Source organism: Amblyomma mixtum, chromosome 3 (genome assembly GCF_055824585.1).
Source record: "Amblyomma mixtum isolate Tamu chromosome 3, ASM5582458v1, whole genome shotgun sequence".
NCBI classification, from domain to species: Eukaryota; Metazoa; Arthropoda; class Arachnida; order Ixodida; family Ixodidae; genus Amblyomma; species Amblyomma mixtum.
In genome coordinates, this window is record NC_143014.1 from 66,187,918 (window position 1) to 66,258,452 (window position 70,535).

Genomic DNA, 70,535 nt, shown 5'->3' on the forward strand with positions numbered 1-70,535 from the left:
TTTACATCTATGACTGTGAATGTTAGGTGGGCGGGGTGTCCAGAGTCCTCCCATTGCAAAGCAGATGATCTGACGGGCATTGTGAACACAGGTGGCTTTGCTCAAAGTCAGTCCTACGAGTGATAATGATTATGACTGTGGTTATGACGACGATAATATGGTGTTCATTAAAGCTTTTTGGACGGGTTAGCGCATATCGATCTGGTAAAATGTTTTAACATACAGACAGACAGACCACGAGAAATACGACACATTAGTGTTTGTATACGTCTTTCTCATGGCCTGTGTCTGTTTGTGCTGAAATGTTTGACAGAATGATATGATGTAGTGACGGCAAATATTGATACTTGATTAGAACGGATATGAACATCATTAAAAGTGCTCATTCCAATCTCTTCTTTACATCAATGATTTTTTTCATCATCACTCGCGATCCTCATGAGCAAAAGCTTTTTCTCTTTTTTTTCGGGCCTTGTATTAACAGCACGTAAATCATTCACCATCTGTCCTAGGTGTGTGGGACCCTTCAGTTTAGATTCTGAGAGGCTCTCGAGTCGAAACTGCCGTTTTACAAAAGCTGTGAGGCAAGCTGGGTGGCAAAACCGGAATTTGGAGTGCTGTATCATTCAGAGAACGAAACTGCGCTGGGGCGCACTCCCACCCCCACCTTAACTGTATGAGTAGAGGTGGCAGAATATCGAGAGCCACCGGTAGCACCTTCGTTTTTGTGTCCCCTGTGTTTGAAGCCCACCTGGGAAACAACATATTTTCGGCCACACACTGATGTGGGAGAGAGGGATTGCAAAATATTTCATCGCAAAATGCAAATGAGCCGTGCTAGGTGGCTCTCAGCCCACATCTGGGAGCCACCTGAGTAGCCCACTCAGTGGCCTGCGTTTGAACGCCCATGTCTGAGCTACCCAACTCGTCCTCCCCATTGCTCGAGAGTAGGAACTTGTATTAGAGATTCCAGTGGCGGCTCCTCTTCAGAATTCCACAATTCCACAAGGCGTACTACTAGGCCCCCGGAGTATTTCTTTAGAGGTATAGTTCGCTAGCCCTAACGCAACCCTATGCGTGTTCAATTATAGCGTCTACTTTGGCTTTTTCAGTGCCGTCTAATTTTATGTATGGGAGTGCGCAGACAAGCCTTCTTTGTACAAATGTCTACTATTCTTCAGATTTCTTTGTCCTTGACTCAAGTCTTTTTTTGGCAGTTCGTCTGATTAGTCTGACAAGCTGACAATTGTCTTGATTCTTTCTCATCTCTCCTTTTTCTTCCTGTTTGGCTAGAGGGGGAGTCCAAGAAATGTTATAGTTTTATCTTCCTTTACAGGGAGCCCTTCAACCCTATGCTAAGTGAAGACAAAGGTTTGCGATTTTGGCTCGGCGGCCTCTTGGGTGTGGCTGCATGGTTACGAATGATTTGGACTTGGGGGTCGAGCATGTTGGTCATGCTTTACCAGACAGGTCTTCTATTATTTCTACAGCTTGATACAGAGTATGCTGTCTGACCATCACTGCCAGTTGTGGTCCATAAAGTGATGTGGTCTGCATAGAATGTGTGTTGAAGCTCCAGGAGGGCGTTAGTTTAGGCAGGAATTTTGATTAGTGATAGGTTAAAAATGAGCAACAGGCCTGAACCATGAGAGAATGGTTTAAGTACACAAGATTATAGTGGCGAACTGCATCGGCACGAAGGCAATTTCAGTCCTTGGCTGTATGAACAAGAAAAAAGATGCACAGTGGCGTGTGCACGTGGAGGGTAAACTTCTTTTAGCATGATTAAGAGTGGAGCATGGCAAGTATGACAATGAATTTCTAAGTGACAGGTGTTAAAACTCATGAATAACAAATTCATTTCTAATAAAATGGTAGAAAAAAAAACGAAAATTGACCTCCTTCTACTCCTGTGTCGACCATTTTATTTTTTGAAGGTCGAGCAGAAGTATCAAAGCAAGTCACTTTGTTCTGTGTACTGTCAGAATTAATTTTTTGTCACAATACCAGTTGTCACCAGTGCTATACAGCATGTGACAATGGCGATAGCATTCAGAAGAGACTTGGCCAGATGTGTAATTGTAGATAAAGGTATATTTCCGAAAGCCTGTGCACATCACAACAATGGGGAGATTTTTTTCACAGCAAGACAAGTTGCTACGCCTAAAAGGAATGAGGTGCGATTTTTGCTCACAGTCCACTTTGTGAAAGGAAATATTGCTGAAATGACTTATTTAATTACTGTCCTTCACGTATGCTGAAATACATTATGCACCCTAATTGCAATTCATTACCTAGTGCAACATTAAATATTGAGCAGTACGGCTCGCACACGGAGACATTAACTTTTTTTTTTACAGAGCTGCCTTATATAAACATCAGAGTGGAGAAACGGCATCATTGGTGGCCCAGTAACACTAAGAGTAAGCAGACTGCAATTTTGCTCAAAACCACCAAACAGCATCACCAATTGCCATGGAGCAAAGTGCAAATCGCCCAGTCATTGAAAGTGGAATCCAACACACTGCCACTGAGCTCACAGATGTGTGCAGTGATCTTGTGTCGCATCCGTACAAGGCTGACAGCCAAGGTGAGAAAAAAAAAAACAGGTCCCACTTTAAGCTTATTGAGGTGAAAATCATATCCTTCGATTTGGAAACCATTCGATTCCAGCTAAAAAATGTCTTTTGCAGCTTTACTGACACATCAATTATGCCCAGCTGGACAAATTATACTTTGTTAGCTCCGGCTCAATTAATGGAGGCCTTCTAGGTTTCCGTCAGCCGTACCCGCTTCGACTAGAAAAGCTGCGAATGAGTAGCCTGTCAAAACTCTGCCCAAGCTTGCATTTTCATCAGCAAGATAATGACCATGAAACAACTTCCTGATCTTTTCTTCACGAGAAATAGTTTATTGCTGTATAATAACATGCCACATGTGAAAGAAGCAGTCGAAAGAAAGCACACAGAGGCAACCAAATGCCACGAGGTATAGCATGTTGCAATCTTATCACACAAACAGTGCCACACAAGATGCGTTACACCCTGAAGAAGAGATGCTGTAAACTGACTACAGACACAGCGACCATGCTCTATACGCTGAGCTTGTTGATTACTGCTGGCTTGAGACAAACATCAATAAAAACAGAAAAGCACTGGTGAAAACATGTCCAGTCAGCACTCTGGTGCTAGGAGAAATTTTGGAGCCTTCCTGTGTGTTGTGTACAAAATTTGTATTGTGTACAAGCAGAACACACGAGCAGGCACCACACCAAGGAACAATATTTTTTCACAATCACTGTAACGTGTTGAAGCACACACTCGGCAAGACGGCAGACAGTAGGCGAAAAGCACTTGGGACACTTCCTGCCCCATCAAAAACTGCAGCACCAGAGAAAACTGATCTCCATCGCCATGCATACCACCAATAAATTCAAAGGCAAAAATATGGTCTTGCTTAAAGAAGAGCATCAAAATGATAGACTCCAACAGCTTCCTAGCAGTATGCTATCAAATTTGAAGCCGAGCAAATGCACACTGATTACTTGTGGCATAACTGCACGTGAAAACCACGGCAGTGAGTGCAATTCCCACACGCAGCTGATCATACACGTCCTGTCTGTCAGGTGGAATTCAAATGGTGCTGTGTCCTCCTCCTCGTTGTAGGTGTCGGTGCTCCTGCTATTATCACCACTTGCCAGTGGTGTCATGGTCCTGCAGCTGAGTGTGGATCAATATGTTCTGTTGCACAATGCAAGCTGCGCTGATCTTCGAAGAGAACTCTTGACCATGCCGTACCATGACACCTTTGAAGACACCTCATGTAATCGTTCAGGATCCCGGTTTGGCCACCTGGCTAGGCAACCTGTCTGGCCGAGAGGTGAGCAAAGATGACTCTGGCATCACGGCTCCCAAGCACATGAGACCCCATGGTGAGAGTGGTCCACCACGTCTGCATAAGATGCACACCATCACCTGCACATTAATAAATGCTGTGCACTGAAATCTCCCAACAAGCTAGACATTTGGTTTGCAAATATCTGATATTGTCGAAGCTGCAAATTCAAGTACAGTCTAGTTTTACGCATGAATTCAAAATATGCTAACTGCAAAACCGATTATTACTATCAAAACGACCTGTTTCCATATATAGCTACAGGTACTTGATGGGGTAAAAATAATTATTAAGAGTCTTTTTATACTCAAGCAAAGAAGATCACTACAAATTACACTGCAGGGAAGGGCACAAATTTTATTATTTATTACTACCTTCAGTTCTTTAGTATACACCTGTCAAACCTGGGCGCTGCCATATTGTTCCCTGGACTGCAGTGGGCACTGCGCTAGCACGGTGGAAGTGGCGGCGGAACCGGTTTCCAGCAGTCCAGAGAGGAAGCGTTTCGCCGCTTCCACCGTGCTAGCGTGAGGTGCCCCCTGCAGTCCACGGAACAATATGGCAGCGCCCAGGGAACCCTTTTTGGAAAGGTCTATATGAATGCTTTCACATTTTCCGCCAATCGAAATGAGGCTAAAAGAATAATGTGTTCAGTAAAAGAAGGCCAAATCCACAGAACACCGCACATCACCCACACCAATCTCCACTAACATCTGAAAAGTAGACATGATTAATTCATATTACTTTCATATGCGGTTCTCCTTCCTTGCTCAATAAACTATATATAAATGCAATCAGATATCACTAGCCGCATACAATCTTACTCCAGGTAAACATTGTCCCATCATGCCTGCCACAACACATTAAGCACGTGCTCACCAGTTTGGCGATTTCTATAAGGGCAGTACAGGTATGCGATGGCAGGTGCTGCCACCAGCGGGGCTTGTGCGACCCAGGTTGCGCTTCCCAGGCAACCAGTCACAACTGACCAGTAATTTAACCGCCATAAGCGACGGTGGGGAGCCTACTCATAATCTGGTGGGCCGAAGTTCACTCCTAGATTTTCACGTACGCCTTCACATAGGACTCGCATAGGGCATCACCTAGGGCTGCACGTAGGGCCTCACTTTGTTTACTCATCACGAAATCGCGAAATGTTTAATAACTATGACTGCATCAAAGGAACACAATAGCTATATGGAACACAAAGTATTTGCTCTGGCGAGGAGAAAATTATTTCTTCTGGTCACTTTTCAACTCCTGTCATAAATACCTCCAGCGTTTTTGTGCTTCTGTTTCGTGGACTTAGTGCATAGTATTTCATCAGCGATTCTGTTATGGTTCCAAGTTATTTACAGGCACTGCTGCCCTCTGTCTTCAAACTTCCTGCCTCTGGTGACCGTTTTCGTGGCGTCTTGGCGCCAATTCTAGCTACTATTGAGATCGTGGCCGCAGATTGGCTACTTTTATTATTTTTGTGGCTACTTTTTTAGATTAGCTAGGACTTGGCAACCCTGTCCCCGACATTCAAGCCAAAATGGAGGACAAGTGTCGCCCTCCAAGAAGAAGAAATCTAAGATGCCGTACAGTTCAAAAGCCCTCTCAAGCAAATCACACGCACATCTTGTGGGACTGCATCAGAAATCCAAAGGAAGCAAGATCAGGAACAATCCCGCCGCGGCCGGAGGCAGCAGCGAAGAGCAACGACCATGGCCAACAGCTATAGGCCTCTTGCATTGCCCAGGGGGCGCTGCGAAAATGGTGCTAAAGAGCGCCCTCTGCCCTCGGCTGGGTAGTACCGGGCTCTGGCGTCTGCTTCAGAAAGCACGTTGGCAGTATGGAGCCGCGACTTTCGCTTGTGCTGCGCCATGGCCTACAGCGAATATCGGGCGTCGAAGATTTTTTCAGGGCTGGCACGCTGTGTAAAGGCAAAAAATTATGCAACGCCAAGTACGTGTACGCTGTCCAAGAAGTAAACGGCGAAGTTTCAGCGCGGTGTCATTCGCAAGTTAAGAGAGTCACGTACGAAGTTGAACTTCAGGTAAGGTCTGCACGCTTCAAGCGCATCAACGCGATTAAATGCTTGCAATATATGAAATCGCAGCAGCGCTAAACAGACATGTATACGGGACTGCTCGAGCGCAGGACGGTACACGCCGCGCCAGCAGCGGTCTTTCAGCATGCCACGAAACGGTGGGCCTCCTGCAGTCTTTGTTCACTGCATCTCGCTAAACAAGTAGTCATGCCTGCTTTGTAGTAGCCGCCATCTGTTCCTTCAGCAAATGCTAACATGATGCAATGCATATATGAGCTCGCAGCCGAATAACGCTGCAGCGCGAGCTTGTGCGCTGCGCGCTTGATGTCGTTTTCTTGATGTAGCTTTTCATCCTTAAAACGACATCGCTCGAACACGTTCGCTGTTATCAGTGATGCCGCGCTGCCACATACGTGCTGGTTTGAGGTCGACAATGTGCACATTTCACTCTCCACGCTGGGCTGCTCGTAGTGGGAAGCGAATTCGCACCTAATCAACCCGCCCATTTGTGGTCTTTTTCACGCACCTGGCCACCTCACCACGTTGCATCGGTCGAATTGTCAATTGTCTCAGTGGCCGGGTCTCCTAGTCGTGAATCGCCAACCATGCCTGCTGCTATGTCGATTTGCCTTAATAGTGATTATCTGAATGAGATGTTCACATGGCATATGAATTATACCATGCATTTTTTTTTGTGCTCTTTGCTGTGTTGTCCATTCCCTTAATATGATCTTTGAATTATGCTGTTCGTTTCTCACATTTTGCTGCTTCCCTGTTGCGCATTCCCTACTGTTTGGTGATTTTCATGGTACACTTTTATTGCTTCCTTGGTCCAACTGCCTATGTAGGGATGTACTAGACAAGTTGTGTTGTAGAATGCATAAATTCTCATTCTACGCCTGCATATGCGGCTGCTCACTACATATACATTTTTTGAGAGAGGTAAGCACCAAAAGAAGACTTTTTTGTCTTTTTTTGGTGCTTGCCTATCTCAAAGAATGTATAACCAGATAGCTCAGCACCAAGTTTTACTAACACTACATATACATTTCAGCTTTCATCTCAGCGTGACATAATCACTAGCAAATGCACATGCAAGGCTGGCTTGGGCAAATGCAAGCATGCTGCTGCTGTGGTGCTGTGGGTGAATGAGTTCCAGCCGGCATCATGTACAGAGGTTCCACAAACCTGGGGCCGCCCTTCACAGAAGCCGAATATAGATGCCAGAGAATCTGTTGAAGACCTGTTCGGTCGTAAGTTTTACCATTTGTCTTTGGGCAGGTACTCTTTTTTTATACGTGCAGTTTATGTCTACACATATGTAGTATTATACTGTCTGTTGACATCAACTCAGGTATGTTATCTTCTATCTACCCATGTCGCAGGTCCGAAGAAGATATTCATTGGAGGCACATGCCCCAACCGGGTTCCCCCATCATACAGCTATGAACATTTTTCTGAAATAGCCTGTCCTCACAATGACATCCAAAAAATAGCTTTAATGAGTGCCTCACAAAAAGATGAGAATAGGAGTGTTTCAATAAGTAAAGAAGCAGCTTTGCAAAGTTCTCACCTTTCAAGTCTACAAAAAATGATAGCATGGGAGGCAGACATGCCTGTGTACAATGTAATGGCAGCAGCCTCTAAGACACCAAGCGTGCTGACCATATCACGATGCAACCTCACCACACAAATGACTGGAAAAGAAACAGAGTTCTTTTCTTCTAAAGTGCTGTGTTCCAAAGAGAATGCCGAGGAGATTGCTGTGGGTACAGTCCTGCAGGCTGGCTGCAAAAGGTAAGTCAGCTGAGATATCAATACAATGTTTGTGATTTTACTACATTGCAGCATTTTAAAAGATAATTATAATGCGTAAAATAGGCAGAAAATGGAAAAGTGTTTCATTGTCACTGTTTGCGCAGGTGGCACTATGAACGCAGGATCCGGCTGTCAAGTTCAATCGCCCATTCAGTTGTCGCTAGAAGGCTACCACTAGACACTCTTGGCGAACAAATTATGCACAGGAAGCCTTTCTTTGGGAAGGCAGTTATGCACGGTAAACTGAATGCAGCATGTAAATTGTAATGAGCTGATTTTAGACTGGTGCGCAAAATGTTGTAAATTCCTTCATTTCCTTAGGACGAAAGACTGAAGCTGTAGCCAGGGAACAGTTCGAGCAGAAAACCGGAGTGACTGTTTTGCAGGTAAGCTGTGAGCTGCATGAAATTCTCTTATGTTAGAAAAATTGGTATGTGAGTTGTAATGACTACCACAAATTTCCAGATGAGTACATATACAACTGTTTTTTTTTTTCAGTAGCACTACATCAGAAAACTTTTTTCTGTTTGAATGTCACGAAGTGTGGATGAAAGCTTAACTCATTAGTTCATAAAACCAAAAAAGCAATCAAATAAAAAATGCCAATTTTAAATGCAGGTTAGCACTGCCAAAATGATATGCTTACCACCAGCATATCTGGCAGTCTTCATTATATGTTGCATTCCAGCACCTACAATGTAAAATAAGAGTAGCAGGTCCCTTTTTGGCAGAACGATCGAATGCAGTGATGCTTCTAAATACATTATGTAAAAAGCAGGCCCGCAGTCCGAAGTCAGAATGTTTTACCGTCTTTCTTCATTGAAAGATTGAATGACATAATGCCTTTGACCGCGCTGTAATAAATTGTGAACAGTTTTGTTAGGGAAGTGCAGATTGAAAGCCTTTTGTATCAGTTACGCATAAAAACAGCTTGGAATGTGGCATATTCTGCACTACAAACTCTCAACAATTACAACTTCAGGTTGGGCTCATTGTGCACCTGAAGCAGCCATGGCTGTGTGCCAGCCCCGACGGACTTTTCAAGTATGGAGACCAGACAACGCTGCTGGAGATAAAGTGCCCATACTCCAGGAAAGACGATGTACTTATCGACCACAATAATGAAGTAAGCTTCATCAAGTACATTGTGTACAGAGATGGGCACTTGGCAGTCAACAAGCGTCATCAGTATTACACACAAGTTCAAACTGCGATGTATGTAACGAACACAACACAGTGCTTTTTTGTTGTTTACACTTCCAAGCAAACTGTGACGATTGTTGTTGAGCGTGATGAGCACTTTTTGTCAGAAGCAATTCCCAGGCTCGAACATTTTTATTTTAATTTCTACATTAAGCACCTTGTTTAAGGTTCATTTGCTGCATTCACTTATCTCACAGGTGTTCGCAGTGGAGTGGAAGCTAGCATGTGTCAACGGCTTCCAGACTTGTTGCATTGGCTTTTGAGTATGTGAGGTGAGTACACCTACCGAAGCAGTCATCTGACACGTGTATGCTTCTTCAAACAGTGGAAAAAAACTCAGACACGCAGGAAAGGAAATACTCAGTGCTGTGCATGTCCTCTCCTGTGTGCGTCTGGATATTCTTGCTCTGTTTTGAGAACTGTGCATAACCAACTAGACTGCGCATGTACCCTTGTAAGCCTCAAACGTGTAGCCTCTAATACACTGCTAACCACTTTTGATGTTAGTTTGTATAGACCTTGTCTGGCTTCTCAAGAGTTGAAGCAAGATGTGCTGATGTGCGTAGGGGGCAAGTATTTATATCAGTGTAGAGGTACGTGAGAAATGTTTGTGCTGTGATATTTTTTGCATTGCAGATTGATGCCAAGGTTTTCAAATAAATTGTTTTTATTACATGTCCAGCTTCACAATGTTCACTGCTGCCAGCCTGTTGACTCATACTTAGCAGAGAGCCAGTGCATGCACAGGAGCTAGCTCATAAGACACATGCAATGCCTGCAGTTTTACAGTGCAGGCTTTTCTTAGTCTTTCCTCACTTTCACAATGACAACAATGTCTACAGCACAGACCACCCGACATGATTGAATAACATGCAATGACGTGCATAGTGTCAGCTCATGTTATGGTAACGCACATCACAGCCCTCTGGCCTGCATCCACTAATGTCACATATGTCACTGCAACACGCCATGGCAATGTGCTATGCTGAGAGCTCTCAACACAGTAACGTCGCATACATGCTCTATACCAAAGAAGACGGCAAATACTGATGAATAAGGCATATTGTTGCCACCACAGATAACTACCACTAAACCTACACAGAGGTAACCATCATATGAATGCAGCTACACAAACTGACACCCAATGTGTTTGAACCCATCGACAGATATGAGACGCAATCTGTCAATAGCACTGTGGTCGCCCATGCTGCCAGAAAGTATTCTCACTCCCCTGCTGCTTAATTCCCTCTAACTAAACACTATTTCCCACAATTCCTTTCTCCGATTGCATCAGCCCGCAATGAAACAATCCTGCAAGTTTTTTTTTCTTTTTGGAACATAAGTTGGGCCTAGGCAAGAACGAAAACTAAGTTGATGTGGTACTGTGCACTAATGTACCACACCTTCCAGCATGCACAAAGCTGAATTATTTATCATAACACCCACAGTGTCATTGAGTGGCACTGCAGAGGAGAGGTTGAAAACAAAAAAAAATACACGGAAAACCACTGCAGATTAGGGAAAAAAATAAAGTTCTGGCTGTAACAACACATGTACACATAAATATCATGGCAAGAAAAGACTATGCATCATTAGACAATATGGGCACTACCTGTTCAGGCATCTTTTTGCATTTGGAAGAACATGGAACAAAATCCCTGCTGTAGTGGCTAAATTTCAACAAAGGCAAACTGCAAACACACCAGCCTACTGTTCATAATAAAGAACTCCAGATGGCAAGAATTAATCTAGTGCCCTCTAAGACGGTGTCTTTCACAGGATATCAGCAGCTTTCGAACATTAAGTCATATATACATTAAAGCGCCTAAGGAAACACCACAGCTATTTAAAGGTGCATTGAAGAGGAATCTGAACTCGTCTTTTTGCCTCGGGAAACTGCGACTTATTGCCCTCTATGGCCGATTTCCCTGATTAAATCGAATTAACGTCTGGCTCCCGCCTTTATTTTTCGAATTCTCCCTGTACGGTGGGCGGAGTCGACCAACACGTGGAGTGCCTTTTCAGCCAGCTCCGTGGAGGCTTTGCTTTCACTTTACTTAGTTTTTTAGGTTTCCGTGAATAAACAGTTTCATTTGCAGATAATATAGCCGCAATATAAGCCCGCAGAAATAAAAATACGCGCAGACTGTTTGCTTCTAAGGATTACTACGTATCACTCCGCCAATGGCAGAGCGGCAAGCCGCCACGGGACTGGGTGAAAGGCACTCCACGTGTTGGTCGACTCCGCCCACCATGCGGGGAGAATTAAAAAAAAAAAGGCGGGAGCCGGACGTTAATTCGATTTAATGAGGGAAATCGGCCACACAGGGCAATAAATCGAGGTTTCTAAGAATGCTAGGAACGTGTAGATGGAGTTCCCGCGGCAGAAAGACGAGTTCAGATTCCTCTTCACTGCACCTTTAAGTTCAAATTAAAAGGCCACATTCTTGTCATTGTACTTATGTCATTGCAATTATATGAGGTTGAAGGTTTGCTAAAACACAGCACATATGGAAAACTTCCTTCATAGATGAAATAAGTGAAATTGGAACTTCAGATTTCAGGATTCCGTAAAGCTTAATTCTTTGGATTACCCTTTCAACATGAATTCGCACAGATGCAATTCTGTAGGTTTGTTCCATTTCTTCAGGAGAAAATGGGACGCCACTTCCAGCTGAAAAGGGCGGCATTATCATTACTACTCCTTTGTTAGCAAGTTGTGTACGAATGCCAGGGAAACCTTTGTCCGACAATATCATGTCGTCTGGTTCAATGAGCTGCAGAAAACCAGACTCAAGAGTGATTTGTGTGTCAGAGCATCGTCCACCGAAAGGCTCAGAAGCAAAAACTACCATTCCATTAGGAATAATTGCAACTAAAAATTTAAGTGTGTAACAGCCCTTGTATGAAGAAAACAGCATGTGCTGCTGCCGAACTTCTGACGGCGTCTCAGTTTTAACTTCGGTGCAGTCAATGATCAGAGTGCACTGCGGGTAATTTTTCTTGAAGCATTCAGGCTGTGCAAGCTTTATGTCTTCAATAGGGGGCTTATAAATCCAATCTTTTGTTATTTCTGCCAGTGTGTTGAGAACTGAATAAAAAATACGGCAGGCAGTGCTCTCATGCACCCCAAACATGACACCAATGGCGGTAAAAGATACTCCGAGTTTCATTTTCATAAGAAACATCAGAAGTTTGTTCTCAACTGTGACATCAGTTGCTCTTTCCCGGACAGTTGGTAAAAGATTAAGCAATAATGAAAACACATTGCTGTCCACCCCACACAAACTTCGTAATGCATCGGGGGCACTTACAATGCTTTCAAAACCCGAGAAGTAGCAAACCCTCAAGTGCGGGCCAACTGCACGTGTCACCGTCTGCTGGTCATCAGTTTGGGATGACCTTTCACGTTGCTGGGTGCCTGCAGAAGGCAAGCCGTCTTTCGGAGGTGTGGGGTGGCAGGCTTCATCACCTTGAGTTGATGCCGTGGGAAAGCCTCCATGTACATCTGCTCTTGTGTGGTCATCAAGAACCTCGGTGCAGTCGGAACACTCTGCAGTCGGAACACTCTGGGTTGATGGCTGCATGGTAAGTAAAAGGGGCAAAAATGTAAAGACTTCAATAAGTACAGGTTTGTAATGTAAAGGATGTGATAATGTTCAGAAATGCAAAATTATACATCAACAACGCAAGTAGTTCTGCTTAGAAAAATTTTATGCTTACATCTTCGTTTCTCTCGTCGAAGATTTCCTCGGACGCAGTTTTCATATCTGGGACGTTGCTCCCAGCAGCGCAGAAACTCTGCTTAAGGCCCCTTTTCCGCCACCTAAACGTTTGGAATGACGAGAAAAAAAAATCAATTGAAGTACTAAAATCTGACGCTTAACTGCAGCAGACGGCAGCAGACGAAACAGGAGTCATCTGGAAGCACTACAGAGCACAACAGCAGCAGCAGCCGACGCTCCCTACCACAGGATAACCAGCGGATCACCTGGCGCATAAAACGGCCTACTCACCTCTGAAACCGTTCCAAGTGACTTGAAGAGTCGGGCAGATGAGGCCGGCTGTAGACCGCGGGGAAGATTGTGGGGACATATGCGGGATGACTGGCCGAATCGTTTTTCTTGTTACCCACAAAGTGGCGACTGCATATTCTGGTGTTCGACACTGCATCCCACGGTTTGCCGTCCGGTCTGCATGTGCAAAAAGAAAGAATTTCAGCAACGCGGATAACCAAACAAACATCAAGGCAGGCGAAGCAGCCAGCACAACGCGAAGGTTCGCTTACTCAGTGCGTCGAACTGCAGCTATCCAGCGCGCCCGGCGCTCCGCTTCGTGAGACGAAGGAAAACGATGGAATTTCACACTTGGATCCAGACCTTCTTGCTCGTGGCAGCCCACGACGCAGCAGTACCGACGGTGACGCTTTTTGGAGACTGAGCGAGGTCTCTCGGGCGGATCGGCGTCGCCGATTCCTTCTGCTGCCTGCATTTCGTCCAAAGGCACACGGAGCGTCGGTTTTCCAAAACTAAGCCACGGTCGGGCCGCGGCGTGGTTGGTCAGAAGTGACGAGCCTTGTTGCACTCACAACAGCTTAGAAAAACGTGCTAATCGACGCAAAACGCAGGCTGGAAATGAGTGCCGCCACAGCCAGGCCTCACTAACGGGCTTCTTCGATTATCCGCCTCTGGCAGCCCGCGGGTTGCTTGCGGGCTGCCCGAGCGCGCTCGATTTTCTCGGGTTGCTCCGCCCACTTCCGGTGGCTGCCCGGAACGCGTTCGTTTTTCTCTGGCTGGGCGGTTTCGGGCTGCCAGCCGGCGGCCAGACTCGCCAGGACGATTTTGTGCTGGCAGCGCTCGGGCAGCTAGCAGACGACAGAGAGGTGTTTGGTAGCGGGAAGCTCGCGCGGCCATTTTTATAAGGACTAGAAGGACCGCGGTTCTTCATGCGATGTTTTGCGCGATGCAGGCGCTTGTTTCGACTAGGCCACGGTGCATATCGACTGTGTCGCCTGCAATGACACCTTTTGCGGTAGTTCTCGCTGTTTATTGATATGTTTTGCGTGCGTATGCGCGATCATATTTCGATCGTCTCACCACCTCGAAAGCACAATTGCTCGCTTCATATTACGATCGCATACTTCTGATTCACAAAATATTTCGGCTGTTAATTTCGTGCGCCCGGCGGATATTGCGATGGTGTTCGAGGCCTTTCACGAGAGCAGCCGGATTCCAGTTCCGAGTACGCGTTCAGACGCGCGCATATAGATGCATGTGCTGACCGTGTTTTACGAAGTGTTGGTTGAGCGCGATACGGGAGCGTATGGTCTTCATTGCGTTTGGCGCAGTGCAAAAGTGGATATGCTTTGAAAAACGCTTGACTGAAACATGTCCTTTATTAAAAGCCCTAACGAGCACATTGCTCGAGACATCTCTGCGGGCATATGGCCACACAGAATTGTAGCGCCGACCAAGTGCTGATCCTGTTGTCACCAACTGTTGAACAGCTTCATGCTCGGGCCTACTGCCACATATGCTCAAAATATCTGAGAAGTACCGCAGGCATGCACCTCCTCGCGTTTGGCCCATTTAAAAAAAAATAGATAAAAATGAGCTCTAGCGCTGATCGTCATTCAAACACACGCGGAACGTGAGGAGCCGACACGCAGGGCTTTATTGTAGCGCCTTTCATTTCAGTGCCAGTTCTCTGCTATAAAGCTGTATTATTACAGAAACGATACGCAGCTAAATTTATACAGTGCACCCGCTTGTTCTAGGTGGACGTTCAACAAGCTGATATGCGCAAATTTTGCCGAGATTAGGCGTTCCTTGCCCGCAGCAAAAGCCGGCGGCCGACAGACTACAGTTGAACGAACGTATTCCGATTCTTTTCTGCTTACAGCTTACGGGAAGCAGGTTACGAGCGTAGAAATCGCAACGACCACAGCAGAGTACACCAGCTGGGTCGATCGTCGGCGGTCATACCAGTCATATATACTTACTGCGTAGTAAGCAAACACGCAATAATCCGAGAGTACGGCTTGTCGTTTGATAAACAACGCACGGGCAGTTTTTCCGTTCTATGTGGTGTCGACTGAAACACGTTAGATTGCGATTGCTCATCGCATGCTTTTGAGGATTTCTTGAAGCTTACACAGTGCACCGAAGGCACACGCTCGCGTTGTCGTTGCCGATGTATACGAGTGCGAGCTTGATCAGCTGCATGTTCTGCAGTCTGCGGCACGCAGCCCTCAATAACTGCAAGTCGTTGTTTTCGATACCAAGCAGCCTATTTCTACCGTACGCGTGAATGAGACGCAGAACGCGAAGCTAGAGAGAGCATCTGCCCTCCGTGATCCGCGACTTGCTTGCCGCCGAGATTGCCGACCGTCTGGTTCCGGTGGCCGCCAGCCCACGTGACCATGATGCGTTTTCCTGTCAGAGACGAACTTGCGGGCCGCCAGCGGGCTGCCCGAGCCCGGTTAATCGAAGAAGCCCACTGACCCATCGTGGTACTACCCAGCCAACTTTTCCTTGCCGCCACCAGGCGCCGCCACGTTACCTCAAACTCCAGCGCAAGAGGCCTATGGGCGTCCAGCAGGTCCTCGGGGCGCTCGAAAGGCAGGGACCCAGCGAGCCGGCAACGGTGAGCGGAGACCCGCGCCGAGTAACGGCAGCCTCGTAGACGACGTAGGCCCTCGTCGGGGCGCGCGAGCGCCCAACTGCAGGCACAAATAAAGTTTACTCCAATCCAATCCAATCTCAAGCAAATAGCGCCGCAAGCAATTTTCCTTTTACAATGAAGGCAATAATTTCTCAACGAGAAGTGAAAACACTTTCCGTCGTCGCTTTGACAAATGCTTTATCATACAATCCTATTTGCTGTTTGCTCTTGCTGCTACCATATACGATGCATTTATGACAGACGTCAATCTTCTTCAAAGTCATACACAAAAATCTCCTCGAAACAGTTCCTGACACTAGTCTAATGTCACCACCAAAATACGATGATACAACTCACAACTTCAGCGTCCGCCGAGCACTCCAGGAACAAAGACTTCTTCTGGAGCGGCCTGAGCCGCTGTGGAACAACGCAGAAAAGCTAAAATCGGCGTTACGAGAAAAATTTCGCCAACTACTAATGGCAAAACATGTCAGAAGATTATTTCAAGACACGGGATGAACGGATTTCATTTCGGAACTGTGATTACCTACGATTGCATGGGGATCAACCCCAACCACGCACTATGGCCCGGCAAACATTACATGGAGAGCATACATTGTCTCAAAAGGCGCAATTAATTCATCGCGCACACGTATTTATAGACGTCAAGCACGTGACACAAACAGCCAATCCACAAGTACACAAAAACACAAACAAGCAAATAGCCAAGCAATAAAATCGAAACTGAAACAAACCATTGGATACAACAGCGTGTGTGGAACACGGACGGTCATCTGCCACCTCCAAATGTTTATCGTGGTAGCGACGAAATTTAGGAGCAGGCTGAGAAATGATCTGTTACTGAACTGTTTATTAGGTCGAACTTGCGCTCACACAGTCTGCCTGGAGGCAAAGGTCGTGTAGTCGTGGCAACAGTAACGCTGTTGAATTAAAGACTCACACTCTTTACATGCTGCGGATTATTGAATTACGTCTTTAATTGGGCGGACGAATTAATAATCCCCTATATTGCTTTGACGCGGTGACAACATGAAAAAATGACTCAATATTTCTGCAATTCTTCCGGTTCAATTTACAGTGCACAAGCACTTCATCATTGGAAGTTTGTTTTCTGATGAAGTAAGTTGCGTTAACACGTTTTGGCGGGCTAGTTGGCTAACTATACTGAAAAAGTATACTTTAATTGGTTCATTGGCAAGGTCGTGTATGACTTTCTTACAAAAAAAAAAACTTTTTATGAGAGTAACTTCCCAGAATTTGATCTTTTGGGTAACAGAAAAGTCACGCTGATGTTGCGCAACGCCTCTGAGATTCAATGGTTGGAAAAAATACGCCGACAACATTAAATGCCCATCAGGTATTAAAAAAAAAGCGGCCACGCTCAAAAAGGCCGTAAATATATTAATATATATTATTAATATATGAAAGATTACAGTACGCAGTGCAGAAGATGGCCATCTGAGAGTCTCTTGAGCAAAGAGAATGATGAAGGGTTCTTGCGCACGTTTCCTCGAGCCGCCTTCGGCGCAAGCCACCGAATGCGCTGCCGCATCCCCCCTCTAAATTTCTATCTGCAGAGATCTGGTTTGCCGTTATCTCCCCTCTGTGCATTTTGCCGTGAGCTTGAGTCTATCGATCATTTTTGGCTCCATTGTCGTCGTTTCACCTCTTTGAGAAGAAGACTGCTGGAGTCGCCCTTAAAGCAACTTGGCCTTAGTTTGAGCAGCCCACACAATGCTATCATTCGGTGCCGCCACGCTTGGGTTCAGGTCTGTTTGTGACGCTGTTCAAAATTTCTTGCTGGAATCTCATCGACTTCCTTGCTAAAGCTTTCAGTATTTTCTTTTTATGCTACATTATATTTCCAATTATTCTCTCTTTTCTTTCTCTCACTCTCTCTCCAATCCAAACTCCTTTATATATAAATATTTTTATGATGATTACTATTTTTTATAATAAATATTATTATTTTTTGTTTTTTTATTTTTATTTTTTCACCCTCCCCGTGTCCTTCTTGTGATAGGCTCCTTCGGTGTTCCTCGCCTGTGTGCTTTCCTTTTGCCTTTACTACGTACAGGTGAATACCAACCTTTACCTCCCGATTCTTGGCCGATCCCCCAGTGTGGGTATGTGCCATTCTGTCAAAGGCTACCACAACAACAACAACAACGAACATGCCACGCCTGCTGAGACATGCCTCTGAACGGCAAGGCTTGTGTCTCAGCTGTCTCAGTTACCAAAGTCGCCCGAGGCTACCTTCCAATCTAGGACAACGGGCTGATGCCTCTTCGGAGCTAGAGGGCGGCGGCGCCACTTCACAAAACAACGGAGTTCCCAGGGTAACCTGGCGCTGCGTGGAATCCGAGCACTGTGCCTACAGACGGAATGTCGCTGCTCTACTGGAGACTGCTACCACGAGCCTCTTTTCAAGAGGAAATCACCCCAACAGGACTCAGCGGCATCAATCTTGGTCACCCTGAAGGTATATCTTTGCGGCTGATGTCCGTTTAGTACATGCCCGGCGGCTAGACGCCCTCCAGGAAACGTACACCCTCCATGTACAGGTAACCAGCGTTCGTCTTTTCACCAGTGCTCCGAAGAACACTGCAGCACTTCACACTCCGAAGCGCCGCCATGGTCCTCCCGAGAGCCGGCCCGTTGCAATAATTGAACAGATGGAACTGCCTGCAGATACAGATGTGCGCGCTGGTCCGCATGAACAGCTTCTCGAAGCTGGAAAAGGCGCGGGGCACCACGTCATCGTTGTCCAAACCCGACGCTGAACAGTACTAGTTGCACACTGTCTGCACCGTCAATGCTGTGAAGGTGACACATAGTACTCCTGGTTCCCGACCACGCTGCCAGTCTACTCCACGGAACTGCGACGAACAGCGTTCTGGAGGCACCTGGTCCACTTGCGTCACACTGCTTCGACGTCAGAGACTCGAAACAACTCGCGGTCAAGCCGGGACATCTCGCCCCGTATGCTCGTGGTGTGGTCTCTTCACCGACAACCCCTATTTTGTGTGCACCAACAGCCTATCCGCCATCAGACCTCCACGCCACATAAGGCGCAGAAGCACTCCGCCAACCTGCCCCAAGATCTGGCTGGGGATGCTTGTGGAGTCTTCTGTCGCACGACGACTCTGGTGGCATGGCTGGCGCCCCTGCGCCGTCTGTCCTACCCGACGTCAGAGAAGACGAGGAAAAACTTGTGTACCAGCTGCTGGCTCTCTGCCGTACTGCAGCTGGTCTCCCAAGCCTTCTGATATAATCCCCGCTGGTGGTGCCCGTGCTGCGTGTTGTTCATCTGGCTTCCGTGTGCTCCAGGAAGAGCTGGATAAACTTGTGCACGAAGCCGCGCAGCACGACAGCATCAGGTGCACCACAGTTACGGGTCAGCGGGACGTCGAGCTCACAGGGAGGCCACAGCAGGATAACTGTCAGCGGGAAATGGTGGGGCACAAGCTTGCCTCATCTTCGTTCTGGGCGCAAGATACCGCAACTGACGGGTGGGTGAAGGAGTGCAGCGGCTGCACAGGCTCCCCGTGTGCAAGGCGCCATCCTCGTCCGTCTTGCCATCGTCATCCAAAAGCCTGGCCACCGCACTCGCCCCCAAAGTCTCCCAGTTCAGTCATGAATGGCAAGTAGTAAAAGAGGAACATTGGTGGGACGTTGTGAACAAGATCATCAAGTAATATCACCTCAAATGTGGGGCTCTATAATTGGTATTTTGTCATCGGCAAATTTCTGCGAAATTCAATATTCCAAAGTAATCAGGATCTTTAACGCAAGTTAATAAATATGCAGCTGAACATTGGGATCGCAACGTCCGCGCTGCCCATAGAAAGGTATATTATTCAATGAATATAACCACGTGTTCCTTTGTAGCATAACTAAGACAAACGATCTCATGGACCGTGTTCTCTTGAGAAAATCACAGCAATGTCATGCCGCATTTGTGCCAGAATTCCGACTGCTGTGAAGAGGACGTTTCTATGTGCGGGAAAAAGAACCACTGCCGGGAGTTGTGCTCTATATCATATAGACGTCATTCGCTATCAAAACATTGTGCGCCCGAGCGAGATTGGGTAAAACACAGTTTACGCGTTTTGACTCTACCCGCTGACACGGAAGACATTTTCAGGTGTTTTGAATGCTCAGTAGCAATTGATCTGCATTTCCACTGCCAAGAAACTACTTCCTGCCGTGAAAAGGAACAACACTGCTCTTCAAACGTATTTGGAATGCAGCTTATCACCTTGAGCACAGTAAAGTAGTTGACCGAACACAGTCCGGTCTACCTTCTCTCTCTCTCGTTAGTAAGAGGCGTAGCAAATTGTATGTTATCGAACAAGTGCTAACCTTTCGCTAGGGGTGCTGAAAATTCTGCGAACTTTGCTTTATAGCGGCTCAGTTTGCTTAGAGTAAGCTTTGTTGAACTGTGCCGCGACATGGAAGGCCGCCACGTGAACAGCTGCCTTCGCCCTGGTCTCTTGTGCTTTAAACATGAATACGCCAATATGGGAGTTAAAAGGGAGTAAGCTGTCCTCGAGCGCACTCTCTGTTTTAAAAGGCTGTGCGCCAGAGGATAATTTTACTCTTTACACCTTTCTCTTTAGAGTGTGCAGGCAGTGATGATAAGGTGAGTGCAGGTTATTTCAGGTACCGTCGGTTATGTACGACCCCATGGTAACTGTTCGCTGCAGTTAACTTGTGTGAGAGCAAAGTGAAGCCATCGTTCTTACCACTCCTGCTTAACTAAAATTGCTGGCCATAGCTTTGCGAGGACTGCGCGGCGTCTCGTTGTGCAACTATAATATTTCCACCCTACATGGGGGTTACGTGGGTGCCTTTGTAATTCGAAGCATTGCAGAGATCCCTGTGTGCTCCTTTACTGACACTCATGCTGTAGCCCGAGTGTGCTTAGTCCGAGTAATGGTTGCTTTTTCTTTGCCCAACAGCTCACTGTTTTCTCCTTGGGCAGCTTTTCTCAGATTAAACGGTATAGCATGTGCAGGTAACCATCCCAAAGCTGCACAAGAGACTCTGGAGTGCAGAGCACCGGATAACTATTGACCACCTTTAACTTGCAGTAACGTTGCACAGTGCACACGTTTTTACATCTCGCCTCCATTAGAAATGCATGCTCTGTGGCTAGAATTTGATCCCGCGACCTCTAGAAGCCATAGCCACTGAGCCACCGCAACGGGTCGAAATAACGGAAAAGGCGGAAGCGCTCATGGTGTCAAGAATAACCAGGCACATTACGTTTCACTCATCCTCTGTTTTGTCAGATAGCATTGCTATGAAGACTAAAAGCTCTCGTGTTTCTTTTCCTCCCCGTGGCGAAGAACTGACCACGACAGATGCTAAGGATGAGCCCGCTCTCGTCTGCCACCTGCACTTTTGATCTCCCCCCACCCCGTTCCCCGGCATGATTGCGTTCCCTCACAGCAAAGCCTTGTGAAATTTCAGTAACTGTGATGTCATTCGAAAATGGCAAATAAAACCCTTTCCTGCCCCTCTCTTCAATCCTCCGTCTCCTACCACTCGCCAGCTTTTCTGCCTATCCTGGCCTAGGGTGGTGCCATCAGACCGAGTGACGTAGCGCGTGGTTTTTAGAGTGGTGCTCCAAAGAGCCCCAGCGTATCTGCATCAAGACACCCTATAAAAAAGCTCTAGGAGCTCCCACTGGAGAGGACCAAATCGTGGACGGCCGGTGAACGAGGTGTCCGCAATGGCAGATCCCTTATGAAAGCGGATCATCTGTCGGGAACTCTTAAGACTGCAACGCGTAGCTGCGGATTTAGTAAGCCCAGCAGGGTACTGCACCCCTAGTGAAGTAGACAGGAGTTGCCGTTGCAGAGCGCTACATTGTAGACAGAAGCATGCGTAGAGGGGGGAGTGCAAGCGGGCCACCGACCACCCTAGGAGATGCACCCCCCTCTCTATGGAGAGACCCGTTTACATCTATGGCTGTGAATGTTAGGTGGGCGGGGTGTCCAGAGTCTTCCCATTGCAAAGCAGATGATCTGACGGGCATTGTGAACACAGGTGGCTTTGCTCAAAGTCAGTCCTACGAGTGATAATGATTGTGACTGTGGTTATGACGACGATAATATGGTGTTCATTAAAGCTTTTTGGGCGGGTTAGCGCATATCGATCTGGTAAAATGTTTTAGCGTACAGACAGACAGACCACGAGAAATACGACACATTAGTGTTTGTATACGTCTTTCTCATGGCCTGTGTCTGTTTGTGCTGAAATGTTTGACAGAATGATATGATGTAGTGACGGCAAATATTGATACTTGATTAGAACGGATATGAACATCATTAAAAGTGCTCATTCCAATCTCTTCTTTACATCAATGATTTTTTTCATCATTACTCGCGATCCTCATGAGCAAAAGCTTTTTCTGTTTTTTTTCGGACCTTGTATTAACAGCACGTAAATCATTCACCATCTGTCCTAGGTGTGTGGGACCCTTCAGGTTAGATTCTGAGAGGCTCTCGAGTCGAAACTGCCGTTTTACAAAAGCTGTGAGGCGAGCTGGGTGGTAAAACCGGAATTTGGAGTGCTGTATCGTTCAGAGAACGAAACTGCGCGGGGGCGCACTCCCACCCCCACCTTAACCGTATGAGTACAGGTGGCAGAATATCGAGAGCCACCGGTAGCTCCTTCGTTTTTGTGTCCCCTGTGTTTGAAGCCCACCTGGGAAACAACATATTTTCGGCCACACACTGATGTTGGAGAGAGGGATTGCAAAATATTTCATCTCAAAATGCAAATGAGCCGTGCTAGGTGGCTCTCAGCCCACATCTGGGAGCCACCTGAGTAGCCCACTCAGTGGCCTTCGTTTGAACGCCCATGTCTGAGCTACCCAACTCGGCCTCCCCATTGCTCGAGAGTAGGAACTTGTATTAGAGATTCCAGTGGCGGCTCCTCTTCAGAATTCCACAATAAGTGATCTTAAATATCTATTTCATCATATAGTGTACATACTACTATAAGGCGTACTACTAGGCCCCCGGAGTATTTCTTTAGAGGTACAGTTTGCTAGCCCTAACGCAACCCTATGTGTGTTCAATTATAGCGTCTACTTTGGCTTTTTCAGTGCCGTCTAATTTTATGTATGGGAGTGCGCAGACAAGCCTTCTTTGTACAAATGTCTCTACTATTCTTCAGATTTCTTTGTCCTTCACTCAAGTCTTTTTTTGGCAGTTCGTCTGATTAGTCTGACAAGCTGAGCATTGTCTTGATTCTTTCTAATGTCTGCTTTTTCTTCCTATTTGGCTAAAGGGGGAGTCCAAGAAATGTTATAGTTTGATCTTCCTTTACAGGGAGCCCTTCAACCCTATGCTAAGTGAAGACAAAGGTTTGCAATTTTGGCTCGGCGGCCTCTTGGGTGTGGCTGCATGGTTACGAATGATTTGGACTTGGAGGTCGAGCATGTTAGCCCTGCTTTACCCGGCAGGTCTTCTATTATTTATACAGCTTGATACAGAGTATGCTGTCTGACCATCACTGCCAGTTGTGGTCCATAAAGTGATGTGGTCTGCATAGAATGTCTGTTGAAGCTCCGGGAGGGCGGTTATTTTAGGCAGGAATTTTGATCAGTGATAGGTTAAAAATGAGCAACAGGCCTGAACCACGAGTGAATGGTTTAAGTACACAAGATTATAGTGGCGAACTGCATCGGCACGAAGGCAATTTCAGTCCTTGGCTGTATGAACAAGAAAAAAGATGCACAGTGGCGTGTGCACGTGGAGAGTAAACTTCTTTCAGCATGATTAAGAGAGTAGAGCATGGCAAGTATGACACTGAAATTCTAAGTGACAGGTGGTAAAACTCATGAATAACACAAATTCATTTCTAATATAATAGTAGAAAAAAAATAAAAATTTACTATCTTCTACCCCTGTGTGGGCCATTTTATTTTCTGAAGGTCAAGCAGAAGTATCAAAGCAAGTCACTTTTTTCTTTGTGCTGTGAGAATTAATTTTTTGTCATACTACCAGTTATCACCAGTACTATACGGCATGTGACAACGGTAATAGCATTCAGAAGAGACTCGGCCAGATGTGTAACTGTAGAAAAAAGGTATGTTTCCGAAAGCCTGTGCACATCACAACAATGGGGAGATTTTTTTCGGAGCAAGACAAGTTGCTACGCCTAAGAGGAATGAGGTGCGATTTTTGCTCACAGTCCACACTTTGTGGAAGGAAATATTGGTGAAATGACTTATTTAATTACTGTCCTTCACATATGCTGGAAAACATTATGCACCCTAATTGCAATTCATTACCCAGAGCAACATTAAATATTGAGCAGTACGGCTCGCACACGGAGACATTACGGGGGGACGAGGGGATCGAAGGCAACTTTTCTATTTTTTTACTTATAGTGATGAAATTTGGCAGACTGGCTTAAAACAGCATCAAACAATCAGATATAAAGGTTCACAATGACAGCTTTAGTACTTTCCCTTTTATCATTGTTGATATGTTGTCACCATGTTATTTGCTTGTGGAAAGCCTAGCATGACAAGAAATGAAGCTACAGGTCTGGCTACAGGCTTTTAATATTTTCTAAGTGTGTGGTGTAAGTCAAGACTCTCTTAACTTTTTTTTACATTTCTCTGCTCTTGTTTGCAAAGGACACAATATACACCTTTTTTTATGTTTAGAATGTATCATGCTCTAATAACCATGTAATAAAAACATGTGAGCCTAAATGGTAAATCTGAGATTGTCTTGACACAGACCACATTTCAGTGATCGCAACAAAACAAACGGGGTAAAAATCCATGCACCCATTGCTGTGCTATGCTTTCCACAAACAAGGTACTAAGCTCAAAACAAACTTTCGAGAAAACAAGCCTGAAAGTTCTAAGCTAGCACACACTGTCTATGTGTGGATGCCAACAAATATATTTATTTGGAGCGCTTAAAATTTATTCTTGGGTGAAATATTTCAGTAGAACATAGAAACAGTGTTGGAGGTGCCAAAAAGTATACTTTTCAAAAATCAACTTTTTTGTGATTTTTGCGATCTGATCCCCACATCCCCTCCCTTTTTTTTTTACAGAGCTGCCATACATAAACATCAGAGTGGAGAAGCCAACAATCACCTTTGTTAAACAAACTGATAAATGGCATCATTGGTGGCCCAGTAACACTAAGAGTGCAAAGAGTAAGCAGACTGCAATTTTGCTCAAAACCACCAAACAGCATCACCAATTGCCATGGAGCAAAGTGCAAATCGCCCAGTCAGTGATGAAAGTGGAATCTAACACACTGCCACTGAGCTCACAGGTGTGTGCAGTGATCTTGTGTCGCATCCGTACAAGGTTGACAGCCAAGGTGAGAGAAAAAAAAAAAGGTCCCATTTTAAGCTTATTGAGGTGAAAATCAGATACCCTTCGATTTGGAAACCATTCGATTCCAGCTAAAAAAATGTCTTTTGCATCTTTACTGACACATCAATTATGCCCAGCTGGACAAATTATACTACGTTAGCTCAAGCTCAATTAATGGAGGCCTTCTAAGTTTCTGTCATCCGTACCCGCTTCGACTATAAAAGCTGCGAATGAGTAGCGTGTCAAAACTCTGCCCAAGCTTGCATTTTCATCAGCAAGATAATGACCATGAAACAACTTCCTGATCTTTTCCTCACGAGAAATAGTTTATTGCTGTACAATAACATGCAACATGTGAAAGAAGCAGTCGAAAGAAAGCACAAAGAGGCAACCAAATGCCACGAGGCAAAGCATGTTGCAATCTTATCACACAAACAGTGCCACACAAGATGTGTTACCATGCCGTATACCTTGAGCTTGTTGATTACTGCTGGCTTGAGACAAACATCAATACAAACAGAAAAGCACTGGTGAAAACATGTCCAGTCAGCACTCTGGTGCTAGGAGAAATTTTGGTGCCTTCCTGTGTGTTGTGTACAAAATTTGTATTGTGTACAAGCAGAACACATGAGCAGGCACTCCACCAAGGAACGATATTTCTTTACAATTACTGTAACGTGTTGAAGCACACACTCGGCAAGATGGCAGACAGTAGGCGAAAAGCACTTGGGACACTTCCTGCCCCATCAAAAACTGCAGCACCAGAGAAAACTGATCTCCATTGCCATGCATACCAACAATAAATTGAAAGGCAAAAATATGGTCTTGCTTAAAGAAGAGCATCAAAATGATGGACTCCACTAGCTTCCTAGCAGTATGCTATCAAATTTGAAGCCGAGCAAATGCACACTGATTACTTGTGGCATAACTGCACGTGAAAACCACGGCAGTGAGTGCAATTCCCACACGCAGCTGATCATACACGTCCTGTCTGTCAGGTGGAACTCAAGTGGTGCTGTGTCCTCCTCCTCGTTGTAGGTGCCGGTGCTCCTGCTATTATCACCACTTGCCAGTGGTGTCATGGTCCTGCAGCTGAGTGTGGATCAATATGTTCTGTTGCACAATGCAAGCTGCGCTGATCTTCGAAGAGAACTCTTGATCATGCCGTACTATGACCATGACACCTTCGAAGGCACCTCATGTAATCGTTCAGGATCCTGGTTTGGCCACCTGGCTAGGTAACCAGTCCGGCCGAGAGGTGAGCAAAGATGAATCTGCCATCACGGCTCCCAAGCACATGAGACCCCATGGTGAGAGTGGTCCACCACGTCTGCATAAGATGCACACCACCACCTGCACATTAATAAATGCTGTGCACTGAAATCTCCAAACAAGCTAGACATTTGGTTTCCAAATATCTGAAATTGTTGAAGGTGCAAATTCAACTACAGTCTAGTTTTACGCATGAATTCAAAATATGCTCACTGCAAAACTGATTATTAGTATCAAAATGAACTGTTTCCATATAGCTACAGGTACTTGATGGCAGATTACCAAACTGATGGGGTACAGCAAAAAATTATTAAGTCTTTTTATACTCAAGCAAAGAAAATCACTACAAAATACACTGCAGGGAAGGGTACAAACTTTATTATTGATTACTGCCTTCAGTTCTTTAGTATATGAATGCTTTCACATTTTCCGCCGATCGAAATGAGGCTACCAGGATACTGTGGTCAGTAAGAGAAGGCCAAATCCACAGAACACCGCATGTCACCCACACCAATCTCCACTAACATCTGAAAGATAGACATGATTAATTTACATTACTTTCATATGCGGTTCTCCTTCCTTGCTCAATAAACTATATATAAATGCAATCAGATATCACTAGCCGTATACAATCTTACTCCAGGTAAACGTTCTCCCATCATGCCTGCCACAACACATTAAGCACGTGCTCACCACTTTGGCGATTTCTATGCGGGCAGGAAAATGGAGACTGCGACAAATGGGCCATGGATGGATTTCACAGACTTCTTGTGTGCCGGAAACTTCACCGGCAGGAACAGCACACCTGTAAATAAAACGTACAAGACTGATATATATTTTTTTCCCTTTGCCCTTACAAAAATAACTTTTTTTTCACCCTCCTGCGGTCATTTCCACATGACTTCTGTGTAAATGACGACGTAACACTTGTGAAAATTTCAGCGTGAATAGCAAAACCACCTTTGTGTGCTCCATTAATAATGCTTAAGCCCGGCTATAGTATTCTTTTAAGCTTAATGCAATTATTTTGCACCCTTAAGCAAACGACTGCTTCCATCTGATTTCACCTATGCTGCCTTTCATATTCATCAACACCAAAAACAAAGAAATCGACCAATGTACTAGCATCCTCGGCTTTGTTTCCTCCACTTTGTACTGTGTGCAAAAACAGAAACAGTATGATGCAAAAAGCAATGCAAAATGCTGAATACAGATTTCGGATTCGCAGCATGCAACCTGCACATACTCCTGTGCTTGTGCTTTACAGCCTGCATGCAAAAGGAATGAGAATGACGCTACACACACACGGATGTCCAATCAAGAAGCCCGAAACATTCCTGCAGTTTGCAGCTCGGTTGCGCGAACACACGTCATGTCGTCCACTCATCACGAGCGGAGAGCCCATCCGTTCAGCGACGTTCACTGCTGGCGATGGCACATCGAAGCTGTACATTTCAGCACAGCTCCTCACCACAACGCATCTTTGTATAGCCACCACACCATATGCCTCCTCAGGTGATTGCAAAGACGAGCTGTCTAGTCAGACAACTCGAAAGCATCGTGGTGATCTCGAAAGTCGCTTCTTTCCCAGTTCAATGCAACAAACAGCAAAACGCATCACCGGGACTGCCATTTCCGGGGTACACTAACCGCACGGACCGATGAGTTTTCATTGCCAGCGAAGGTTTTGCAACGGGAGAGCAGCTAGCGCCCCTATGCGGCTGTACTTCCTTCACTATTAACGCTCTGAAGTGTTGCTAAGTTCAGATGTGTCCTTATGACGCCGTTTCATTGGTTTCGTTTGGACTATTGGGGTTTATTGTCCGCAAGAAACTCAGGCTAGGAGAGACGCCGTAATGAAGAGCTCCGGAAACTTCGAGCACCTGAGGTTCTTTACTGTGCGATGTCAGTGCACGCTACACGGGCCTCTAGAATTTCACTTTCATCGAAATTTGTCCGCCGCGGCTGGGATCGAACCCGTGTCTTTCGGGTCATTGAATTGTGTAATTAAAAACAATTTTATAAGCTTAGTTTTGGCTTGAAATAAATTCCTGTTAAACTGTGGCGACCTACCGCCGTATAAATCAGCGTTTCAATAAATCATTTGCCAGTATATATATTCTAGGCACTATAATTCAGGTACCTTGCAGCGGCCGAAATTATGGCGGCGAATTGCAGCCATTTTTGGCAATGGCGGCACATTGTACAGTATAGTGGATATTTATCATGAAGACTTCAGAACTTTCAGGCCCCAGCCGCTGGCTCGTTTCGCTGAAAACGAGCACAGATCTCAGGTGTTGTGGTAACTTTTGTCTCGTAGTATATGTTTGTCAGCAGTACTTATCCGGTTCCGCTGCGCATGGTGGAAACCCATAACAGTCTGCGCTGAAACAAATGAACCGAAAGCCGCCATCTGTTGTTTGCATAGACAAGCGCCATGACACGAAGGGCGCAGAGGTCAGCATTACTAGCTGCGCCGGCCCTTTGATGGTGCCCCTGCCGCCCTTCACAACAATCCGGCACTGGCGGCTTTTCGGCTCAGACCATTACAGTTGCATCATTCGGGGCTGAATCAAGAAGTATCCTCGTAAAACTTGCTACGAGACAAAAGTTACCACTGTGCACAACCTCTATGCTCAGTTTTACTGCAAACTAGCGAGCGGACGAGGCGATGATGATGATGAAAACGTTTATTAAAGCCTTAGTTGAAGGGAAGGCTGATCGGGTCCCTAGTCCGGGACGCCGTTGGTGAAAGCCGCTGCCCGTGCTCTGGCGACGAGGGCTCGTTGTTCCTCGAGGTCCGAGCTGGACAGGGCCGCCTCCCAGCCCTCCCGCGTTGGCTGATTTATGATCTCAATGCTGTCATTTTTCTGACAAGCCCATACCATGTGGTACAAGTTTGCCTTCTGGCCACAAAATTTGCACTGTGCCGAAAAGGACTCGGGCTCAATGGCGTGAAGCGTAGCTGGGTTATTGAAAGACATAGTTTGTAGCCTGCGAAGGTGACATTCCTCTGATTTACTGAGACCCTTAGCGGGCCTCGGGAGTGTCTGCCTTTCAAGGCGCAAATGTTGCAATATTTCTGAATATGTCTTTAGCGGAGAGGGGGAGCCAGAATCAGGAAGGGAGGACGTAGAAGGATGCCGGGGAAGAAAAGCTCGGGCCGAAGCGTGTGCGCGCTCGTTTCCTTCAACTCCCTGGTGACCTGGTACCCATATTAATTCCTTCTGTTCAGCTGAAGTCCTACATTGACTAAGAATTTTGCAGGCTAGCGGCGTGATTCTGCCACGCATATAGTTTCTATAAGCCGCCTGGGAATCTGTAACTATGTATTTAGATTCTGAGTGCGTTGCGGCAAGGGCTATCGCTACTTCCTCCATAGCCTGTGTATCCCCGTTACGAACTGAAAGCCCGTCCACGACTTGCATTTGGTGCACCACTGAGATTGTTGATATTCCTTGTACAGGACCCGCAGCGTCCACGAAGAAGGCTCCTTCTTTTGTTGAATAGCACTCGTTCATCTTCTTGCTCCTCGCCACTCGTCTAGCATGATGATGCTCCGGGTGCATGTTTTTGGGAAGCGGAAGCGTAAGGAATTTGCTCTTCCACTCTTTAGGTATATCTTGTCTCCCAGCCACTTGCTGCGGAAAGCTAATATTTAAATCTTCTAAGACCCTGCGGCCGGTCGTAGTTGTGGCCAGTCGCACTACCTGGCTTGTAAGATGGGCGCTAATCAATTCATCAGCCGTGTTGTGTACCCCTAGTTTTAGTAGACGCTCCGTAGATGCTTTCATGGGTAGGCCGAGTGCCTTCTTATAAGCCGTTCGAATGATAACGTCCAGGTGGTTTAGATCGGTCTTCCTCAAACGAAGGTACGGGGCCACGTACACTATCCTGTAGATGACAAAGGCCTATATTAGTCGAAGGGTATCCTGTTCTTGCATGCCGTTTTTCTTGCTTGTGATCCGAGATATCATACGGATGACTTGTTCGCACACCGTTCGGAGCTTGGTGATAGCTGCTGCGTTCACACCCTTGTTGTTAATGAGCAGCCCCAAAATCGTATTGTTTCCACCTCGGGAATAGGTGTATCATGGACCGAGATTTCCAGCGATGCAGTATCCCCCTTCCCTCGCAGGACGAGGAGCTCCGAATCTTCCGGGGAACAGCGCAGTCCGCATTCTTCAGCATACTTTTCAACCGTACTGGCAGCCTCTTGGAGGGCCTCCTCCATCTGTCCCATGTTTCCCTCCGTTGTCCATATGGTTATGTCATCCGCGTATAGGGCGTGGCGGATTCCCCTTATGGCATTAAGTTGTTCCGGCAGATGCATGAGGGCAACGTTGAAGAGCAGTGGAGAAAGGACTGCTCCCTGAGGCGTCCCCCTGGTGCCCATGGGTATCGCCTCGGACCTCGTGTCGCCAATCCTGATGTGCGCTTGCCTATCTTGCAAGAAAGCCTTGATGTAATCAAAGGTACGCTTTCCGCAGTGAGTACCCTGTAGATTGTCCAGAATCTTGGAATGCTTCACGTTGTCGAAAGCCCCCTTCAGATCTAATGCTAGTATGGCCCTACTGTTTCGTTTGCGCGGGGGATCGATAACCTCCATCTTCAGCTGCAGTAACACGTCCTGGGTTGACAAGTGTGCCCTAAACCCAAACATTGTGTGAGGTATAATATTGTGGTCTTCTATATACGTAGAAAGTCGCATGTGTACCGCCTTCTCCATCAGTTTCCCGGCGCACGACGTAAGCGAGATGGGCCTGAGGTTATTGATGTTCACCTCCTTTCCAGGCTTGGGAATAAAGCTGACATCAGCCGTCTTCCATGCCTTGGGTAACTGTCCACTTTTCCAGCATTCGTTGATGTACTGCGTGAGATGTTCAAGCGCTTGCTGATTGAAATTGACAAGCAATCCCACCGTCACCCTGTCGTTCCCTGGAGCCGTGCCCCGCCTCATGGCCATAAGCGCCGCCTGTATTTCCTCGACTTCGAACTCTCTGTCCAGGTCCGGATTGTCCATACCCTCATAATCCCGTACTGGCTCGTTGTCTTTCACTGTACAGAGGTACTTGCTCACGAGGGCTGCAACTAGCTGCTGGTCCGTGCCCGCGAAGCCGTGTAGGGCTCTCTTGAGATTACGTTGCTGATCCCCGCGAGACTTAGAGGGCTCTATCAAACATCTAAGAAGACTCCACGCCGCCTTGGTGCTGAGGGTGCCTTTCATGGAGTCGCATTTGGCCAACCAGTTGTTTTTGGCCAGGGATCGTGCATACTCTTCTGCTTGCAAGCTTAATTTTGCGATCTTGATCTTGAGCTTGCGGTTATGTTTTTGCCTTTTCCACCGCCGTGTGAGACTTCTTCTGGCCTCCCATAGATGTAGTAGGTGGTTGTCAATAGCCGGGACTTCTTCTGATGTCTGAAGCGTACGTGTGAAGCGGTCCCTGACTCTCAGCAGCGACTCAGCCCACTCCTCGTACTTTTCAATAGTGTTCAACATGGCACGCATATAGCTTCTTGTGGGGATATAGTAAGGAGGATATTAAGGGCAGGAGACTCGCTGCGGCCATATCGGATGAGGCGAGAAACTTTTTTTGAAGTCTGCACAATACTGTATACGTCATGAAACGTCAATTTGACATCACTCCGTAATGTGTGCATATTGTGTGCGTGAAGTAGACACGTTTTGGAACGTGTCTACTTCACGCGCCACCTTGCGGCTTATAAACTGAACTAACATTTGGGAATAGTTGCACTCCTATGTTCTTAAAAATTCTTAATAAAACAAGTTAAAAACGCGCTGTTAGTAGTTTGCTAGTTCTTATTTTATTTTATTTTTTCTGCAATAATGGTGCGTTCATCGCTACCGCTTCAGCAGACGATCTCACCTGCATAGCAGAAGATCTCACCCGCACGATTTCCTCTCGCTCGATTCACAAATATAATCGTAGGTCCACAAAGACGGCTTTATTTGCCACCAGTTCCTATAAAAATCAACTTAACAGAATGACTGACACTTGAAAGATGGTGCGTCTCCGGGCTCCAGTGCCCGCCAAGAGCACGGCTCACTCAGCTCTGACTGCACCAACTGCTCCGTCATCTTTAGACAGGAAGTTAGCCTGCATCGATGTGGACTTCGGCGAAGCCATCTTCTTGGACGGCTTCGTGAAAATTGGAACGAGTCTCAAAATGGCCGCTGTCCGGCAAGACGTCTAAGTAGACGTCTACTTGGGAGTATTGGAACGTTCCATATATCCAAACAAGACCATCCAAACTATCCAAACCGCGGCTACTCGCAGCCGCGCCGAGAGCCAATCCTGCGACGCGCGCTCGTCCGAGAACCCGCGTGTCAGCGGCAGTCGTGGCAAGATCTTCACGTTTTTTGTTCTTCTAGTACAGTTTTTTTTGCGGTCGCCGTGCCCGCGCTGCTGTGTTTCGTTGTGGTTTCACTGGAATTCAGCTGAAACAATAAAGGCTTGCCCAGAGGATGACCAGTAGTGTATATATGTTACCCATGCCCTTCGTGATGTTTAGTTTGATAAAGTGCTACATTCGTTGTATCATGAAGAGAATGAAGTGTTCGCTAAGCGAAGTGTCCTTTCGGCAACGACGCCGAAGAACAGCAGAGGCTGTCACGACGAACTAGAAAACGCAGTTATCAGTCTTGATAATGGTCATGGCAGCAGATTGTGCGCAACAGGAGCAGAACAGTATCAAGATGCCTTTTCATCGCATAATGTTATTTTATCCTCTTTATCAGCGCCAGCCGAGGACACAGTTGAAAGCCGCAGTTCTCACTTGTCGGATTTTAGCTCCGCTAGCAGCATCTCTGACATAGAAAGTGCAACGTAATAGTTATCGCGGATTTCTGACAGAGGAGTTGGTGGTTTATTAAGATAGGATATGACACTTGAGTCTGGTGCCGCTACTCAATGTCTAGAGCACGACTTGCGCGTGTGGGCAATTAATAGCCTACTTCTCACCTGCATTCCCTGCTTAAAGTGCTGAAGCCATACCATCCAGAGTTACCCACGGATGCTAGAAAATTACTAAAGACGCAGAGGCATACTGACCCAGCAGTGATGACCGCTGGTAATTACCACTACTTTGGAATTTTTCGTTCTCTGGAAGAACATGTGCATGTTCCTTAACGTCTGCACTTTGTGCGAGGGCATTACACCAGTTCTCATGCATTCTACTGGAAGATAGCATAAATCCAGCGGCATTTTAAGCAAGGAACCAGAATTTATTCTTTCACTCGAAACTGACGCTGCTGCATCATGCCAGTAGTTTAGTCTTTGCCCTCTCATTCCCAGTCAGATGTATACTCTTATAACCAACATTTATGGGACTGTGCAGTGATTTGCGCCAAGGGTAAAAAAAGTGAAATATTCATTGGTATTCAATCATCCTTCATCATCATCAGCCAGACTATACCCACTGCAGGGCGACAGCCTCTCCCATATTCCCCAAATTAGCCCTTTCCTGTGCTAGCTGCATCCACTTGACCTCTGCACCCATCATCAGTTTGTGATCTAGCTTATGTAGCCCAGGAAGAATCGGCCGTTAGCAACTTTGCCTTTCAAATTGTGCACAGCAGTGAGGCTGAAAAAGACTATAGGCTGGGCCTGCCCTCTTCGCTCGGTTTACTTTGTCGGCCACCTGCCATGGCACAATTGAGGGAAGACAAAGGGAGTGATGTGCAACCACCTCCAGCCGCGCCTTCATCTACAAATGCCCTTGTGGTTTTAAGCAATTGAATGGCCGTCCCCATGGCTGACACCAGTAGGTCCGCTTGTAAGGCAGGATTCAAGCGAGACAGCAGCACTGGCCATTGCTGTGAGGTGCGGGAATGGGAATTTTTGTTTGTATATTATTTGCTTGCTTTTGAGGAATTTTAGGTGGCATGAATAGTCGATGTCTTTTATGTAATGAATGCATTTTTTAGCCACTTTCAGAACAATTTGTTGCTCAGGCTGTTAAAATATGCTTGCGGTGCCAGGGAAGGGCGGTTTTTTTTTCTCACTATTCTGGTTTGAGCCAAGTGACTGGACATAAGTTCTTTGTACAGAGCTGTCCAATGTCTGTGTTCATTGAGGAGTGTAAAAGATTTGTTATTAGGCGTGTGCCCACCAAGATGCTTATATTAGGAAATTTTGGTTTCTTTTTTTTTCAGGGATGCAGCTTCACTTGTGACATCATGAATTAGAAGAGACCATCATCGTGAGCAGCTGGAGGCTACCAGAAGACAAGCATATTTTAGACGCGCTAAATTGTTCAGGCAAATGTTGACAGTACTTTAAATTTGTAGTTTTCCAGTGCAACGGTGCATGACCAAAGAAGGGAAGAAGGATACTTGAAGAAAACAGCGCAGCAACAGGGACAAGAGAGAAGATGAGACAGGTGCTGACTAGCAACTGAAGGTTTATTGAAAAGGAACACATAAAGTATACTCTCTTCACAACCATGAGTACAACACTGATAACCTGTCAACTTCAGTCATGGTGGTCAGGATACAATAGTTCACAATCATGAACAAGGACAGACAGTTCATGACTGTGAACTGTGGAATCTTGACCACCATGACTGAAGTTGATTGCTTATCAGTGTTGTTGTAAAGTGAGTATATTTGGTTGTAAAGTGAGCATATTGTAAAGTGAGTATATTTTATGTGTTCCTTTTCAATAAACCTTCAGTTGCTAGTCAGCACCTATCCCATCTTCTCTCTTGTGCCTGTTGCTGCGCTGTTTTCTTCAAGTATGTACCAACTTGCTGTTTTACTGAAGTTGGGAAGAAAGATAAAACACAGCGCTCACTGACAACTAGTTATTTAATGGCGCAGACACTGCTTAAATACCCTCAGACCAGCGCAGCAGGAAAAAAAAAAACTTATCACACCTTTATCATAAAAACTATGAAAGAAACATCATTTCTGCGTGACATGATACAATTGAAGTATTGCTCGCACAATGTGAACCAGCTTTTTTAATATGATGCCTCTCTGTCGCTTCACAAGTGGTTTGTGGTCTGCTTCTGCTAAGGATCTTCACACTTGAAAATTTCTGTACAATCACTGCAGTGCTTGACAAGTTTGGAACCTGTCCTCATTCTTTAGATCTCTTGCATGCAGATGGCATTTACGGGCCTCTAGCAATTTTCCTCCATCGAAATGCAACCACCGCGGCCAGAATAGAACCAGTGTCTTAACAGGCCAGCAGCCGAGCACCATAACCACTGAACCACTGCGGCGGCTCATGTATCTGTGTGTGTGTTCTGTAGGGCTGGAAAACTATTAACTTAAATCAGTGATGTTAACCAGCCCAACAACTAACTCTGCTGTTCATAATACCTCTGCTCCTTGTTTCTGAATGGCCAACTAGGTTGCACTGCTACTTTTGTTTATTTGTTGCAATTTTGTGCACAAAATGAATGTCTTATATTTGGGAAATACAAAGTCCAGGTGGTGCATGTTTTCAAGGTGTGCTATTGTTGTGTAAATAGTTTACTGTAGTGTTTTGTATTTATAACATGCCAGTTGAGAGGTGTGTGCGCATTTTCGTGCTATGGTAATGTGCCTAGTAATTGTTTAAAACATTAGCTCTGGTTCTTGTTCCTGAGTAGCTCACATGTGTGTTTTTTAGATTTGTTGCAAGTTTCTTTATAAAGTAATTAAATAAATCATATCTGTATTTTTTCATCTAAATTTAACCGGTACGAGAAAACTGCTTCGGTTATATCTGGTGCGCCTAGCGTATCGTTGTGCTGCATAATTTCTCGCCAGAAATCTTGCATGATGCCATTATCAGGAGTAAACACGGAATGGAAGAACATGTTAAAAGCTTCCGCTTGTTTCTTTTCTTCGGTCGATGACAACGGTTCTGGGGGTTATGTTTGTGACTGATATAGAGGTAGAATTTCTGGGGTGAGTCTTTGATAAAATTACTGAGCGTTGTACTGCAAAATCGTTGTTGGGCTACTATTGTTTCTTCCTTTATTCTATAGTCTGTTTAATGAATTCACTTTTTGGCGGTAGTCTGGAACTGGGCGTAATTTATTAGATTTCCTTAAACTTGGTTGGTTGGTTGGTTTATGGGGTTTAACGTCTCAAAGCGACTAAGGCTATGAGAGACGCCGTAGTGGAGGGCTCCGGAAATTTCGACCACCTGGGGTTCTTTAACGTGCACTGACATCGCACAGTACACGGGCCTCGAATTTCTCCTCCAAAGAAATTCAGCCGCCGCGGCCGGGAACGAACCCGCGTCTTTCGGGCCAGCAGCCGAGCACCATAGCCACTGAGCCACCGCGGCGGCTCCTTAAACTTTAATTCTGCATTTGAATTGTATCACTTCAAGTGTAACGCATGGGTTTTTCTTACTTATAGCCTTTTTTACTTGTGGTACAAACTGCCTCAAACAGTGCATGACATGAGCCTTAAACTAAAAAGATTTCATCAATGCTGGCAGAGCCCTTTTTAGAGAGTTTATAGAAATCGTAGTACTCGTGGGTCAGGTAAGTCATAATGGCATGATCGTCTGCTTTGTTAAACGCGTACACGCAACACGCACTTACTACGCTGGCGAATTTGATTTGAAATCAGTAGCGTGCACAAAACCATATCGTGGTCAAATAGCCCTTCAAGAATATCGACATTAATCTTTTTTTTTCAAAAAGTAATCGCTTACGAAAATAAGATCTAAAATTGAGCTTGAAGGTAAACAAGTTGAAGGTAAACAGAAAACTGAGCAAGATATTGTTTGTAACATTGGATGAGCTCAAATAGATCTAGTTCACATTTGGCAGGTTAAAGTTTCCTGCCATTATTATGGCGCTTTACGACATGTGATTGTGCATGTACTGTAGAGGCTGTTCAAGATATTTCAGCTTGGGGGAGGGGGTCTACACACGGCGCCAACGCAGACGTGGCGCCGGCTTGACTGGATCCTACACCAGACCGCTTCTACACCTGGGACACCTGGCATTACTGAGTAGTTTATGCCATATATACCTCAGGAGCAAAACAACACCACCATCTCTTACACAGGCACCGATCGAGCTAGATCGCAGACTGGAGACGCCGTACTAGTGGTAAAGCGCACATTGGGAAGCCTGAGCGCGCAGTCGTTTCGGAAAAAAGAGGAGGAAACATTTTATTCGAGGCCAGTACTGCGCCATTTTTACAAGGGCAGCAACAACAACAACTACCGCAGCCCAGTGAAAAATGGCGCTAACTCTGTTAAGAAGGAACTGCTGTAATCGACGTGTTTTCGCCACTGTTGTTCCCCTCTGCGGGTTGGAACGCTGACTCCCATTATCTCCACATTGCACACCGAACGGACGTGCGCCGGCGCTGCTGTCGCGGCCGGCCTTATCTTATCCGGAGCCTGACGTGTTCCGAGCGCAGGCATAGGCGCGGGCGTCGTCGCTGCTCGTGGTGTGCTGGTCCCCGCGTTAGCCGCAGGCAAGATGGCACTCTCCAGAAAAGTAACCCATGTGAGCGTGGCTTCATTTTCTCCCCATGAATAATCTTCAGAGAATGTTTGCGATGTGCTGCGCGCATCGGTCCGCCGAATTGTCCTTTGAGGTCTCATTGAAACAGTTACTGCGAGTCAGCTGTGTAAGCTGTATAAAATACCATTTCAGTTTATAACAGCCGCCTGTCAAATCATGATCGGAATCTATTTCAAGCACTGAAAATCTTTCTTCTTTCGAATGACCACATGTAGCCGCACTCACGAGGGCTACGTGAGCAACCAGCACAACGAAACAAGGTGTCTTATCTGCTGGGCGGTTATGAGGTTCTCGTCGAAATTTTTGTACACACAGTGGTATACCGTATACGCTAACGGAGGCAGCCGTATTTCAAGCTAAGAGTGATTGCTTCGCGGCTGAGAAGCACGCTTTTATGCCACTTTTCTGCAGTCGAACGTGCGTTCGATGCCTCGAAGATTGGACTTCATTGGAAGCAATGGCGCGCACGCAGGAATGGTTCATGACGCTATCAGCCTTCTAACGGGCTCATTTTAAAGCAAAGGGCAAGGTTTGCGTATATTCAACTATGCGGTATGCAACAGCATCGAACTCTGCATAGCTGCGCCGACACTTTTTGTGTTTAGGAGTGTCGCGCCGTGCTGTGAGAAAGTAAGGGCTTTTTGGGTATTGCAAATTTATACGTGCTAGGCTTATTATATAGTACTGTACTATATCGTGAACGCGTTATGTTCCGCTCTGCCAACGCTTTCAGCCATTAATTTTGAGAAAACGAGGGATATTTCATTTGTTGCCAAAAACGGAATTGCTGCCATGATTGGATACAGAACACTGGCCGTCGAACGTAGCGGTTTCTGCCGTTGCTTATCAGCAAAAAAGCGAGGCGAGTACAAAGGAAAAGAAAAGCTAGACTTCTGCAGTCATCAGCGGTGCAGATTGACCAGAAGCATGTACACACATCGGTGCGCATAAATGATACCATAAAAACCTTCTGGATATGCTTTTTCAGCCGTTAGCACCCAGATAAGGAAAAATTTCGTGCTGTTATGGTACCATGGGGCGCTTCTAACCGCTCCGATCGTAAATGGGCATACAGCTTTCAAGAACGATTTTTTCCCTTTAGTGGTCCTTCCTCGGCTCAGCTATGGCCACGGTGGCTATGGCGCAGGAACCATAAAAAACATGCGACATTAAAAAAATACATATAAAGACTTCAATACAATTGGTTTCGAATGAGCTGCGTTAGCTTGACGTAGTTTCGTATTTAGAAAGGTCTCCGATATAATTCCTTGACCGCCGTTCCATACTGGGGCTATCTGCGTGAGCTGTAACTGTTCATGCATACCGTACTGACTTCGTAAATTAGCTGTGCGGAGTGATGTAGAAACCAAAACGTTGTTTGTTGCATTGGAGGCTTCAACTAAAGGAACACTGATAGAGTGACGCAGAAAGAATTGAAATGAATCGTCAGAAATGGCGTGGCGCAGAAATGAATCGTCAAGCGGTACGCGGCTACGTGCCTAGGTTATTGTAATTAAGCATACTGTGGCTATATTGCGCAGGCTTAGGGCAAACAAGAAATGAACTTCTTACGTGGAATTTACGCTGATCCTTACTGATAGCTGACACTGACAGTGGCGAAGCGCCCGCCCCTCACGCCTTTCGGAGCATTCCAGTAATATGTTAACCGTTGGGCTTGTGTCATGGTCTTGCTCAGGCGTGTTATGTTGCGTGCTATCAGCTTGCACACGACACTCTTTTTTCTAAATATTGCCACATTGTTGGCCGTTTACTGACGTCGCCGTGCGGTGCGATAGCACCCCCTGGTCGTCGTCTTCCCTGGCTCGAGCGTAGGTTGGCTGAGTGTGCCTTCTGTGCTAGTCCTGGTGTGCCATTCTGCCCTTTCTCCTAACGATCTACCGGCTCTCGGTGACAATATTGTACAACGTGCTTTTTTTTCCCCGTAGGAACAAGTTCAGCGCATGGCGCAGTTGATTATGGTGAGATATAATTTCTTTTGTGTGCTATTTCTACAGCAGCATTAGGCTCAAAACGTCGCGATGCACGCAGAAGGTAAATAAAAATAACTGTCTTGCAGAAAGAGGCTCGAGAGTTCGCCGCCAACAAGGTTGCGCGTAATATCGACGAAGCAATCATGGCAGCTCTTCTGAAGAAAATGGGCTTTGGCGAAGACGAAGCGTTGTGTGCTGCCAACGAGCACAAGTCGATTGATGGTGCGTTGAGGTACCTGACCACTACCAAATTTCTCGAATGCAAGGTGTGCACGAACATGTTCCCAGAAAACGTGAGTACACTTTTATTTTCGCTCTCAAGTGCAAGAACGTGTTTTTTTTTCTTTTACACCTCGCCAGTGCTGAGCACGGCTCATATCGATATATGTGGTGGTTCGTGCGGCGTTCAGTTGCCTTTTTCTTTTGGTCATTTTTGCTTCAGGCATAGTTGCACATGTAGTTGGGTTCAACGTCGGCACTTTGGGAGCCTATGTCAGAGCTAAATCGATTAATTTGCCAAATCTATTTGGTAGATAACTGGCAGTACTCAACTGGCGTTTAAAAGTCCTCAGTATTATGTGAATAACACAGTACGCAATAATGCGTATGTTGTCCATTGCTCGACACAGGCACGGAATCAGTTAATTGCGACACTTTGTTGCGAATAAAAATTTTGAAGCGAGTATTTCCAGCAATCAGGTGCAGCGAACCTTAGTTTGGAAGGTACGCATCATTTCATTCTTGCGTGTCAGGCGCTGCAGGTTTCGTCATATTAACATCAGCTCTCTGTTAATGGGAACGAAAATTAAGTTGGTCAAATGTTTAGGGGAATTCCCCAAGGTGGAGTAGATTTGCAATAAGGCAGTAATTACTCATTGACGTCCACCCGAGCGCAGCCATACGGCTACACAGGAAAGCTATACTGCTTTCTCAGAAACTTCGTAGTTAAAGAAAAATTCGTCCTGGTCCGGGGTTCGAACCCGGGACCACCGCTTCACCGGAGCAGTCGCTCTACCATTTGAGCTAACCGGGACGGCAAGCTTATGGTAGGGCGAGAGCGAATGGTAGCGAATGGTAGCGCCCTACCATAAGCTTGCCGTACCGGTTAGCTCAATTGGTAGAGCGACTGATCCGGTGAAGCGGTGGTCCCGGGTTCGAACCCCGGACCAGGACGAATTTTTCTTTAACTACGAAGTTTCTGAGAAATCTGTATAACTTTCCTTTGTAGCCGTATGGCTGCGCTCGGGTGGATGCCAATGAGTAATTACTCCCTTATTGAAAATTAAGTTGCTAACGAAACTATAAGTGTAAGGTCTGTTTCATAACCAGTCGTTTAAAATCGATATGGACCTGGAATATATAGTTTGCGGCTTTATGGCAAACTTTGTGGAGCTTTCCGCGTTTTCAAAGCAGCGCTGACGTTTACAACCACTGCAGCGGCTTTCTTGTTGCATCGCAAGCCGTTGCTTCTCAAATTTGGTTTGAACTCGCATGCGAAATCCTCATGGAATGTAAAGTGCTCCCGGCACCCACCTGACCAGTGGCGAAGGAAGTCAAATGTGCATCGCGTCTATTATACTTGTCAAGCCCGAACAGTCGCCACTGGCATTGAAACAAAACTTTGATTAGGAGAAATGGCGCGTCGAATATGACACAAATATCTTCTCTTATCTTCCCTGGATAATCTGGCATTGCAGTGATACTGCGGAGTGACCCTAAAGTTGTTGGCGCCCTGAAAGCCGCCTTGACACTATGACTGAATTTACTCGACAATTTTGGCAGCTCACGGCGGTGTGGCCGCGTTGTATGCAGGTGTACTCGTTAAATGAAATAATTACATTGATATTAACCTTATTAAGTGATGTATCTGCAATATTAGCGGTTAGGTGACATGCTGAGGTGGTCATCTTTGTAAAGATTTAGAAAAACGTTTCCTCGAGAAGAAAAAAAAAAAAGGCGGAAAGGCGAAGTCTCTTAGCTATTACAATGCCGTGCTGACAGTCTGCAGTCTCGCCAAATCTTGCCCGCAGCGCATGTCCAATACCTTCGTCACAGGCAGAAGCATGCCGTTAAGTTGACGCATGGTTGTTTACCTGAAAAATTTAACGTGAACTCTCCGTACCCTGCGTTTTTCAAGTTGTAAGCCTAGCCGCTGCTAACTCCTGTGCTGAGGTGAACCTGACAAAAGCGGCTCAGGCGGCCTTGTCGGGGTGACATTTACCTGTCGAGGTCATGCGCGTACATGCAAATGCAATCGGATCCGGCTGAGGCAACCCACCCTCACGGGAGGTAGGTTGGCTTGTAGCCCGATCCACATTTTAAGGTGCTCATAAGCGCAACCGTTCGCGGGGACTCAGACCCGTAACCGGAGCGATTTATTCAAAATACTAAAAAAAGGAAGGAAACCAGGGCTACCAGCAGCGGAAACAAAAGGGATAGGGTAGAGGGTCAGGTTAGGGGAAAGAAAAGCAGGTAATGACAAATAAAAGGACAAATATGTTGAGACAGTCCGAAACAGGTAGAAAAATATTATGCCTCCGCCTGGTGCCACTAAATATAATAAACCCAAATTAAAGAAGGAATAAAATTAGTGCGATAACCAAAAAATAAAAATAAAATGTCCCAGCCCTCACCACGAAGTATTACGGGTAGGGAATGGTAAAGAAACTATTGAAATCCTGCGTGCGCTCTACTCTCCAGCCTCTATTCTTGTGGTTGCAATAGGATTGGCCCGCCAAAAAATGAAATTCAGCTCACTTGCCTAGGCTCATGTAACTGAACCTATTGAAGCGGCAACACATTTTAAATTTTTTTTTGGACGTTGGTGCCTCGGGATCGGCGACTGTATTCTTCGCTGATATGTAATCAATCGCCCGCCGCAGCATACGCTCGTTCAGAGGTTGCTTATAAAAGTTGCCGCACGTACGGCTTTTGATCCGCCGTTCAATGAATGTGCATGTCGGAGGCGCGGAATAAATGCGCACTTGGACTCCAGCACCTGTCTCGATCGTCGCACTGACTGTGTCTGCGTGTTGTCGCTCATCTCTCACGAATGTCGCTTTGTGTGGCACTTGCACGTTTTCGTAATGCTCCTCGCTTCGGGCACAGCTGCCTTTCACGAAACTTTCTGAAATCAAGTTTTCATTAATACTCACGCTTGCCTGCAGGTCTTGAATCAGAATAAACTGCACCCGTGCCAGCACACTGGTTGCACGAATTGCCTGAAAGCTCATTTTCGGAACGGAGCTGAAAGTGGGGAGCTTTCATGTATGGAATGCAGCGCCGAAATTGTCCAGCACGAAAATATCCGCTTGGTACGTATACGCGACATATGTGTTGTCCGTTCCTCAGTGCACACACTTACTTTTGCGCGCGCGTCAGGCGTACACGTTTTGGTGCTCAAGCCTTCGCATGCATGCGGTGTAACATGACCAAGGTCAGGCGAAAAAGTATGCGCGCCTAGCTTTGTTGCACACGCTGCTCAATGCAGCAACCAAGGTGGAGGCACATAACAAACAAGGCTTGCGCGTGGAAGCGAGGGGCTGATCATTTAGCTCATCGGTGTTAACTTGCATAGGTTACGAGCAGTGCAAATGGTAGTTTTCTTTGTCTCTGAGCGCCGCACAAAGTAAGGCTCACTGCCTGACCCTGGCAACATTCAGTTCATTCGTTGTTTATTCTCGTTACCCCCAGTGCAAATAAGTACGGAGGGAAAGGGCAGGATTAAACATTTCGACAGGAAAAAACATGCAATGAAAAGAAAAAAAAACATGGATGAATGAATTTCACTGTAATACAAATTGCCTGATTTCGCGAAATTTCAACTTGAATCTGTCACCTTATCCATCAGCATAACACGTGAACGAATTTCATCAGTGAATCTGAGATACTGCTTCATGGACTGCTTTTACGACGCTATCAGAAGCGTAATGGCATTAATCAATGGTCAAGGCTGGGTAAAGACATTTTTAAATCGGAGTCAGCCTACAAGGTAGGCTGACTTTGTGAGAATGATAATGAAAAACGAGGTCAGTGCACTGGTGGAATTTGCATAAAGGCGATTATATATTGTTAAGAAAGGTTGTAGTTTAATTAAATATTTTACTGAGCACTCACTGCCTTGTGTTTATTTTCTCCATCTAAACAGTTGAAGTCGATTTTCGGCAGGGATTACGACGACTTTGACACGAGATTGCTGAACAAAAGTATTGAGCGTCAGTCGGAGTATGTGTACTGCGTCAATGAAAAGGTTTGTTTCCATTTTTTTGGCTTGCTTTGTTCTTCATCCGGAAGTGTAAGATCTCGTGCTCATGCGCTGCTCCCACTTCAACAGTGCAACATAAAGCACGTATAGCCTTTTGGAGCCCGTTTTTTGTAGTGCAGTCTGTTGTGTTCATGAAGAACGTGCATGCCCACATTTCTGCCCCTGCGCAGCCTGGTACAGAGGCCAAAACGCTTGCCTAGAACACGTTCTGGTCGTGTTTCGGGCTTAACACGCGATGTCTAGCGACAGAATGTGGTTAAAAACGGTCTGGATATAAGCATGCGCAAAAAATCTCATTGGATTTCATCGTCATTTTTAGGAGCGTTAGCTCTTATTACTACTTACGTTTATCAAGGACGCGTTTGTCCGCAGTGAAGGTCAAATTTGACCAAATAGTAACCACGTTAACCACACTATACCAGGTGTCCCAGCTAAATGTAACCGAACTTAAAAAAAGGCGAAGTGTCCGAGTACAGTGAAACCAACTCAGGGCTGTTCATAGTCGCGTGGCCTAGTCTTGAGTATTTTTTCGCTCTTCAAAGTTCATTAATTAGTTAAGTTTAATTAGCTAACTTTTTAATTATTAACTTCAGGAAGAAAGTGTCAATGCAAAAGTTATAGATCACCTCGAAAAACCGCTAGTAGTGCTGTTTCCGTCAAGTTACGACTTACGTAGCTTCATTTATTGGCCTTAAAAGAAACTTGTCACGTGACCAGCTGCTCGCTCACTTCTCTGCCCCAATGTGCACCCAAAGCCTCATCGAGGAGAGGACTTCAGAAAAAATGGATTTTATTCTTATTACTATTCTTATTATTTTATTCTTAGTAATAAGGCGCCTCTTGGGACGTTGAAGTGGCACAGTTGTCGTGTGGAAGCTTTTTCTTATTGTGCGGGTTATGGTTAAAGGCCGGTAAAAAAAAAAAACTACTTTACGTAAATATTACTTTGCTGCAAATGTCTCCGTAAGCTGTTTCTCAAAGCGATCTACAACTTTTCCATTGACACTTTGTTCATCAGGTCAATAATTAAAAAGTTAGTTAATTAAGCCTAACTAATTAGACAACCTTGAAGAACGAAAAAAATACTGCAGACTAGGTCACACGACTCTAAACAACCCTCATTTGGTTTCAGACGGCTAGGGTAGCTCGCGTTTTTTAAAAACTTGGTTACATTTAGCTGGGACACCTGGTATATCAGAACAGTGGGCGCGCAGCGCCTCAATTCAAGCTTTTACTTTCGATCCGTTATATTTGCGCCATTATAGCGGCCATCGGAGTGGGACCCCCTGGGACCCCCATTTGCATAAAATTTTGGGGCCACCCGTTTGACGCAGAATGTTGCAAGTGGTGTCAAATGACTTGGCATGTTCCTGAAGATATAATTACTATCTGAGATGAAGCCCAAAATATGTGTGGGATTCGCAACGACGGCCTTTCCGCCCCCAAACCGTGCATTCCGAGGACCTTCAGTCGGCCATTACGGCCGAACCGGTTGTCGCAGGGGTTTCCGGATGGAGTCAAACGATTCGCCGTGTTGTGATGCACACGTTTATAAAATTTATTAACCGATATAACGAGAAAATTTACCGGATATAGCGAAGGTGAATGTGAATTGCAATAGTACTGCAGTATACATGAGGTAGATGGCGCTGATTGTGTCTCAGAAGGGATGTTTCCGGAAAGGAAACATCCGCAGATGTTTGGATTTGGTCTTCTCCACGCTTGCTGAGCACCCCGATGTAAACACTTGAAGCTCCCTTAGCTAACGCTCTTAAGTCGAACACTGTGGCAGTGTTATCGGATAATTTTTTTGCCTTCCTTGTAGCAGCGGCTTTGGGAGCTGTGGAGCACACAGTTCGGTCGTTCCAGAGAAGTGTTTTGCACTTTGTACAATTTTCGCTAAGCGGAGCTCTGTCACGTGTACTAGTTGAACGGGAAATTCAAGATAAGCTGCGTAATACCGGTTGCTCGCTTCGAGGAAGTTGGAACGTGAAGTGCTTTATGTCGCGCAGCGTGCACCGTTAATCTTGCATGAACTAATCGTACTTTGTTAATCTAATCTGCCACATTCTCGTCCTTGCTAACTTGAGTACTGTTTTGGAGAACAATTATGGAAGCTCATAGGAGTAGACAGCCCGCGACACCGGGCAGGGAGTATAGCCGCTCTACGCAAGGAATTCTTTTTTTTTTTGAAGGGCAGTTTCATGATTACAGAGAGGTACGGAGCCACCGGTATTTGCTGGTTTGTATGAAATTTACCGCTAGTAAGAGAAACTTAAGATCTTAGTAATTACCTCCCCCCCTCCCCCTCTCCCTCCGCACGATGGCGATGCATGCAATGGTGGCACCTGAATGCACGGAACACATGCGTCTCAATTGTGGCAACCGGCAGGTGGGACAGTTGTTTTTGCAGCTATGAGATGCAGCCAGCGCGCCAGAGGCTCCGAGTCGTCTATGGAGCTGCTGCGTTGCGCAAAAAGATTGGTTTCCATTCCAGTCAGTTTTTTCCAGCTATATGGTGGACACTACACGCGTACCCGCTGGTGTAGGCAGAACGGCAGCAGCAGCGTGTAGCTGGAAATTCTCAAGGATAAAAAAATGTTCGCGTTCCACATAATCCGATGACAAGTCGCAAACAGCGGTGTACTCATCAGTGCAGACGTCTGCGTCACACTAATGGATAAGTTTTGGCGGCTGTGTGTCCTTGAGGTCAGGTAGAGCGAAGCAGCGCAAAAGACAGGACGATTGAATGAAGTGAAACACAGGCGTCAACTTTCAACCAGCTTTATTGCTTTTCGGAGAAACCTATATGTAGGGGGCAGCGTGGCTTCCATATAATGGGCTTTAGGGACAACAGCGCGAAAGACGTGGACGAAAACAGGAAACAGAGTACGAGCGCTATCCCGTTTTTCCTCTTTTCGTCTCTTTCCGTCCACCTCTTTCGCGCTGTTGTCCCTTGAAGTGTATCACCAACTCTCCTGTTTAGCTATAGTGTTATATATCGGGTGTTTCAGGTGCTACGGCTGTACGGATTTTTTAAATTTCACATGGTATTTTAAAATCGTGTACCGGTGGTGCGTGCAAGGCGACGCCCATCTGTGCACCTCACTCAACGGTGTACTTGTCACGTGACCTTCTCTGCTGTCTTGTCCACGCTGCGGTGCTCGGCGCTGCTCGCTGCTCCAGCCTACTCCAGGGAAGGTCACGTGGTGCATGCGCCTCTGAGTGACATGCGCAGGTTCTGCAGAAAATTCGGCAGCGTCCATTGCGGTTGTGAGCAAAAAGTTGGTCGAAAAAAGTGGCTACGTCACACGTGAAGCGGCGGATTTGAAAAGTGAATGCGACATTAGAAAACGGGTGATTAGAATGTCGCAAAATGATTCAGACGACATTAGAGCGTGCAGGTATATAGAGTAAATGAATAACGCTCAAAAGACAGTTTAGTCAGGAATCGAACCCCTGGCCCTTAGGTTGCGAGTCAGACACGCTGTCATAAGCCGCGCAAGCTTTTTTTTTTCATCATTATTGTAGGCCACGCTGGCACGTTCGTACAGCTTGGTTAAAGCGGGGCTTTATTCACATGTCTTATAGTTTTTCACATAATATGGAAACAGTGTCCGTGTTTGCGTGGGCAAGAGGAGCCGATACTGAAACCGATCAACGCTATCGCTTCGTACCCTTCAAGGCGGGGCTCAAGTGTCGCCCTAATTTCAAAATGCACGTGAAACTGCCGAAAGTTGTACATCCAAAGCACCGAGGCTAATCGCCGCTGGTAAAAAAAAGGAAGAGCCTGGGCCCAAACAATATTTTGCTCATTTTTCTGCTATAATAAAGCCGAAGGGTTAGTTGTTTAGAATATATTTTAAGAATATGAGTGCACACAGGACTCTATAAGGACTTGACTCGTAAAAAAACATTCTCACAAGAAAAAAACACTCGTACAAAAAATCGCGAATATTTACAATATTTTTCACATAATATAAGACAACACAAAAAGTTCTGCTTTACAAAGAAAGTCAGCAACTGCGAACGAATGGCATTTGTCAAAAATTCTACCCCATGCATGTGGCCCTGCGCCCGGCCGCAGAATCGCTTAAAAAGAAAACAAAACACTTTTTACTTTCGCGATAGTTTATGATCATTTGAGGACAATGCAAATGATGGAAAAGTAGGATGGCGTGAAAGGCATGCTTAATTGGGTGAACTACGCCTGCAATTGAAAGGAGGGCAATACGCTGTGTCATGACGACGAAGCGTCTTTTCTGCAATAACTTCCACGGCTCATTATAGAGCCCTGACTACGTATACACCTGTCATTTCGAGAATAAACAACAGGGAACGCAAATGCATTAGAACATTCCTGAATAATTCCTGAAACACAAAAATAAGGGCCACTGTTTCAAATTCAACGAGGAACTGTCGGGCGAGGAAAAAGAGCGCTATTAAAATGTGGTCGCGGCAATGCTTGAAACTTCTGTGAGTTTCTCTGCAAGCTGAACATTACTTAAAATCATCCGGGGAGGGGGGGGCGGGGGGTGTATGCAGCGTTCAGACAATTTCGGGGGTGGTCTGACACCACCGAAGCCACCCCCCACCCCTACTTCTGGCTACGCCCCTGGCCTGTTTGCGAAGTGTCCCAGCTAACTTTAAACAAGGTTTAATAATGTGCCGTGACGCAACAGGTGAACGCAACTTCAACCGTATTTTTGATCACTGTACAGTCTCTGTCATCCTTGTGTAGAGCGGTCGAACGGCGCACTTGGGTCCATAAGAAATCGACAGCACGTCGCAGCTTCTAGCTTATAGAAGCAGCATTTGCGTGGAAGTGTATAGCCGCACATACCAGCAAGCAAGGTGGGCACGACCACATTGCCCGGAAACCATGGGCTATTTTCTAACCTCAGTTTGTATTGCGCGGTGCTCACTGCACGAGCGCTTTATACAAGGGTGACACAGACTGTACATAGTAAGTCGGATCATTTTTGTATTTTGTTCAGTCGAGCAATTAAATAAATTGAAAATATTAACTTTTCACCAATTGCGTTTCGGGCGAAAATTTTAGTGAAAAATTGTTGAGCATCCCGAAGAAACGTGAAATTCACCGATTTTTAATTTGACAAATGTTGTAGATTGCTTTTTTTCCGCGTTGGAAAGAAAACCCGCGAACTAAAAAGAAAGGAACCACGTGACAATCCACTTGCGCACCGCCACAGCAGTGCTGTCAAACTTGGATCTATCATAATCAGTCATAATCGGTCATGATCAAACGGGTTTCATCTTTATTATATTTGCACCCATCTCATTATGTATCTTAACGAATCCATGATAGTTACTAAGTGCTGCCGTACAGCTAAGGACAAATAAATACGTTCCAGCATTCTTTTGTTTGTGCGAACCATCAAGGAACGAAATTCACTACGAAGTGATGCGTCGAGACGAAGCGCGGCTGATTTGTTTTATAAAGCGTTGTATCCCCCGCAGTAGTGCCATATAGGCGCTGCGGGGTTTTCATTGAGTTAAGAACGAGTAAACTCGTGGACGTCACTGCGCTCGATGGTGCTGCGATTGTGACAGGGCGCAAACAATGAGACGGTCGCTGGCGGCGAAACAAAGTAACGCCTGCGACCTGACCTGGTTCCCAGTAGCAGTATGCAGGCCGAAACACTAAACAGCGTGCCTATTGTCGTCGACAGGCGTTTCGTGTCTGACCGCATTGCATTCCGACACCATGTTTCGCGATTTCTCTTCAACCCGTCAGACGAAACGCCTCGTAGGAACGCTGCTCAGCGTTTCGGTCTTCACATCGGTATCGCGAACTACCGCGCGCATAGTTTTCCCGATAGAACGCGGCCAGGCCGCTGGTGTTTCAGTTTTGCCGTCAACGCCCACGTCATTGCTTTTGTCCTGCCACGTTTGCTGTATCGTCGAGCGCAGCTTTGTTCACGAGTTCCACGTTTGAGAGTACTGCTGTCACGACGCGCCAGCGGATTGTCGTGTATTTTTTTTTGTACATTTTGGGGGCTTTCTTTTAAGCGCGAAAAAAAAAACTAATCTAAAGCACACATCAAAATAAGAACGGATCAATTCGAGGTTCTGCATTTTGAAAATGAAATTTTCTCCCCAAAAGCAATAGCTGGAGTGCCAATTTTTTCAATTCATTTAATACCCAAATCGAAGAAATTATGAAAATGCTCTGACTTACCATACAGGGTGTTTTACCTAAGACTTTACACAATTTTTAGAAAGAGGCTTTTTGAGTTAGAAGAGCTCTTTTTTCGCCATAGCATTGTTAGCGGTGTAGTACGTAAATCGGAATATAGCTAAGACAGGCTGGTTTAATCACTAATACTGAAGAGTTAACTTTTCACCAATTACCGTTCGGCTCCTTAATTATTGACAGGCGTGTAGCCCACCGTAAGTATTGTCCATATCTGTTTTTAGAATTTCGTAAACTCGGTTACCCTCGGCGCTGTGGCCCAACAAATTTCGGGTATTTCGAAGAGTTACGTGCACTGGAGGAGTTGCTTTGCCTGCCAGCTTCTCGAAAGAGCATGTATTTTGGCGCGATGTAGCGACGATATGTTTGTCGACAGCGCCGAGGGTAACGGTGTTTTTGAAATTCTAAAAAAACTGCTATGGATATTATTTACGGGGGGGGGGGGGGGGGGGGGTACACGCCTCCCAGTAATTAAGAGGCGTATCGGCAATAGTTAAAAAGATCAATTTCCCTACACCCTGAGCTTGGCGCATGATAGCCTTAGATGCTTATGCGCCACTAAACCCAACACAACACCACAACACAACAATAGTTAAAAAGTTAACTATTCAATATTACCTAACCAGCTCGCTATTTGGCACGTCTTAGCTGTAATCTGATGTACTACACCGCTGACAATGCTATGCCGAAAAAAGCGCTCTTCTAACTCAAAACGCCTATTTTTGTAAAATTGTCTAGTCTTAGGTGAAACACCCTGTATACAGCGGTGAACAATATAGTTGAAGCTGCGGCGTTTCCTCCTGTAGTGTCCCAGTATGTTTTTAAACTTTGGCTAATGTTAGCTGGAACAGCCGGTATCCCTTCGTTGAAAGGTAATAAAGATGGTTGAAAGTTAGCACCTGTGCGTGCCAGTTCTTTCCGTCGTCCAGCCTTCGCGCGCTGCTTCGCCCTATCCGTCAAGCATGAACCAACCAAACTCAGTACTTTATTGCGGTTTATCCTTCGAGGTCGATCGCGTGACGAGAGGGCGCTTGCACTATACGCGTTAGCATCTTGATGTTCAGCTCGTGGTGGCAGCGACCTCATGAGTGTCCGGTAAAATAAGTTTTTTTTTCCTCCGCCAGGCGTGCGGTAGAAGTTAGTTCTTTCCTGCCGGAAGCAGCAAAAGCGCAAAAAGCACATCGAGCGCCCGCCCAGCTCGGCGACTGTTCTGGTCACTTGTTCAGCGGCCCCTTTATGTGCGGGACAGCTGGAGTATAAACATCGCACATATTTAATACAATTGTATTGATATTGCAGTGCGGCCACAGGTTCGCTGTCCCGGAAAACCTGAGAAGACTGGACTGTCCATTTTGCAGAACAGTTGCCTGTGCACAGTGCAAAAGCAAGGCGAGTATACCTTGGTCTTTGCTATAATGAGAACGGTTATACCTTCCGCTAGGAATACACATAACGGTTTATGCAGATATCTGCATCTGGAGCGCGTCACGTTCGCACTATACTACCGAGCAAAGTCTTCAGAGAGCGTTAGTGCACATCTATATGTACAGGTGCCGTCAAAAGTAAAGGGAAGGCAATATTAATGAAAAAATTTAATCGCTGCCCGCTCAATTCATGCATCCTTGAATACATATGTGCAGACTAATTGTGATTGTGCGAATTGCACTGTGCACTAACAAACATGGATCATTATGCTTTAGATTTAAAGAAATTAATTTTTTTTGACAGTCGCCTTCCATTTACTTTTGACGGCGACTGTACCTCACTCCCCGAGGTCTTCGTCTCTCGCCAGAAAAGAGCGTTGCCATGGCTTTTAAAAGAAAAAAAGATGTCTTGATATCCGTTCCTCGTAGGTTGATGGTCACTGCCTTATGTACGAACTCAGCGATTCCTATGTGTTGTGATAGGAGAAATATTGCACTAGGGTGATGCAGTGGCCCATTTGAGAAAAGCTGTCTAAGCGAAAAAGAAAGTGCTGGCTTGTTATCTCAGTAATTGACTGTGAGTTACACCACAGTTATTTTATTCGCGTTTTAACCGTTAGCTTTTAGCGACTATGTGAGGAGCTGGGAGAGATAGCATGGAAAATATTGCCCTTAATCTACAATAAGGAAAAAGCCCTCTCAAAATCATGAATTCAAAACAAGCATGCCATGGATTGAAGCAAGTTTTCCGTTCCCGCATAAAGCCTCGGCTACGAACATAGTTACGAATTGAGCCTTCAGTTTATGTTAGCAAATAAAACCATCACATGCAAAAAAAAAAAAGAAAAAGCGCTGACGCAGTTTGGAACGCAATTGCTAAGTCTGCCTAAACTGAAAGGTGTCCATGGTAGAGAGAGGGTGCGCAGACGTTTCTTGATAATCACAAAGTGAACAAAGGACAGGAAAGCCTCGAGGTGCTTGCCGACGTTTCGACAAGAGGATTTGTCTTCGTCTGGGCAAAGTCAGTTTGACGTGAACTCAGATTTGTGACAAGTAGTAATGGTGTCCATCTCCGCCGTTTCCCATTTTTCCAGTGGCGAAAAGAGCACGAGGGCAGATCGTGCGAGGAGTTCAAAAAGTGGAAAGCTGAAAACGATCCAGATGATCCCGAATTTCGAACTCAGGATTTAATTAGAAGAACTGCCATCGGTAAGCGTTACTATTTGCATATTTCTTGGTTGCTGCGAAACCACGTTGATGGCTTGCACACGAACCAAGGAGAACAAGGTGGCTCTGTTGCATAGTCTAAGAAAGCCGAGGCGTTGAACATTTCTCCAGTCTCGCTGCGGCAGTTCAGTGGTTAAGGCGCTCTGCCACAAAGCACGAGGTCGCGCAAGCAAAATAATCTCAGATTGTAGAAAACGTTCCGGTGCCATCCATTCCGGCCTGAGTCATTGCCGCTCCTTCCGCTTCGGCACACAGAAATCATTATTAAGGATGTGCGAATATTCGAAATTTTTAATAGCGAACTGAATATCCTCAGTTTCGATTCGCTGAACGAATCGCAGAGCAAGTTAAAATGATTCGAAACGAATAGAATATGGTCCGACGCTCTCGAATAGATTTCGAATATTTGGCGCGATGTTCGAATAACGTACATTGTAGATTTCTGCGATGTCTGTTCCAAAGAGAGTATTCATTGCGACGCCTCACAGTACGCTGCCGTGAATAGTCTGTGCGGGATAGTGGGCTCTGCTCCGCGGCGGTGTTCATTCGTGTTGGGGGCGTTCGCAATGCTCATACACGGCCTCCAAGACCAGGGGACGGGGCAGTACTCGGGCAGGTCCAGGAAACCGCTCCTTGACGCCGGGTCTCGGATGCCATGACTGAAACTCAGCTGTCGTCCGTCTCGTCAACTGAGGTTAAGCGCTAGTTTATTCGCTACGGTCTTTAGCAGTAAATGGTTTTCTTATACATATGACCGTCTCGTGGACATAGTGTTGCATATTTTGACAGCTACTGCTATGAATCCATAAGTTTTAGCCCTGTACCGCAGCGCTGCCGCCAGCTAATCGCAGTGTCGCATGCTTATTCGCTTTGTGCGAATATTCTCACGAGTAGCGAGTTTGTAAAGGTATTAAATTCTTATTCGGTTCAGTTCTATAACTGTTCAATTCATATTCGATTCGGTTCAGAAAAAGTACTATTCGCGCACTCCTAATTATTAGCGATGTCTTTCCACATGTAGATTACGTGTATTTCTTAATTAAAACTAAGTCAAAGACTGCTGCATTCAACTCCAAGGCAGAATATTTGCCATTTAAAATATTTCTAGTTTAGACCGGAATGTAATGCAAGCTGGAACTGCGAAGTGCACTTGAATTTCACGGTGCGGCTTCGACCTGTGCTGATTCACGGCCAGGTGCAGTGCGAGGATTCCTGGAGTTAGTGCCGTAAACTGGCTGCTTGAAATTGGACAAGGAAGTCCGAGACACGCATGCGAAGAGACTAGAGCTGGGTTAATAAAGTTCCTATAAAACAGTGCGAGAACCCGTTCTTTCCTTTGTAGTGGATCGGGAGGACTTCTTCTCAATCGTTTGCTGGAAGTGTGGACGCCTACCCGTTTTTGAGCAACATCTGTTTCTTGAACGAGTCGAAAATCAGACGTAGACCAAAAGGAGATATTATTCAGGCTTGTTACATCAGCTGTATAATTTCGACGGCCACTACTGCGCAGGCGAGCTCGCAAAGCTGCAAATTACGCTTGGCGCAGTCAGACTACGCCGATGGAGGGAGGCGAGGGCACGGACAGACAATCGATTACGCGAAACCGTAGGAGCTGTTGGGCAATACAACTAGCGCTGTGAAATGCCGCTCCCAGTTACGGTTGACGCAACAGCGTTGGTTCGCTGCGGGAGGAGGTGGGCGGTAACTTAGGACTTGGGGAATGGTCAAGGTTGCATGGACGACGGTCCGGGTATCCCTGAGCGTTCCAAGAAGGCAGTGTGTATTACAGCTGAATATAAAGCCACTGCGCCGTTAGTTAACCGTGGTTACTTCATAAACCAGCAGTTAGCCTCAAGGTTCCTGCTACAACATACTATACCTGTCAACTAGCCGGTGTGACGTCAGCATTCGCATTCAAATTTTCTTTTTAACCGTTCCATGATTCTCGTTAACAATTACGGCATTTGCCGAAGCGCCTGAAAAACCTGACATCCGGTTAATTACTTCCCACTGACTTGAGCGCGTTATACTCTGAGTATGAGCGCGCACGCCGTCTAAGTAAAGTTCGTTTCTTGTCGGCAATTTCAGAGTGTCCGAGTTGCCAGACGCCGTACTTCAAAGCCAAAGGCGGCTGCGCCCATTTCACGTGTGGTCATTGCAAGAAAGAGTTCTGTGAATGTTGCAAGACGGAGTTCTGGAGGGGAGAGGTTAGTGGAGCGTTTCTTTCTTTTGATAGTCATTTGGTGCCACGGCATCTGTCTTTCATGAAAGTGCTTGTCCCTGCTTTATAAGATGCTTAACTTCGTTATTTATTTTCATTTATTTATTTACTATTCCTGTACTGCAGTCAAGGCGTAATTGTAGGAAAGGGGGGCGGCGCTCATAATAAGTCGTAGGAGCAACATGAGTGTACAAGATAAAAATCAAGAAACGGCAGAGAACGGAAAATAAAACAACACAGAAGCACCAACTGTTCATCCACCTGCGTCAACACTCTGACAGTGTAAGAACGAAAAAAAAAACAACAAAAACAAAGGGCGGAGGAAAAGCAGGGAGCAGGTCGTTTTGCATACCGACATGACCTTGAAGAGCGAGTGGAGTAGAGTTTTCGCTCTAAAAGCTTACAATTCTTGAATCCGATACATATTCGACCTGCTTTGTCCTGGTGAGGTCACCCAGAAAATAAACACCGAGGTATTTATAATTTTGGATAGAAGCTGGTCGTAGAAAAGGTGCTCAGGCACAGCAGGTGTACACCTGCGCGCAAAGAAAACATAAATTTGCAGCATTCAAAACCATGTCCCATTTTTTGCACCAAAGTTGAATACGGTCTAAGTTTTGCTGGATATTATATTTCACGTGGGGTTTTTATCGAACGGTACAAAACACAGGCATCCGCTACAGGTGCACCTGGCAAGTAACATTTTCCACTACGTCATCGGCATATATTAAAGGAACATCGAGGAGAAATTGAAGTTAGATTGTAACGATAGAATGCCAGCTCTTAATCACAAAAAGACCAATCTCTTCTGGAAACGAAGGTCGTGTAAGGTTTAAAAGAGGAAGAACTAAAATACACGCATCACCGCCACAGGCCGATGTCACAAGTACAAGCGTGATGACGAATTAGCCGAAAAAACACCACGAATTTCTGAGGCTGACAAACGTGCAAGAAGGTTACTCGTTTGGATATTTAAGTATATAAGTTTTGTTTTTAAACCTCTAGTGCACTTATACCACACGGTGAAGAAGGGAAAAAGACAACCTGAATGTTGGAAGCCAAAGAAAACCTATGCTTGGCGGCGCAACAGGCGGCCAGCGGAATTTCGGTGTGTTTTGGTGCTTCCTGGCCATGCACTTTGCGTGTCCGCGTGGTTTCGTTATTGACGCGCCCCGATTTACAAGTGCGGAGCGGCAGAGGAAGTCCAAATGCCCCTATAAGTATTCCTTGGCCGAACTTCATGCAGCCGCACGCACCTACAGTGAGGATTACCGCCTGTGAATATGTAATGTTGCACAAGCCTCCACGTCTATAGCAAACTGCTACTGCTAGGCGTGTATGCTGGGCTGCATATCCAGCGCTACAAGTACTATTGCAGAATTTAAATACGTCCATACGTACCAAGTCTCATCAGTCCCGGCGGTGACAGCTGCCGCACCAGAAGCTTGGCTTGCTGCCGACGCTGCCGGCTCCTCGGCGCTCGGACTATCTTGCCAGACTAGAGATGTAAAATTTCAAGAAATTTTGAATGGCATGAAAAAAACCGTTTGTTTCAAGGTTTTTTTGCATGAAAAATTGGAAATTTTGCAAAACGTGACGAAAACAGATTTATTTACAACAGCACAACGATCAATAAGAATGCTCCGAAGTTCATGTCGCATATGCAGTTATAGATGTCATATTGTGAAACGAGCTTCTTGTTCTATTGTACCGAGAAGATATATAATGATTTGCACTTCAGGCGAATATGGAGATATAAATATCATATTTGTGGAACGAACATCTTGTTCTATTGCACTGAGAATGGGAACATGAAAACTGATCTATAAGTCACTCTATAAGTCACTCCACGTTTCTCCACGTAAGTCACTCCACATTTTGTTAGATGGCAGTGCGAGTCCATTACGCTTGATCTCGTTTAGTATTACCAGAGTTTCAGGTGTTATTGTGTAGCCGTCCTACCCAGTCTCTGTCGCCAAGAAGCTGGGCTTAGGTGCACAATAGCCTATGTTATTTATGCCGTGTGTGTCGCGCTGTAGAATTTGCAGTCATTTTGTTCTACTTCAGCCATGAGTTCAAGTATTAGTGTGTTTTTAAGTCATGTCCGGGTCTTATATGTGACCTGGCCTTCAACCCGCTTGCTCGCAGCCCGAACATTTTAAAAGCACTACCTGGCACCGGCGATGACAACTGCTCTCCAGTCATTCAACGATGCATGCTATAGTGGTTTTCAAAGCAAAAACAAAAACCCAAACTGAAAGCAAGCAATCCTAAAACCTTGAAATTGCATTGTGAAATTTTCGATGTTTTTTTCCATTTTTTCTCGTCTGAAAAAAACGAAAAAAACTGTTTTTTTTTTCCAAAATTGCAGTGTTTTTTTCAGGCCTTCACATCTCTATGCCAGACCCGCCGCCGCAGCCCTCGAAAGCAACGTGGGGTTGAGGTCGCTGAAGTGCAGGCCGCAGTTCTTTGCGGGAACTTCGCTGTCGGGATCGGGATCCATCGTAACGCTGATGCAAACGTAAACGAAGCGAAGACGGCTGATAGAGGCCTTCGACGTCCGGCCGACAGTAGTTTTCATATCGGCTGCTGCTAGGCTGCACCACTCACTGCGAACAATCACGCAGTCCCCGTTTACGTCACTTTTCGGCTATTTCGTCATCGGAGAGTCCAGAGTTTGAATCAGACCGGCGGGAAAAAGTTTTTCAATTTTGAATCATAATCCTTTAGCGATGCACCTTTCGTTGAGGGACAAGCGGCAACAAAGCCACAAAATGCCGAGCTATCGGATTTTGATAACAAAAAAAATTTATGTATGATAAAGTTGTCCTCGAAAACCCTTTAAGAACAGCAGGGGCCTTAATACAGACCCAAGCGGGGCGCCAGAAGTGACTGTTGCAATGTCTGAAAAGCAGCCGTTGACCAAGACTCATTGCTTGCCCGCCGCCGCGGTGACTCGGTGGTTATGGCTCTCGGATGCTCACCCAAAAGACGCGGGTTGGATTCCAGCCGCAGCGGTCGTATTTCGATGGAGGCGAAATTCTAGAGGCCCGTGTACTGTGCGATGTCAGTGCACGTTAAACAACCCCAGGTGGTCAAAATTTCTGGAGCTCTTCACTATGGCGTCCCTCATAGCTTGAGTCGCTTTGGGACGTTGAACTCCAATAAACGAAGCCAAATCAATCATTGCTTGCACGGCGTTGGCGCATTCAGTAATGGAATAGCGCTTAACGCGAACACTGCTGTTGGGAGGGCATTAGAAAATACACCAGGACGAAAGATTTTTTGGCAGTTCTGCTCCCTCGGCACCCTCTCATGTACGGGTCAACATGCGCGCACGCATGAGGGGAGATGTCGCACAATTTTAGCTCGTGTTACCAACCGATGCCAGATCAAGACGGCACGGAATGAAGAAATCTCCGCAGCCTTGTAAGGAGAGAGAAAGCCGAAAGTGTGTGCAGTCCGGCCTGGGAGTTCGAAGGATGAAACTGTCGAGATCGGCTGCGGCTCGTATTGGTTTTATTGACAAATCTATAATTCATGCGTCGCGGTAGTCGCGTAATTTTTGTTGCTTTGATAATTGTTTTTAGTTGATCACAGTAAGCGATGCTCACACGACTTGCTCCATCTGACCGTAACTCTCAGTCTTAGAAACTCGTCGCTTTTACGCGCATTTTCTTGAAAGTGCTGGCTTCAGCAGGAAAGGTAATTTAGCAAGAAATGTTGCGTTAAAAGATAACATTAAGGGGATACTCAGGTCAAGTACATGTGAATTTAATTCTCATCCCCTCTAGGACGCTTTCTGTCTACGTTGTAGTTTGTTTATCAGCAAAGGACGCAATTACTGCTGAGAAAATTGGATGTAACACTGCAACGTATTTTTCTCCCGCTCGATTTAAACCTCTGACTTCAAGACTGAAAAAGGCTCCCTGATCACTGCTAGGAAGTGAATGGCGGTGTAATGTAGCTTCAGAAATCCGCGCACACGACAATTCTCTTGATGTCGCCACAGTTTGGTTGCGAAAACGGCCTCTGGTGGCGTTACCTCTATTTAAGTTTTTTTTTTTTGCCTTTTGTAGCTTATAAAGGCTCCTTTTTCTCTGAAGGCAGGCTTTTTTTCATTGAACCACACTAATCTATCGATGTGGACCAACTTCAATTTGCCCTCGGTGTCTCTTGATTGAATTACGTTTCCAGAAGGATCGCTATTGCATTTGTATCAGTATGATACCTCGCACAGTGGTTTGCGAAAAAAAAACAACAAGAAATTCCATTTTGTGTTGTTCCACTTGGTTCTACAAGGAACATTATAGTTCTCAACGTTCTTGTAAATATCATGAACATTTCCAACAACGGCGAGGACTCTTGCGATATTTGCGCTGCCTATAGATCGCTGCAAAAACATGTTGATTTTGAACATGCTGGAAAAAAGCCAGCGCCTTTCAAGCTTTCCTTGTGTGTCCCCATCACAACATAAGCGCAACCTTTGCCCGTAACCAGCAATAGAACTGCGCAAAAAAAACAAAAAAAATATCAGAATCTTATGAACAGCCATTCGCCGTCGTCAATGTCCTTTGTTGTTGTCCTCAGTATCACGCGGTTCCGTACTCAGGGTCATCGCTGTCTTCCTCGAAGCGAGGTCCAGGAATTTCTGCCTCCTCTGGCGCGCAGTGGGCGTCACGCTAGCTGTATATTTCTTGCGACGGCATGTCCTCCCAGATGGCCTTATGAAACCGTCAGTAGCGCACTGGTATATGACGGGATTGAAAGGTTGATGGTTTGATTTCTTTCTTCACCAGCGCCGCATATTGTCACTGACAAACGGTAGACTTAAAACGCTTATTGAAACGTGCTTACACAACAGCAGGCAGCTCGAGGGGCAGACGGAGCTTCCAGGGAGCCGCAGGATTAATGCTAGCCAGGCGCCAGCTATTACAGTTATGTCGCATCGCGGTACCACCAGAGGAGTTAGCACCGTGCCCTTTGAAAGACACCGACTCGAGGCCGCAAGTCAGAGTGAAATAACGGTAAGGCGGAGCAAAAGAAACGGCACAAGAATCTGGCGCCTGATTTGGACTCCAGGAAGGCCTTGATGAGCGTGTTACGGCTTCATTCTGGCGACGTGTACGACTTTGGACGTCAACTTTCTAGACAAGCAAGCAGTTGCATGTGGGAGCGCTTCGCAGTTGGCCTAGCTTAGTTGGCCTATAGCGCCTCATATGGGCTAAAGTAACAGCGCGGAAGCTTTGCGGAGCACCCTGCACACTGATAGGGCTCCGCACCCTGACTTTTTCACCGGGCTATAGCTGTGATCATCATTTTCTTGCTGGTAGCGGTTCGTTGTCAAGAAAATTGGCGGACGGCCTCTGCATGACGGATGAAGTGGCCAACACTTGTGACAGAGGAGCTAGCACCGTCTGGAAGCAACAATTTGTCCAGCATAACAATGGCTTCGCGACCGTGCACCAAACTGAACGGAGTGAATGGAGGTGAATCGCCATATATCTGCTGGTGAAAGCAAGAATGTTCCCGCAAACAAAAAAGACCAGAGGTCGTTTCATATGTTTCCCGCCTGCCACATGAGCTGAAAAGCTATTCGTCACATGGGTATAGCTATTTGTATTCGAATAGAAAAAGAACGGGAACGGAAAAATAGCACGACAGATTGTGAGATAAATCGCAGGGCCGTGCAAGATGGGAGTGATCTGCGGAGTGCCGATGAAATAAGGCAAAACAAGCACCGGCCAAACTGGACTATGTATCAGCAAGCCCATTCATGAACACCAAAAACGGCCTAACCAACTTGAATTTTTCGTTTATATCTCACGACTGCAACACGCGCGCTAAGTGCGAAACTTTAAGAGGGAGCTCTGTGTGACGAAGAAGAGAGCGACGCAACGAGGCGGTGCGTGCAGGACCTCTGTCGCCCGCTCCGTCGGGGCGAAGCTTACGCAAGCGACCGCATAATGAGACATACGCGATGTCCACCAGCGGATATGTGCTTCCGTCCGGTGCCTCCGCACTCCGGCTCAGTAAACACTCCGATAACGTCTTAAGAGACTGTGCACGGGGGAGCTAGTTGGTGACACATGGAGGATTAAAAAAAAAAAAAAAACCCACCCAAGGCACAGGACGTAGGACCGGCGGCTGAAACGCAGCGATGGGTGGATGAATGGAAGATATGAGCTTCCCCTTTGAATAGGGGTGGTGGCAGTTGCCAAGATGCTGTGCTTTTTTTCTTTTTTTTGTTTACCTGTGTTGTAAATTGTCATTAAAATTCGCCATTTTCTTTCAGTACGCTTTCCTACTCTTCTAACCTTATGTCACCTCTCTGCTTTTGAGCCGCCAATCTTCCAATCGCTTTTTGCTAACTTCCACCGCTGATTTATTTACATGACCGTTGTTATCTCTAAACCCTAGGGCCCCAGGAAGAGTGACTGCGCCTGCATTGACATCATATGGATATGCCATCGCATTCGAGTGGCACTGGGGAACCAGCGCCCTTACCCGACTTGTCACACATCTCGCTCTTGCAGTGTGCTTGCTGTAGCTCGCCGCGAATGTTGTTAGCTCTCTGTCGTTGAAAGGCAGATTGCTCTCTTAAAAAAAAAATTGCGTCTCTGTCGCACAACCGCGGCAAAAAGGATTATTTTCTCCGGTGGTGCAGCGGCAGCGGTGATGACCAAGCCGAGGCGAAGACAGATCACGGGGAGGAGTATTGTGTCAAAACTGCAGCGTGTACAGCTAGCAGGGGTCTGTTTGCCCCCATCCCCTGTGCACGTACGGGCGACGAGGGAAATTTTTCTGGAAGGTAGACTCGAGCAACGAGGAAAGCGACATGGGCAAAAAACTGCGCGCACCGCTCGTATCTTGCCGCCGTTGCTCGGGTTTGGCGCAAAATTTCGCGCACATGGAGCTCTGCTTTTATTCTCTAAAACTCATCTTGGCGAGACACAAAGCCCCGCTAACACGAGAAATTTTTTAGGCTCGCGAAACCATCAGAAAAAGAAATTATAGTCGATCAATGCAATTGATGCGGCTTAGTTTTGCTTTAACATTAGTGCTCCCCCGGATGGAGCAGCCGCTGCAGCTGAAGGCTTCAGACCGTGCGAGCGGAAGGTGTGACCCAGACCATCAATCACCATGTGCCACACCATCATCCACCCTTCGCATCCACAGTGGGGAACACGCCATACCCCCTCTCTGCTCTCCTCCACCCATGGCCTCTCACCCTTTGTGTTCCCTCTCCTACTTTCCATCTCCGGTAATTCACCTAGGGATTTCCCTCTCTCTACTTCGCCTCCTGCCTCTCTTCACCTCCCACTCTCTCCATCTTCCCTCTCCCATTTTCTCATCTCCCCACTCTCCTCTGAAAGCGGAGAGGGGAGTTCCTTCTCTCCACTTTGCCACCTGCCAACCGAGGCCTCAGATGGACAGACGGACAGATTTTTCCAGTATGAGCGTTTTAATGCTGACGAGGCGCTATTTTGTGAATGAAGTCGGCAATTTCAGCAGTAGCGGCACCGCGGGGAAAGGGTTTGGTCTTACAGTAGCTGCTGGGTTAATCGGCGGTGACAGCAGTGCACCTGTAACCTCGCACCTGCAACAAAAATCTCTCCGACAAATGGTAGACTTAATTAGAAAATGTTTATAAAGATGCGCTCTCACAGTAGCAGGGAGCTCGAGACGAAGACGAAGCCTCTATAGGGCGCACCATGAATAAGGCTAGCCAGGTGCCAACTAACACTGTTTGGCCACGGTGGATATCAGTTTGGCCGCATGGCGGCACCACCAGAGGGATTAGCAGTGTGGCAGTAACTTTTTATTCTGCTTTACTACCTTATGACCAGCCACGGGCTAGTAAGTGTGAGAATGAGCGAGAACTTCCATTCATTGCGAGAATGTGCGAGAACTTAGCTCAAATCAGCCTTTTGTGCTTTATTTAAAGTGTATGCAACCAGTGTTCTTGCATGTTATTTCACTTCCTTATTCTTGAATAATATATAACGTTCTGCAAGGCGGATAATTCTGTACGTACCCTGAAATTTGATGCTATCAAGGTTGCATATTCGAATTTCAGCGTGTCGCTTTTGTGTACTTTCTTCTTTGTTTTCAGGTGGCATTTCTCTTGGCCTAGGTGTTCGCTTGCCTGTTATTCGTGCGTGGGTTTATTTGCTTCGCTTGGTTTTTTATTCTGGCTTTTCCTCTCCAGGCGTGCGGTAGAGAAGCTTGCAAGAACCAAGGCATGCATGGCCACCATCCTAGGAACTGTTTTTTTTACACGAGAGACTACAGTCACGAAGAACTCCTCGGCCTTCTCAAGGTAGCGTCGCGCTGAATACTATTTCCCTTTTGTTACTAGGCCTTACTCTGCTTGACCTTTCCATTGCTGCACAAAGCGCTCTATTTCAAGGCACTGCAATGATAAAGACGATCATTTGTAACCACCTTGAGCTAAAATATATTAATAAGTCCGAAATATTGATGACCTACTTTATTTGTATGGGCGGGTTCACGGAAAGCGCCTGTCGGGGCAGTGCACTTTAGATAGGCGAACAGATTAGGTGCAGTTTTAGATCGTGATGGAATTGCACAGACCTTGGGATACTGCAATAACCTTTGTAAGAGACTGAAAGAAAGAAAAAACTTTTGCCTGAGCCGTTTATAAGATTTACCCCTGAACTTTACATTTCGCTATAAGCGCAGGTATTTGTACTTCACGTGCCAACGGCTGCGCCCGCTTTCAATCAGTCGAGTTCCTGAACTGCCCGATTTTTGTCAGCTAATAAATTTATCCTGCTTCATGATATTCTCCAGCATACACTGATGCGTCATAGATGATGTGAAGAAAAAGAGATCGACGGCATTGGTGGTAGTCGTGCCTGGAAATAACGTTTTTGAAGCGTGGAGCTTGAATGGCACGAGTATTTGGCCGCTTGCGATTGTCTATTTGTGTGGAAGACCTAAAGGCGCGATTCAGTCGCGAAAGCTATTGAAGAGAGGACTCATTCTTCCAGAATGCGTCTGTCGGTGTCGACGAAGAGGACCCCCCTGCAGATCCGACGCTCACCTGCTCCGTCAGTATCACCAACGACGAATTTCATGACTCACCATGCGGAGTGGCAGTTCTGAAAGCCAAAAAGTGCGAGTATGTACACCGCCGCTTTTTTTTTTTACATCGGGCAGCAGTGCTGAAACAATCGCTTTGCTTTCATGCATGGTAATTGCTCTAGAATGATTGTAGCACTGCGCAGGCTGAGAGAAAGCGGAGAAGGAATTCGCCAGGTTCCTTCATATTTCTGTTTCATGCTCTTGCTTGGGGCTTGAGAACGCGCTTATTGAGCTTAGGGGATATGCATATTGCTACTGCTGCATAAAGTCTGTCTGCAGGCGTATAGTTATTGTCCCCTGAACCCTGATCCGTACCACTGGACTTCAATTTCGACTTTCTTTTCGAAAGCAGTCATGCACAGCTACCATAGTCCTTGATAAAGTCAGCTATAGAATTCCAATAAGCAAGGGTGCCAGGCTGGGTGACACCATCTCGCCAATGCTGCCTGTTCACTGCCTGTTACAAGAGGTGTTCCGAAGCCTGGACTTTGAACAGTTGGGGATAAGAGTTAATGGAGAATACAAAAGTAATTCGAGATTCGCCGATGACATTGCTTTCCTGTCACTCAAGAGATGAACTACAAAGCATGATCAATGAGTCAGACAGGCATAGCAGAACGATGAGTCTAAAAATTAACATGCAGAAAACGTAAGTAATGTTCAACAGCCTCGCAAGGGAACAGCAGTTCACAATTGGTAACGAGGTGCTGGAAGTGGTAAGGAAATACGTCTACTTAGGACAGGTAGTGACCGCTGATCCGGATCAGGAAAAAGAAACAACTAGAATAAGAATGGGGGCGGAGCGCATATATCAGGTTCTCTCAGATCATGAATGGCAGTTTACTAATATTTTTTAAGAGACAAGTAGACAAGTATATATTGAGAGTCCGGAAACGGGCAGAGTGGGCGACGGAACAAATCGGGGTTAATGACATCATAGTCGAAATCACGAGGAAGAAATGGGCTTGGGCAGGGCACGTAATGCGAAGGCAAGATAACCGCTGGTATTTAAGGGTAACGGAGTGGATCCCAAGAGAAGGAAAGCGTAGAACGGGGCGGCAGAAAGTTAGGTGGGCGGATGGAATTAAGAGGTTTGCGGGCTTACGGTGGGCGCAGCTGACAAAGGATAGGGTTAGTTGGAGAGACATGGGAGAGGCCTTTGTCGTGCAATGAGCCCAGTCAAGCTGATGATGATGATTTTGAAAGAACCATGGCCCTCTCCAGAAGAAAGTTCGAATCTTGTTTTTCTCGCATATCACAAAGCCATGTTAACTTGCTGAGAAAAAAATGTGTGCATGTGCATGCGTGTGCTCATGTGGTTTAACGTCCCGAAGTGACATGTGGGCTCTGTACTGCGGGTGTTTTTAACCCTTTGACACGCCATGTACTCAACTGTGTGCAAAGCGAACTCGCAGCTTCTTCTGAGAGTGGGCTTTACCTAGCGGGGATTTATTTGTTTCAGGCGAATTTTGCACCCTTCTCGCAAATAAGAAAGTTTCTTTTTTATGCCATAAGCGAGCGCAGTAAATAATTTTGCGCATACATATTTCGCCACCAGTATTAGCATTTTTGTTCGCAATTTCAAATATTATGCGCGTTTTCTAAATACAAATTGTTTCGAGAAGAAGGTTGGGCGAGTTGGTATACATGATTCACAACAGCGCGCCAAACACGGACAAAAGGAAGACTAGACAACAGCGCTTGTTTTGTCTAGTCCCCCTTTTCTCCGTGTTTAGTGCACTGTTGTCAATCATGCAGATTGTTTCCACGGTCCTTCAGGTGTTTACTTGATAAGTCGTGGCATTTCCATGCTGCTATTTAAATCAGTTGTGACAGTTTGCATGAAATTTTGCTCATCCCCGCAAAAAATCAACCGCTAGTAAGACTTCGATTTGAGCTAGTTGGTTGTAGCATGACATGGTTTACGCAAAAAGCGTACTAGCGCTAAAAGACGGAGACAACACACGCGCCAGTCCTGTCTTGTGTGTGTTGTCTCCGTCTTTTAGCGCCAGTACGCTTTTTGCGTCAACCTCTAGTGTTTTGCGCTGGAAAAGTAACAAAACGTCTTTTTTAAGGCCTGAATATACTATTTATGTGGCAAAATATACAATCTCGATAGAAACAAAAATGACGCTTAAAGGGTTAAGGTGTTCTGGGACGTTTAGGCAGAAAAAAAAAAATAAAGAAACGCAGTCACATGATCGATGAAGTGTTCAGGAACTGCCTTGATTTAGATTTTAGTCGCTTTTCTAAGGACATCTACACAAATGTTGAACAGCGCTGCTGCCTGGATTCAGGAAACTTTGAAGAACATAGCTCAACACTGAGTACCATGCTTAATCATCTTCTGTGGGCAGGAAGCACTACAAGGAGTATCTCTGCGAATCGATTTTCGCCAACCGCGTTGACGTCCTCAGCCTCATGAACGAGCAGAAGCTGGAGCAAGAGCTTCAGAAGAATGGCAAGGCTGTGCCGCCGATTTCAACTGGAGACAGATTAACAGCGCTTCGACAGGTAAGGAGCGATGAAGCTATCGTTGTAATGCTTATGCTTTGCCATTCTACCCGCCAAGCCGAGTTTTACGGACGGGCCATATTCCTTTCTGAAGCTTACAAGCCATTTGGTTTGTTTGTGGGCTCCGGAGAGCGACTCGTATGACATCCTTGGTGCTAGAAATTTGCGGAGGGCGACGGGCAACTTTCTTCTCACTTCTCCCGAGCTTTGACGCCCAGAGCTACAGCTAAAGTTCTGTTGCGTGGCTCGGAGCGAACCGTATGGCCTGAAAACCTTTGAAAATGGCTGTACGTAACAGCTGTTGATGCCTAAATTTTTGGGCTTGATGAAATTGGAAAAAATATATACAGCTTATGCATTTTAATTCGGGAGAACGAATCTGTTTTTAGCTCATTTCGCTAGAGAGCGTGAGTCATACTCGCAACTCTTGGATGATTTGTTGTGTTTTTCCAACTCATCACGCTAAACTAAACTAAGATATTGACCTGCGATATATCCTAAAGGGCTACAAAAAATTGGTTTCACAGCAGCGCGCGAGTGCTGTCGGCAGTCACACGTAGGTCATGTACAGTGTCTTCCTTTGTCAACAAACACGTGAATGTCGTCATTGTGGCAGGGCTACTTGGGCAAGCGTTGACTATTTGCGTAGCCAAGCGCGAGGGAGGCGTCTTCTCATAAATGTGCCGCATTTTCGTCTTCACACTCTCTCCCCTTCCTTCTCCGTATCTGCTAGGATGGATCGTGCATATCGATGCACTTATGCGGTTGCGAAGTCGATAATTCGCTGTCGATATTGAAAGACAGTTAGAACGAAAGACACGCATACTAGATGCAGGACTTCTAGAAAGTAGGCGGACCTTGAGAGCCTTTCGGTAACTCTGGACTATTAACTCAGTCGGCTCACCTCAGAATGGCGCATTTGTGCTTTGTCATGGTTTTCAGGACTGTTTTAAGAAACCTTACTGATGAACTCAATATAGATCGCGAGAGACTTGCTTCGTTAGACCAATACGAAACGTTTACACGGTTATTTCATGCATTTATAATTTTGGATTACGTACAGTACTGAGTTTTAAAAGTTAATCGTCATCCAGGCGTAGGCCTGGCTTCAAGCGCAAGCTATAGTGACGTGGGCTACATGTTGCGTGAGGCGTGTGCAAGGTGCACTGATTACTCTGACAGGTAACTTTGTAATGTGGACTAGCCCAAACAGTACGGCTGTAGTTCTCAATACATTTGGCTAAAATCGTTGCCGCAAAGATTGTTCTGCCTCAGGAACGGCGCGATAGGATATTCATAATGAGGCGGCGCGAAGGGAGGGTGGGGGCAGCGTGAAGTAAAATCTTGGCCGCTATGATGCCTTCATGGAATTGGTCCTCATAAAGATCTACGAGAGCCATAATTGAATCCAAGAACGTTTAAGACACTTTATTTGCGAATAAAATCGCCTCGTCAGAGATTGAAGGCAGCGCCCGGCAGATTTCGCCTCCCCTTGGCGCTGTCCCTGTTCTGTACATCAGGACAGTGCGATGATACGGGGAATATTTTTTTCCCCTCTTCTAGGCTGTCGCTACGGCTGTGCCACTTGGAAGATAGATGTGGAGAAGACTGAACATTGCCGTCTACGTTCTCTTCGGCCATTGATTGGTTAAGTTTCTGCGCCTGCGGAATGAAGATACTTCTCGCTGCGTGTCTATGTTTTTGAAACGAAATAAACAGTTTCACTTGTTGTTCAACAAGTTCACTGCCGCATAATTAATTGCAAAATCAGGAATGAATTAAGGGAGGTATACTGCAAGCTCTGCTTTGGACACTGCGGCTTCATGAAACGATAAGCAAATAACGCTCGTACAAAATAGAGGATATTCAACGATTTACTTTCGATCTGCACACTTTATTGCAAGAATTCTGGATACACAGGTCTGTAATATATTTCTAAAGACCCATCAAATTATTAAAACGAGAGAATATTCATTAAGCCTTCCGTTAGCAGAAAGCTGGACATTTCGTAAGGTCGATCCTCATTGGTCGCTGGTCGCTTGTTGGCAAGCAGGCGAATTTGTTATTAAAGCTTCCTGAAGGAAAATCTGCGCACTAAAGGTTCTGTAAGCGTTATCGCACAATTTTCCTTTGAGAAACACTGACGTTTAGTTTTTATCTTCCCTGAATAGCCTTATTCAGAAAAATAAGTTTAAACTTTTCTGCGTTGCCAGTGTGCACATGAAATAAAAAAAAAGGGGGAACTGTGTGTAGAATATCAACACACTTGTTTCGAGCGCGCGAACGTTCTAGTCCGGCGTGTGGCCCTGAAACAAGTGGTCTCGGCTGCTTGCCCGAAAGACGCGGGTTCGAGGTCGGCCGCAGCGCCCGAATTTCGATGGAGGCGAAATTCTAGAGGCCCGTGTGCTGTGCGATGTCAGTGCACGTTGAAGAACCCCAGGTGGTCCAAATTTCCGGAGCCCTTCACTACGGCGTCTCTCATAGCTCTTTGGGACGTTAGACCCCAATAAACAAACAGTAAACAAACGAAACAAGTGGTTCGGGGCTCGAAAAGTACTTTTTAAGTATGTGCTGTGTGCTTCATTATGGGCTGTAGTTTGACGCTCCTTCACCGGTAAACTGTCGCTGACAAAGAAGTTCGCCTACACAGTCCGACTGAAGCACGCCGCCCGCTACTTTTCTTTTTTTCCAGCTGTGCTGGATACTGTACAACTTATAAACAATGGCACGTTAGAGATGAAGGAGGTGAACGTCAGCACAGTAACCACCGTAATAATTAACGGTACTTTGCTCCAACTAGCAACGAATAAATCGTCGACTTTAAATATAAAAAGAGAGAAGGTACGTAAAGACGGACACGCAAAAGTACGTATCACAGCGACCACAATACGAAAATCTGCTCACACGGAGCGTGGAATACAACACACGCTAAATGGCCCTGTAGGCACATTTTGAGTGCATTTTGAATGACGCAAATCTCCACGAACTGCGTAAGTCTTTCCAACGAAGTACGGGCTCCAGCATAATGCTTACAAATATTTGTTATTACCTAGCTTTCGAGCGGCTTGCAGTGTTTTGTGCAGTTTTTGCGGTGCTTTAGTTTTCGGAAGCCTGGACTGAGCGTAAAGTTTGACATTGATGTTCCAGTGAACAGTGTAATACATCGGAGACAAGATGACCCCCACAGTCCCTCCGGCGTTTTCCAGTAGGAGGCCGTTTCTTGGAAGAATAACGAGCACAACCCACGGATAGGTGGCGCACGCACCACTTTTGAGAGAGTGGATTTTTTTAAATTTTATTTGTCGCCTTATGCGTGCATCTATTCGAAAAGAACTGAATGAATTATGCAGCAGTGCCTCGTTGTCACTAATTACTCAACAAAAAATGTAGCATCTGAAAAATATGTCCAAGTCGAAACGTTGACCTTAACTGTACCTCGCTGATTCGCTGCAGTGGTGGGAAGCTCTGACCAGGTGCACGTCCAAGTCTTGCCTCCTAATGTAGTTTAACATTACTACGCGTTTGTGACAGCAGCTTCTTTCGTACTCCTTCCTCCGCCGTCTCTATCCGAACTGCTGCGGAGTACTCACGCAAAACTTCAACGACAGCGAAGCGATTATATCTCTCTGTACGCAAAAAAAAAAAAAACGCGTTCCACAAATGAGGTTACACTAGAGAACAGTTAAGAACTTCGCGCCATAGATATCAGCGTGATGAGGCAGCTTCACTCAATACAGAGTCTGACGAATTCAAGTTTCCTGGACATTCAACATGGAGTGCGATGAATC

General features: G+C 45.9%; 3 protein-coding genes and 2 long non-coding RNA genes across 7 annotated transcripts; 2 read left to right on the top strand and 3 right to left on the bottom strand.

Moving 5' to 3' along the window:
• Positions 1–2,885: 2,885 nt before the first annotated feature.
• LOC149350483 (uncharacterized) lies at positions 2,886–10,873 on the bottom strand. Its single transcript, XR_016290371.1, has 2 exons — positions 5,516–10,873; positions 2,886–3,951 (listed from the first exon to the last, which is right to left on the bottom strand). It is a non-coding gene; the product is annotated as an uncharacterized LOC149350483 (long non-coding RNA).
• LOC149350484 (uncharacterized) lies at positions 4,506–10,004 on the top strand. The gene is made up of 6 exons (XM_089579511.1): positions 4,506–5,935; positions 6,984–7,182; positions 7,315–7,726; positions 7,852–7,985; positions 8,069–8,133; positions 8,730–10,004. The coding sequence occupies exons 1-6, from the start codon at positions 5,732–5,734 to the stop codon at positions 9,114–9,116; spliced, it is 1,401 nt and encodes a 466-aa protein (XP_089435637.1). The 5' UTR covers positions 4,506–5,731; the 3' UTR covers positions 9,117–10,004.
• Positions 10,874–11,237: 364 nt separating the features above from the next.
• LOC149350485 (uncharacterized) lies at positions 11,238–15,496 on the bottom strand. Its single transcript, XM_089579510.1, has 4 exons — positions 13,239–15,496; positions 12,967–13,143; positions 12,674–12,776; positions 11,238–12,531 (listed from the first exon to the last, which is right to left on the bottom strand). Exons 1-4 carry the CDS (start codon positions 13,439–13,441, stop codon positions 11,410–11,412), a joined length of 1,605 nt encoding a protein of 534 aa, XP_089435636.1. The 5' UTR covers positions 13,442–15,496; the 3' UTR covers positions 11,238–11,409.
• Positions 15,497–25,300: 9,804 nt separating this feature from the next.
• LOC149350486 (uncharacterized) lies at positions 25,301–27,896 on the bottom strand. 3 transcript variants are annotated; one of them, XR_016289456.1, is made up of 3 exons: positions 27,576–27,896; positions 26,964–27,075; positions 25,301–26,328 (listed from the first exon to the last, which is right to left on the bottom strand). It is a non-coding gene; the product is annotated as an uncharacterized LOC149350486 (long non-coding RNA). The 3 variants fall into 3 exon arrangements; XR_016289454.1 differs by having other exon boundaries at positions 26,964–27,896; XR_016289455.1 differs by having other exon boundaries at positions 25,301–26,351; positions 26,964–27,896.
• A 9,733-nt stretch (positions 27,897–37,629) lies between these two features.
• On the top strand, positions 37,630–68,488 carry LOC149350487 (E3 ubiquitin-protein ligase lubel-like). Its single transcript, XM_089579512.1, has 12 exons — positions 37,630–37,760; positions 39,725–39,757; positions 39,856–40,062; positions 42,937–43,083; positions 43,917–44,018; positions 51,550–51,639; positions 52,769–52,883; positions 54,990–55,108; positions 63,335–63,445; positions 64,140–64,270; positions 66,591–66,747; positions 68,311–68,488. The coding sequence occupies exons 1-12, from the start codon at positions 37,734–37,736 to the stop codon at positions 68,341–68,343; spliced, it is 1,272 nt and encodes a 423-aa protein (XP_089435638.1). The 5' UTR covers positions 37,630–37,733; the 3' UTR covers positions 68,344–68,488.
• The last annotated feature ends 2,047 nt before the right edge of the window (positions 68,489–70,535 follow it).

What these genes read in the sequence shown, in the direction of transcription:
- LOC149350484 (XM_089579511.1), top strand. Translation starts at nt 5,732, where the DNA reads ATGGAGCCGCGACTTTCGCTTGTGCTGCGCCATGGCCTACAGCGAATA. An exon ending in TGGGAAGGCAGTTATGCACG is followed by an intron (nt 7,986 to 8,068) that starts GTAAACTGAATG and finishes TCATTTCCTTAG; the next exon opens with GACGAAAGACTGAAGCTGTA. An exon ending in CCGGAGTGACTGTTTTGCAG is followed by an intron (nt 8,134 to 8,729) that starts GTAAGCTGTGAG and finishes TTACAACTTCAG; the next exon opens with GTTGGGCTCATTGTGCACCT.
- LOC149350485 (XM_089579510.1), bottom strand. Translation starts at nt 13,441, where the DNA reads ATGCAGGCAGCAGAAGGAATCGGCGACGCCGATCCGCCCGAGAGACCT. An exon ending in GCTGCAGTTCGACGCACTGA is followed by an intron (nt 13,144 to 13,238) that starts GTAAGCGAACCT and finishes TTGCACATGCAG; the next exon opens with ACCGGACGGCAAACCGTGGG. An exon ending in TCGACGAGAGAAACGAAGAT is followed by an intron (nt 12,532 to 12,673) that starts GTAAGCATAAAA and finishes CTTACCATGCAG; the next exon opens with CCATCAACCCAGAGTGTTCC.
- LOC149350487 (XM_089579512.1), top strand. Translation starts at nt 37,734, where the DNA reads ATGGCACTCTCCAGAAAAGTAACCCAT. An exon ending in TCTCCAGAAAAGTAACCCAT is followed by an intron (nt 37,761 to 39,724) that starts GTGAGCGTGGCT and finishes TTTTCCCCGTAG; the next exon opens with GAACAAGTTCAGCGCATGGC. An exon ending in GCATGGCGCAGTTGATTATG is followed by an intron (nt 39,758 to 39,855) that starts GTGAGATATAAT and finishes ACTGTCTTGCAG; the next exon opens with AAAGAGGCTCGAGAGTTCGC.